Raw genomic sequence first — 72,089 nt, 5'->3', positions numbered from 1 at the left:
ATATACTGAAGCGCATTATTTTCTTATTATTTATGAGTTGGGAAAGAGTTATGAATAATTCTAGATATTATGTCAAATAAAATAGATATGATCAGATCCTATAAAGATAAAATCTCGACAGTTTCTTAATTAGTGTTAAGAGAGATTATAGGTGTTAGATCAAAATTAGGACAATATCAATATACATTAGAATTGTTACTTGAACAAGACACCCTCTAGGACAATATATCTTCTTATATTTTCAGATTGCAACTTTTATTTTTTTTATTTTTTTATTTTTTGTAAAAAATAAATTGTAAATGATCTTAGCAACGATTTTTGGACGATCAAATGCATACTTTCTGATCAGGGTTTATGTATTTTCTTTTTGGTATTAAGGGTCTATGCTGTTCTTTAGTTACAAATTTACTATCTATATCTACACTTACTGTATAAATATCTCCTGAGTTGACGTCACCAATTAAATAAGTGAAAAAAATTAATATACCTTTTTTTTTTTTAATGATAATTAATATCATACCTAGTGTCGCATGATTTAGTATAAATATTACATAATGGATTTCAGGTAGGCAAGATTGGATTGGAATTTCTTACACAAGCCATAAGGCTCAAACCATTGACTTAACTTAGCTTATTGGATCAAATCAAGTAAAGATATAGGCCCACTAAGCAAAGCACTTAGTGGACAAATGTGCAAAAGAAAACTGCTGAGTCTGCAGATTTTGAACATTTCTTACTCAAATCAAAACTGCATGAAAATCAGGGGCATTTTAACTAACACCCTTGTATGCAAACTTGCCGAGCTGATCTCAACAAGTTTTCAAAATCAATTCAATTTGGGTAGAATTGGCAACACCATTCCTATCTATTCTATGAGCAACATTGTTCACAGCAAAAACAGACAATCGATACTAAAACAGGTGATAATTCATGAGAAATGTTTGAATTGATCCGAGCAATGTAGCAGCATTCGGATTACATGCAGAAAAGGAAAAAAGAAAGAGAGAAAAAGGTTTACCTTGTGTGAGAGTTCTTAGGATCTTGCATGAACAAAGCAAGGTGAAGAGCGATGAATGAAAGAGGTGAGCAAAGATGAGAAAACAGGGAATTTTCATCTGTGTGTTGAAAGAGAAAGAGGTGAAAAATACAAAAAAATAAAATAAAGGCTTTTTGGCCTTCAAGTTGAAGGGATGAGTCTGAAAGGCATGGGAGAGTTGGTAATGTGATGTGCCCTTCTTTTCTTTTCTTTATTACGAACACTCTTTGCTTTTCATTTGGCAGCCATGATTTCAACTGATTTCTTTCTCTTTTTCTTAAGAGAGAGAATCTCAATTTTTAAAGGCAAAGTTTCATTGTGACTACTTTTTAATGCAATTACTCTATTACCCCTTCATGCCACTTTACAACCTTGTAAAATTTGTGCTCCCTCTATTTTTAATATTTTTCGTCAAAATTTGTCAAATTAACATTATGACAATAGATGTATTGACAAAAAATAAACATATTAAATTAATAAATTTGACAGAAATTAATAATATATATAATGATTGAATTAAAAATTTTAAATTAGAACAGTAGGAGGATTGAATTTTTTAACCTTTAAAGTATAAGGACTAAATCTGAAATCCTGCATAAGTACAAGGACTAATATGACATTTTGACCCACGTCATATCAAGTTAAAGTTTGGATTGTGATCGAATTTTAAGACGAACATTGTATATTTACGTATAAAGGAGCTCTTAATTTTAATTTCTTTATGATTACAAGTGTTCTAATTTATAATATTGAAATATTATTCTTTTGATCCTTTACATTTGAAAACATTTTACGATCTAAAGTCAGTAAATGGTATACTTTAATCATTTTTAACCTTTTAACAAAATGGAATACTTATATTTTTGATCCCTCTCAAAAATTAATAATTTAATTTAAACTATTTTCATATAACTTTTTTTTTAGTTTTGATCGGATCACAGATAAAACAATTTCATATTAATCCAAAAGTGGGTTGTAAAGTAAATCATAATTATAAAGGAAGGGAGCATTCAGTATAATCATGTATAATTATAGCAAGTGAGAGATTGTTTTAGTTGAAGACATGCATGCATGGCCTTTGTTACCAGAAAACATAAATCAACTCTTTTTGGTTAGGTTTCATATTTCAACCTAACTATGAATTTTAGCAAATTGAGATCAACTATTTTCCAAGTTGAAGACCAATAATTTTGTTGTTTCCTTTCCATATTTCTTTTACATAAACAATGATTAAATATCCCAATTTTATTATTTTAAGTTCTAATTAACCGACCTACTATTAATATTATAAAAATAAAAAAATCAAATTTGAATATAATAAAAAATAATTAAAATGGATATTTATAGACAAAATAATAGACTTTTTTTATTATTTATTTATCATGTTCACTCTATGATTTATTTTTGAGATTCATAAGTACTATTTTCAACTACATTATCCCTCAAATTTAAACATGTATTTTTCCTTACTACTGCTTTTATAGTGTTGGTATGGATTTGACTTTGATTAGCCTTTTCATAGCAGTCTTTAATGGAGTATATATTGTAATATTGTAAAAGTATGAGCCTTAAAATTGAGATAAATTTTTATATGCCTAAAATCCACCAAAATGGTGGGCTTTGTTCTTTTATGGTAAGTAGTATATAGGTATTATATTATTAATTGTACTTTGTGAATAAGATATAGATTAATGTTAGAATGGACGGCCATGGCATCATGATTCAAATGTGGGTGGTGTTATATCAGAAACTCCAAAAGCTGCTGCAAAAGGGAGACATTATGATTGGGGATGTCTGGATTAATTACACATTCTCTTTCTACATCTTTCTTTATCAAACTCCATTAATTTATCTATCATTTTCTCATGCAAAATTGATCTATTATGTTCCAAAGAAGAATAATGTAATAGATTCATGTTGAAGTCAAAATTTGATGTGGAGGTGGCCATAAAATTATAAAATTTTAATATTAAAGTTTTGATTAAATCAAGGCACAAAGGAGAGCTTTACATGATGGAGTGGAGTGGAGTAGTTACTGGTTTCAATTATATATATTTCCATTATCACATTGAGTTGATACCCATAAAAGAGAAATGGAAAGCATTTTTCATTTATGTGTAGAGGGGGATATGATATGATATGATCTTTCCATAAGACTGACAAAATTTCTTTTTTACAGGGTCAAAAGATACAACTCTCACTCATCTTTTGCTTTTCTTTTTTCTACAATATTTGTAGACCCGCCTTTCAAATCGTTTTCTACTAAGACCACCCCCACCATGGAAGAAAAAAGTTAGTAGTCTTGGGAAGCTTTACTGAACTTAATAAAGTGAAAATGTCAATCTAATATTATTATTTGTTAACAAAAATTAGATATTATTGATAAATCTTACACCCTTCTAAGTTTTTCATTCTTCAGATTTATAGATGATAATATTCCGACTCTTCATTTTTAATACATACTCAGACATGGTTAGGTTTACAATAATTTTCGACTACAGTGAGTAATTGAGCTCATTTGCTACAGCCATTAAACAGATTGAAGCAAATAAGAGGAACTGACTTCAGTCATTTAATCAGATCAAAGTTCATTGCAAATTTGAGATGGAGAGGTAGCTCACAGTGTCAACAAACCATGATCACTAAACTGTAGATTAGAATTTTGACCCCATGAACACTGTTGGTTGAAGCTAGTTTATCAGAAACTACAACTTAGTGGATCCATAAAATCAAGGAGTTCTAGTTACAGTGCCTATTGAGTGCTCTTAGTGATTGGTTAGCAAAAAGAGTGTTGAGCCTACTAAGCTTAGTGAACCATCAGAATTCCAAAAATGAAGTCATTGGCTATTATCAGGCTCACCTGACTGTTTCCTGCTCCAACCACCTGAACCAGCTTTACGTTCCCCTCGCTTTCGTTTTCTCTTAGGGAAACAGATGTCTGCAGCTAGGCATTGTCTCAGAGTTGTTTGCTCCTGAGACACCACGTTTTTGGTTGCATGATTAGGTTCTGATGTCAGAATGCGGGAAGGATTGGTGCTCTCTACTTCTTCGACTTTCTCAGTTTGATGCTGTTGCTTTATAGACCGACTGTTTGTTGTCATTAAAACTTGTTTGTCTCCAGCATTTCCTTCGTTCTGTATCAGAACATTTTCCACAATCTGCAAAATACATAGTATCGTAATGAACAAATCCTCATATATCCAGGGGAAAGAAAATGCAGATCAGTTAAGCTTACATCTTCGCACGAGTCTACGAGTTGCGGCTGATGGCAGGTAACTTCAGCAGATGACAATAATCCAACTGTGCTTTCGATTATATCTGGGACATGGAAAGCCTCTCCATAACTTGAAACAGCACTTGCAGGCATAACCAAATCTCCAACATATTCGGAAATCTGCTGAGTTGTGTTACACGCAGGTCCAACAGATATTGTGTCTCCATTTCCAGCCGAAAATGTAGGGCTAGGAGCGGAGCTGGTTTGAGCATCACAAGCAGCAAGGAGGCTCAAATTCTCAGAGGAAGAAAACTTCGAAGCATTTTTGGACATCACCTGATCAAGTTGACTCCTGAGTTTTTGAACCTTAGCATGCACAATTTCAATCTTCCTAAGGACTTGCTCCAAGGAATTATTTCCATCTCTGAACTCGAAAAGCAATTGATCATTATTAACGTCGAATTTATCATTGCGCTCTGTATCTTGGTCCATATTGGCTGCACCAATTGCCAAAGACAACTTCATAGTCAAAACTAAGAGAAACTGAAATCTATGAAAACGTATTCTTCGAAATGCTGACTATTATTAATTCCGTTTGACAATCAACATATATGATCACATTTTTCAGCCTATCAGCCTATTTTTATATGATGGAGCCATTTGATTTCCCAGGATCCATGGCAATACTTTATTGCAAAATGAATAGTTATGAATGAAGTTAACATTTAGGAAATTGATTCAGTGAAAGGGAAAATGATATTACCTGTGTTGGGAAAATCATCAGCAATGTAAGCACCATCCGGAATGGTTTTCCTGTTTTCTGAAATATATTAACGAGCAAATCATACTTGAGCATTGGGGTTAAGGAATGATGAGAAAAACACTTAAACCACAATGATAAAGAACAAAGAATAAGCTCACACCGAAATATGAAAATAAGTTATGACATGACATGTACGATGCTATATCAGTTGTTTCTTCTATTCTCTTTCGTCTCCTCCGCTTTATGGCCTTTCTACGGTTATACTGACTACAAAATGGCAATGACTTTGAACCAAAACCTTCTAGTGCAGATTGGTCGATTCTGGAGAACTTGCTCTGCTCATATGAAGATATTTCTCGGCTGTATTTTATTGCTTGAGACTCAATTTGTTTGATTCTGAGTTCTGCCCATTTGCAGCGCCACATGAGAGGCCGAATGAAGCTCCTCCAATGACTTGTCAGCCTCTTCTTCCTAAAGGGCATGTATGAAACAGCAATAATATAAGATTGCGACATGTCTGCTTGCATGGCAAAGTCAAAGATTGACGAGTATCATGTAATGTTTCGACCGATAAAGATATGGATGGAAAGAACTGAAAACAGGAAACCCCTATTGTTTTGAACAGACAACTATATTGATTATATGCTTCGAGGCAAGACAACTACGGCTATTGCACTAGACTTTTTATATTCAAATGCTCAAAAATGTGTATATATGTGTGTGTTTATAATGATTAAAAGCACACCTCATATGAAACACGCTACTAAACGGTTCGTAAGCAGATCCAAAAGCAGCATCACCAAGGAACTGGGATTCAACTTCAGCATCACTCAATCCAGAACATTTCTCGGCATCAGACGTGGTGTCGGCAAATGAGCTGGAACACTCAGTCACATCCGGGTCCTCAATTTTAACCGTTCTGATGTCATTATTGTTTGTACATCCAATTATATCAACCTCGATATCTTCGGAAGTCTTGGGAGCCTTTTGCTTTTGCAACAAACCCTCCATGTTATCATTATTCATGCACCTTGAACTCTTCCCATCCAAGCTATCGAAGGGAGTCAGCTTTTCCTTTTCAACTGCAGCTTTTGGAGCACAATGTAGTTTACTATCTGGATTAACATCCATCAGTATTTGTTCATAAGCCATACAACAATCATAGTACCAAAAAGCAATGTGCCAAAGAAAATTCCTCCATGGTTCACCTTCATGCTGATTAAAAAATGGGCTTATGTTAAATCTTTCAACATTAAATAAGTGGTTCTGATCAAACAGAAGCCATTAAATGTGTACAAGAAATCAATGGTTGTGTAGATAACTAAGGCAAATTGTATATAAAGCTACCATATCTGAAGCCTAGAAATCCAACTATTTTCAAAAATGCATTTTTTGTGCTTGAATTTTGTGAAATTAAAAAGAACTTGTTTAACAGATTTTCCAAATTTTCTGTAACAGGTGACTAAATTCTTCAAATTTCAGAAACCATTTGCTATGTTCATTAAAGAAAAAAATTTGATGACTGCAATGTTTGTAAGCTCAATTGAATTTCAAATCAACTACAAGATAAACAATTGAGAAGTAGAAACAAATTTAAGCATTCAGTGAATAATTTACCAAAAACAGAACAAAATGGAAGCAACTTGTTTTGCAGAAATTGAAGAAACAAAAACCCAGAAAAGGAAAAAAAACAATAGAGCAGTAAAGCAATATCCCCAAAGAAAAGCTTAACAATCTGAAAAATTCAAAGAAACCCTCTACCATCCTTAAATTTGATTCAGCTATCATGTAAGAAACAAAAATCATGTCAACATGCATGCATGCATCAACACATTCACATACATGATACATGATGCATCCACATACATTGGAAGTAAGAAATGATCATGAAAGTACAAACAGCTTTCAAAGGAAAAAAAGTACTCCAACCTAAATTAACAACCCAACAAGGTGAAAGAAGAAACTAAACAAGCAAGGTACAAAAAAGAAATAGAAGAAAACAACAACAAAAAAAAAGTAAAAGAAAAGAAATAAAAACCATGTTTCCTTCTTCTCCAAATAGTACCTATATTAAGTTATATACGTATAAAAGTACGTATGAAGAAGAGCATAAGAATCTATGAAGAAATTAAGAAAGGATGGATAGAGAAAGTACCAGGAGAGAGTGAAGTGAAGAAGGAAAAGAAGGCGGCGAGGGAGAGAATGAGGAAGTTAACGTTGTAGTAATAAAACCTAAAGTGGAACCACTTTTAGTTTTGTCTTATTACTGTCTAGTAATTTTACATTATACTTCCTGCTTTTCCTTACGACAACTTACATTTCATTACGGGTTTTCTTTTCTTTTTCTCTTCTCTCTGCTCTTTTTTACATTTGCCTTCTTCTTGATTGCCGTACGGGGAGAAAATTGAAAATCTAATAATAGGAATTTTGGTTTTATTTTTATTAAATTTATTCTGTTTTGAGATAAAAATGTATTTAATTCCGGCTTTGTTTTGGATTGTTTCTCAAAAATATTTTTCAACCTAGAAGTAAAAACAGTATTTTTTAGTTTTTATTTTTGGCAAATATACTTTTAGAAATAAATGACAATTTTAACTCTTATAATGTATTTTATATAATATTTATATGGTATATGTAATTATTTTCTTATTAAAACTATTTTTTATATATAATATTATATATTTAAATTCTTATTGGTCATATTTTATTATTTAAAATATAGTTTACATATTCAAATTAAATTTTATGAATAATTAATATTAATTGCTTAAAAAATATTTAAAATTTATATTTCATATATTAAAATATTAACAATAAATTATAATAAATTATTTTTTATATTCTTACTAAAATATTATAATAGTAATTAATTTGAACATTATTTAAATTATATTTATTACTTTATAATATAATGTCTAAAATGGACATTTTATTTATTAAAAGTACTTTTTGATAATAATATTAAATACTTAAATCTTAACCCAAACTTTTCAAATGAATTTTACTCTTGTAATATTTATTTTTTAAAAATTACTGAATAAAATGTAAAAATAATATGTAAACATTAACTTTTAAAACTTGAAAACTTAAGGAACTTATCCAAAATATTATAAGGGTAAATTATCCAAATGGTCACCAACTATGCTAGCGTTTATGTTTTGGTAACTCAATTTTTAAAATTTTCAATTTAGACATTATTCAATTTTTAAAATTTTTAATTTAGACATTAACGTTTAAATCCGTTCCTACTTTGGCTACTCGTCATTAAATTGATAACTGAAAGTCTTTTCCCTGACTGGTAAAATAACACATTTAGTCCTCCATACATACATATTATATCAATTTAATACTCAAACTTCTTAACCAAAACTTTCAGCTTTTGAAATAGATGTATCCTACATCTATAAATTTGTAATACCCAAAAATGAAAGGAAAAAACTTCTCTCAACTACAAATTAATAACATAATTTAAATTACTCTTAAAATGTCTCTAATTTAAAATTAATTTTATATATTAATAAATAATATTTTAGAGGTACTAACCTTTTGAATTGTTATGTAATATCAATAATATAATCTAAATTACTCTTAATTTAACAACCCAATTTCCAGTGGTGTTAGAAAATACTATTTCGAAATCTTGTTTCCATAAACCAAGCCCGTAAATATTAAATAGGAATATTTATAGAGATGCTATAAAAATATATTGAAATTCGGTTAAGTAAATTAGCTGAGAAAGTGGTTAATTTGGGGCCTAGGGACTAAATTGTAAAATTTCAATCGCTATAGAGTTTTAATTATGAAAAGGTTTGGGACTTATATAGCAATTATCTTAAGGACTAAAATGGTTAATAAACCAATTTTATTTAAATGTTCGTGGATGATGATGGTGCATGTCATTAGAATTAAATAATTAATTATTAAAGTATAATTAATCAAGATTAAGTTAATTAATTAAGTTAAATTATAAACTAAAAGTTAGTGGAGAGATGTTATCTTCTTCATTTCTACCATCCACCATTAAAGAGAGAAAAACTTTAAACCCTTGAGCATTTGACCAATTCTATCGAGTAAGTCCCTAAGTCATTTTTTTTGATTTTTTATAGAGTTATTATCATGGGAGCTCGATTTAACTAGCCCATGTATCAATTTGTCCAATTTTTGAAATTTTGATAAGTTTTAATTCTTAATAAATTGAAGAATTAGACTTGAAATTGATAGAAATTAAGCTTAGATTAGAAAAAAGACCAAATTGTAAAATTTAACAAAGCTTGATTATTAACCTTTTTACATTAGGAATCAAATTGAATAAAATGAAAATATGTTATGATATTATGTAAGGAATAGAAATTATAGGATCCCTAATGAGTAAATGTGAAATCGGATTTTAATCTAAAGCTTTATATCAAAGGTTATTCTAAGTTTAGGGACTAAATTGAATAAAATGAAAAATATGGTTGACTTGATGTTTGAATGTGAATCAATGGAAGTTGATATTGTTTATTTTATTGTGTTATCATATGTAGCAAATGTCGACCTAAGCCATTGACAGAGAAAGGAAAAACGAGAGTTGTTAATGAGCGACACGAAATCTCGGTTTGTACTTTTATGATTCAGAATAGATTTAATTTCTTGCATATACATGTTAATTGCATGATTGAACATTGAGGTGAGTATATAATTGTCATATGAATTAATTTGTTGTGATTGTTATTGAATATCGTAATAATGGACTGAATTAAATAAAATGAAAAATAAGTATGATTTTGTGGAACATGGTTTGTAATATCTTAATGGATTGAAACATGTTATATGGTATGAGTTAATTGTGTGTTGACGATGAATTGAAATGTGATTCTGAAATTGGTTGTGAAATTATATATATACGAATTGGATTGAATTGAAATGAGATGAGATAAATGATTGTTATGCGCTAGAACAGTGTACAGGGTACGAAAATGCAAATGTGATCGAACACAAGGTATGGCAGGTGAATGTAAATTATTACATGGTATGAATATGTGAGTAAGAATGATTACAGGTATGATAATGCATATATGTAAAATTGATGCCAATGTGAACTTAGTAAAAGATTAAGATACAATTGGCATGTTAATGGGGTCATATGTGCGCTTGTAGAAGATATGTGATTGTACAAATATCATTACAGGTTATATCAAGATCCAGTATCTGTTGTAGATTATTAAGTATTATATGTCTTTATAGAGACCCTGGTGCAATGGAGGGATGTATTGAAAATGTTTATGCATTTTATGCCTACGAGTTTTGTGCTTCAGTGCCCTAGTGTGGTGTAGTAAGCATTGGTGGAGTGTAGTTTACATGCATATGTGAGTAAAAGGAAATTTAAATAGCCAATTACATCATATTAAGAATATTTAATGCATTCCACTTGTTTATCATAGTAAACGGGTTCAAATTAAAAAATTAAAAAAAAAAGTAAAATATCATCGAATAATATAACGTATTTTAATTAAGGAATGTCATTTTCAAAATTTTCCTAACTAATTTGGTGCATTGTTGGTTCTTGACACTAACTCAATCAGAGACTTAAATAATAATATAGATAGATATATACAATTGATGGAACAAGTAAAGTATGCATAATTCATTTAAAATGTAAATATTTTCCGTGAGTCATTTTACAGGAAAAAAATTATTTTATATTGACATGTAAGTCATTTTCTATTGATCAAGTTGTTTTCTGTGAAACTAACACAAGAAAATACAGAAAATATTTTCCGTAAAACTTTTTACATGTAAACAAATGTAACATTATATTTCAAAGGCTTAAATGAAATTTTGGCCCCCAAATTATAGCACTAGGTACTTCAATTTTGTTTTTGGTAAAAAATATACCTAAACTAGGATTACTTTACATTTTTTAGTTCAACGGTTTGTAGCCGTTAAAAAAATCCGTTAACCAATAATATTATCACACGTTGCAAAAATAATTATTTATTTATTTTTCTTTTTCTTTTTCTTCCTTCCCTCTTCTCTCCAATGTTCCTATTTCATCTTCTTCCGCCTCTCCCATTAGACTCACTTTCTTTAAAATGCTCTCTTGTGATTATACAATCAAATAAATAAACTAATTCTAAACTATAAATTTTTCAATTAAAAAAATAGAAAATAGCTTTTAACAAGGATTAGATAATGAACAATCAAAAAACTCTCCCTTGATTGCGATATGTTAATATGGGTTTCCAAACTCAAAATAAGTTCAAGTTTTTTCCACAGCACCATAAGTTATAAGCTTCCCCAAAATCACACTAAAATTTGATAAATGAGGAAACTTTGTCCTAACATCAACAAAGAAGATGGCCTTGAGACAGTTCTAGAGGTCCCAGTCCTCGAAGAAATGTTCAAGCCTGTTTAGAAAGCATGTTAACATGGATGAAAGGTCAAGCCTCCGATAAGTGGTCCTAACCCATGCTTGCCGGTCAGATTAACGAGCTTCGCTTCCTCCTTTACCTTGTTGGATCCTCTTTATCCGTATCCAACAATTGGGCCACTCTATTCACAAACCCATCAAGGACTGCTCCATTGTAAACTCTTCTCATATCACACTTTTCCTTCTTAATGTTGCCTTATCATTCTTTTATCTTAGTTTACACATAATGTGCCATCTCGTATTGATTAAATTTTGAATTGTTTTCAATGTTATGTTAAAACTAGGTATTTCAAGGACCCTTTTAACTATATATTATAAAACAAAATAAAAAATACTTAAATGGTATCTCAAACAGATTATGTACCAAAATGGTATATTCAAACAAGTGGAGGGTGGTGCATAGGCGGCACCATCCTAAAAATCTAACATGTTTAACTGCAAAAAAAAAATATATATAATGGAAAATGCCATCTAAATAGGCGGCACCAAAAGGAATACGGGTCAATTACGACTCGTATACGACCAAAACCCGACCCACCCGGACCCACAGCCAACCCACTGTCATTGATAGGACAAGACGACTGGTGAAGCCTAAGAGAAATGTGAGACACCTACTGGTCATGCCCATTTGACAGGCGGCACCGGGTTGGTGGTGCCAACCTCATAGGCGGTCCACCTCTAACTCTTGCATCGGTGGCAGCGATGGGATAGGACTATGCCCGTGACTTGTGTTTTGGAGACCATTATAAGGTCCCCAATGTCTCATTTTGGCCGAAAGAGAAGAAATTTGAGGAAGAGAAGAAGAAGAAGAAGAGAGCGGGAAGAGGAAAAAGAAAGAAAAAGAGGGAAGGAAAAAGAGAAGGAAAAAAATAAATAGAAAAGGAAAGGAGAAAGGGAGGAGAAATTGTGTTTAGGGTTTAGAAAGATTTGGTATTAAAAAAATCATAAAAGGTAATCTTTTTATTTAGTAATTTTTTTTGTTATAAATAAATGTTAATTTTTTGTTGTTGTTATTGTTGATTTATTTTGGATTTAATTTTTAATTTTATTTTTGTAAGGTATTATTTGGTTAAAAAAAGCTATTAAGGTATGTTGGTATTTATTTTATATTTTCATTCATTCATAAGTTTTTTTTAATGTTTATTGAAGTAAAAAAGCCTATTTATATAATGTATAAAGAATGTTTTATTTTTTTATGTAATTTATTTGTTATGTGTGTTTTAGGTTTATTAGATTTATTTTTTATGTAATTTATTTGGCGTGTTATTTTTATTATTTTAATATAAATTTTTGATTTTTTATGTAGGTAAAAGATGAGACCATTGAGATGAAATTTGTAAATAGGACCATTAAGTTGGAATTTATGAGATAAATTAGGAATAATAGTTTACATGTTCTAAATTTTTTAGATTTTATAATTGGGAATAAGAGTTTATGTTTTTAAATTTTATTTTATGTTTTTTATAAATATTATAAATGAAATTTCTTTTGAATCCTTCTATGAAAAAAAATTTATATATTTTGACAATAATTAAGTTGGCATGTTATTATATATATATATTATATTTTAAACCAATACATTTTACTTATTATCATTTTAGAATAATAATAACAATATTCGTATTTATTATGTTGATATAGTTTATGTTATGTTTTTTATTTTATTTTTTTTGGCATGTTATTTTTATTATTTTAATATAAAATATATTTTATGTAGGTAAAAGATTAGATCATTGAGATGAAATTTGTGAATGAGACTATTGAGTTGGAGTTTGAGTTGGAATTTATAAGATATATTTATTTTGTTAATGTATTATATAAAAAAATATGATGTGGACAAAACTGTTTGGTATTTTTTGTAATTAAAAGTAATATATAAAACTTAGGTATTTTGATAAATATTTAAAATGCATCAAACTTAGAAATTAATTGTCGAAATTTGTTTTGAAATTGTAGGTATTGAAATGGGTTCATTGATTAATAACAATGATCACATATCAAACACAGTTAATAATATGGTCATATATTGTTATTTTTTAATCACGGGTTCCCTTAAAAAAAGTTCTGCATCATTTACGGAAATAAATTATGTTATAATAACTATTTTTTGTAATTTAATAGTGTCAGGGCCCGTACCAAATTTACATGTTTGAGATTTTCATGGCTGAAAGCCAATTTTGAACATTTATCAATTAATGCCACTGAGCAGGAGGTAATGTGCGCAGCTCGAGCGTACATTATGCATATTATAAGGGTTTACTGATGCAAAATGCGAAGGGTTCATTTGATGTATTTACCCCTATTAACTGATTTGTAGAATGTTCGCTTGTATAGTTGGGGTTCTGCAGCTCTGGCTGTGTTGAATCGTGAGCATTATCAGACAAAAAAGCTTGATGTCGTAGACATAGGCAGATACCTCATATTGAGGCAATCTTGGGCTCTTTACCGAATGTCATTCTTGGCAATGGTTAGGCACCAAGCACACATGTTTTCATTGGTGAACAGGTGATAAAATTTTTCTTGTTATAGCAATTCATTGACATTTTTTATACTATTCTAATGATACTATTCTAACATGTAATTGTTTTCGTAGATGAAGTACCAATCCGGGTATCGGGAGGTCATACACTATCTCGATATATCGTTTGATGATTGAACAACATGTCAGGGAAGGGGTAAGCTATTTTAATATTCGTGATAGGTAATTACTTTGCATATCTTACTCGAACCGTATTAAATTTTAACCATGTTATTAATCGTGTAGTTCATCTGGATGCCGTATCGAAGACCAAAAATTACGATTGTTATACCTCGTCTACCCACATTCATTCACACCTGTGGTGCATTAACGCACCAATTATCAATTTCCAGACAGTCAAGTGGTATAATGGGGATCGAGTACTCTGGCAGTTTGGTTGCATCCAGTATATCCCGGCTCTTCCAATGCATTTAGAGAAGATCCACAGGGATTAACAAGAGAGGAAAACATGGAAATAATTGGGAGATTGTGTAGCATAAATATATTGCAGTGTGGGATAATAGAATGGTGCGGAGACCTCAGATGGATATTTCTTTCGGTTTGCAACCATCATTAAAGTACATACAATGGTACTCTAGTACGAGAAAACCATATTTACTTGGTTGGCAATCAGATGTAGCCCCTCTGCACATGCATCGACTTAGGGCATACGAGATAGAGCTCGAGCTAGAGCCCAAGCGGTCGCATACACATTCCGAGGATAGTTCTTATAGTCCAGAGTTGCGGGTCAGTAACTATTTCCTGGGCTCATCAGGACACGGATATCATTCCAAGTTTTATATCTTAAATCCAATACCACCACAATACAACACTCCTCACGGTCTGTATACACCGCATTACTCCACTCTTTTTCGGTCGTACCCATTGCAATATAGCACTCCTCCTGGCTCAAGTTCATTGATGGCGTCCAGGGCATATGAAATTTCTTTTATGTTTCGCACACCCCCACCTGCGACTGAAGAGAATGTTGATCGCCACGACCACCCACAACGTGAACGTAGACCCCTGCAGAAATATACCCCTAGGACCACACTATTAAACCATCAATTTTAGGGGTTTCTTGCAATTTAAATATTACAAAGTTTGTACTTTTTTATTCTAAAAAAATATAGATCAAGAAAAATACAATCTTTATATTTATTTAATTAGATTAATTGCAACATTAAAACTTGGAACAAACTTTGTGGTCATAAATTAAATTAATTGCAACATTAAAACTTGGAACAAAATTTGTAATATAAATTAAATACATGACAACATTAAAACTTGGAACAAACTTTATAATATAAATTAAATACATTACAACATTAAAACTTGGAACAAACTTTGTAATATAAATTAGGTACATTGGATTACATAAGCTCAATTCCTACTCGATCGTGACGATTGTCCAATATGGTAGTTTCACAACGGGCATTTACTCCGATTATAGCCAGCTAATCTGCATAATCCACAATGCTTACTGTCAGATTTCTCCCTAATGTCCATTTCATTATGGATTATGGATGATTGCGGATGAACTTTCGGATTCCTATGTAACACCCCTTACCCGGCCCAGACATTATGGCCGGATCCGACATGCCACATCGAAGCATTCAAAACATTTCCGATCCAGAAAGAAAACTTACTGAGTGTTTTAAAAGATGATTTCATTATAGGTTAAAGTGAATGGAAGCTGTGCACCAGGTAGGAAACCGAAAAAGAAGAGGTGAGTCCATAGGACTGCTTAAGTACCAAACTCCCTTCGGATCCAATCCTAGACATGCAAACCGCCATTGCCATACCTTAACGTCATGTATATTTCTAGGAAACCGATTTGATTAAGTTCTTTTTAGGAAAAGTGATTAATTTTGGAAAATATCTTCATTGCGGAAGCTTTGCTTGTTTTCGTGTTATTTTGAAATCAATTACTGTTTCTGAAAACAGCGCCCTAAAGCTATCCAATTCAACAGTTAAATATAAATATTACCTATCTTAATAAAATATATAAAAACCATCAAAAATAAATAAGCGGCCTTATTACATTTAAAAGCCCAAAACCTCAAACGTAATTAAAAGGATGTCCAGTTCACCAGAAGAAAATCAAACTTTCAGAACGGGTGGCCACTCCGAATTCCCTCACAGCTCCAAGCCCACTATGGTTGGGGATTACCTGCATGGATGGAAATAAAAGGGGTGAGTTTGGGGAAACTCAGTGTGTAAATTAACCCAACCATAGCCTATATCAGCTCAAACCACATAAATAGAATAAGTTGGCCTTAGCCCAGAACAGAATTCAGAATAAAGCCCATAGGCCCATAACAGAACAGAACAGATATTACATGTTTATGCAGAAACCCAACCCAGATTCATCCATAACACCCCCGTACCAGCCTTACACCATGTGGGGAGACTATTCGACCCACCCAATCGCTACACACCACAGAAATCGCAACGAGGCTGCCAAATATTGTGACGAAGTCACCAGATACAGATATTGTGGTAGAGCCACCAGAACAGATATACGTGGCAGAGCCACCAGATCAGATAATTGTGGCATAGCCACCAGGACAGATATATGTGGCAGAGCCACCAAATCAGATAATTATGGCATGGCCACCAGGACGCTTCCTCCATAGTATAACCCAAGTCCCCATGCAACAGATATATAATCATGGCATACATCATTAAGAATCAGATCGTCATGCTTTTCAGTCAAAAGTAACCCTAGGGGTATAATGGTAATTTTGCATACATAGGGGTATTCAAGTAATTTAACTATTCTTAAGGATTTCATACATAACATAGCCATTTACGTACGATCAGAAACACTTACCGCGTTTTCTTACCAATTTGGGCCCATTGGCCTATTATCCCGTTTTTGGCCCATTAAGCCCAAAAATATCGAAATGCACAGAATCGTGCACTCTACAGTCTTATCACTTTAATTTACCATATACATCAAACTATTAATCTCATGAGCATTCACACACTCACAAGATCTCAAAATACCGGCTTTTCGGCATTTCAGCTTTTCGGCTTGTGCCGATCTAGTCTATAAGAGGGTGTTAGTTACACACCTGTTTGCGACGATATGCTGACGAGATCTACACACGAACTGCCTACAATTGGATTACTAACACGTTAATCTAACTATTCAAACACGAACTACATATTAACCCCATACCATATTCGGCCAACCACACCTACAGATCATAGTAAGCTTATAAGAAATCAATAAGCAACTCATTAACAAATTTTTGTCAATGTTTACCACATAATCAAAATTTCACTGCAAGTTGTCTTCCAGAGCAATAGTCACTAAATCATTTATAACTGGAGCTACGAAACTCCAAATCAAGTTCCGTTAATTTTCCCTGAAAATAGACTCATATATATTCTATCCATAAAATTTTCAGAATTTTTGGTTTAGCCAATCAATACCAGATTTTTCTCAAAATTTCCCATGTTTCACTGTTTGACTAATCTGACCACTCTTCTTTACGAATCAAATTTCTCATTGTACAAAATTCAAAATATGTTCTTGTTTATTTCATTTGAAACTAGACTCAATAAGCTTTAATTACATAATTTATTCAGCTTCTAATTCATCTCCCACAATTTATGGTGATTTTCCAAAGTCACATTACTGCTGCTGTCCCAAGCAGATTTATTACCAAATCACTCTTTCACACATATCTTGCATGCATGTTATTTAAACATGTATATCACCAATCAATCATCACATATATATGATTTTATTTAAGTATAATCTCTATTTCATCATTTTAAAGCACAACATGTTAGCCGATTTTACCCTTTAACATCTAAGGCAGATGTATGCTCATTTGTTTGGCTCAACTTCACCTATCTTCCATTTTTCATCAAAAGAACATGAAACAACAACCATTTCCTTCATTTTAATTCATTACTAAATGCTCACAACACAACTAAAAACCAAAATATGCTTCAAGAGTTAAGGTAGAATCAAGAAGAACTCATGAACCTCAAAATAGAAGCAAGATACCAAGAACTTACCTTCAATTTTCTTCCCCAAGTGACCGAACATTCAAGAGCTTTCTCCTCTCCTTTCTCTTCTCTAACTTTAGGCTATGATGAACAAAGATGGACAAAACTTTGTTCTTCTCACCCTTTTTTTTAATAAAATTTCATATTTCATTCATTTAATTCTTTACTACAAAAGACATGAAATTCCCATCATGGAACATCTACCTAACCCATTATCATGGAACATTTACCTAACCCATTATCATGAAACATTTACCTAACCCATTATCATGGAACATTTACCTAACCCATTATCAATTTATATCAATTTGTACCATAAATTATGGATATCAAGTGCACATTTTGTCTACAACAACATGATGGCTGGCCACTTCATGTAAAATGGGAGGTTTGTCATGTAAATCCTCCTATTTTGCACTCCTATTTATTTGGTCACTTCAATTTAGCCTATAGCATTTTCAAACATTTTCACATAGGTCCTATTTCATAATTTCACCCCCTTTTCTTATGGAACAAAAATTAACTAAAATTGTTGGGTTCTATCTTAAGCTTCGGCCTTCTAAAGGCCCACTAATATAATTAAACCTATGCCAACATTCATAGAATTCCCGAAAATTGGGGCATTACATCCTATGCAACCCTTTGTCTGGGACAAGCTCGAAAGTTGTCGGAGGCACCTTCCACATAGACAGGTCAGGCAGGACGGGGAACTTGTTCTCCCAGACACGTAACGTGCGTTCGAGGGTGTACACATCATCGATAAATTATTCAACATTGGGCGAGACTTTAACACAGGCTGCCACAACATGCGCACATGGATAATGAAGTGTTTGAAACTTCCTGCAATCGCACCATCTGTTTCTGAGATCAACTCTATAGGGCCTAAGTGGTATACTGAGTCGACGACCAATGGTCTTCGTAACTTGAAACATTTTAAGACGTCGTGAATATACTTCTACATTCATCGACCTAGCTATCCGACGATTTGCAACCATTGTTCATTGACATCTTCGACAAATACGTGTCTCGCTTCCATCTAGTTGACTTGTTGTTGACCCATTCTTGGTATCAACGTAGCCAACTTGTAAAATGTAGCCGAGAAGACAGATGAAATTGGAAGATGTTGTGTTTTTAACAACACGGAATTGATCCCTTCCGCCAAGTTTATGGTCATATGACCATAGTGAAAGCTCTTGTCGAAACTTTGAGCCCATTGCCACGACGCCATGGTACCCAACCACTATCGAAAAGATGCGTTCGTTTGACCCTCCATGTCACTCTCAAGTCGAGTCATTCTTTGGCGGAAAATGTATGGCTCTAACTCGTGCGCTGTGTATGTATTAAGAAAAGATAATTTACAGTATTGCCCTAAAACATTAAAATTGATATTGAAAAGATAAGATTATCCTTTACTTATTCTCACAACTTGTCTCTACAAGTCTGTATTTTTATAATCTTGATAGAAGTTAGTCGCGATGTGCCGGATGTAGTAAACGTATCTCCATGGCACACTGAAATGCCTAATGACGGCAATTAATCATTTTCCTCTATCGAAGATAATGCAAATATTATCATTGCTAATAACATACCTCCGCAGGTTATTAAAGAAGAATTCTCATGATTCAATGTTCTCCTTATCTACAATGGAAAATGCTATCGGGAGCACGTTCTTATTTCCATCTTGAGCAACCGCAAAAAGTAGGATTTGCATATATTTTTCGTATAGTCAGGTCTCATCTACTTGCACAAACGGCTTACAGTGGGGAAATGCGTACGCACATGGATCAATCGTCCAGAACATCCAATGAAAATTTTTTTCCCGATTGTAATTGGTCATCCAGGCAGTAATGAGGTCATGTCTGTAACTTAATGACCGTCTCTAGCACGTACTCTCGCATAGTGGCTATCCATCCCTGTAGCTTATTATATGATGCAACGAAATCCCCGTACAATTGCTCCATTATCATATGTTTAGCTATCCACGCCTTTCGATATGACACTCGATACTGAAGTCGTGCCTGCATTTCGGCAATCAGTACCAAAACTTTAATGGTTTGCATGTCATTCACCATTGGCATGATACACGTACAGATAGTTTTGGAATCAATTTTTTATGATATTCTGTTATATGTATTGATATGCATGTGTGAAGCCCAACAAATTTTCGCATCTCCCACATCTGCGACTTTTGAATAAAAGCGGCTCGTACCCGCCAATTGCAGCTTTTCGCCGACTTCCAACACTTCTCAATATATAATGTCAGTTTAGACTGCGAATTTGTAGTCCACTGATATATTCATGCTATACCGCTTGATAGCAAATATGCACTCTTTATTACTTTCGAATCTCTGGCTCACGAACAACTCCTCAAGATCGGAATCTATGGCCAACTGGTGAGCAGGTAGCATTTCAAGGTACTCCGAAAACTCGGCTACGTGCGTCGCGTCAGGGTGTATGAGCAACATGTATGCCCTAGGATTATTGTGTATCACAATACGTTGAATCTGGTTCCCGACTGAAAACGCGTTAATGTTTCCATCGTCATTCACTTCTTCATCGTTAATATCATCAAAGATGTTGTCCATATCGGAATCACTATCACTATCGACCTCATGATCACAAGGATCGCTACTATCGTATCCATCATCACCAACCACATTAATATCAGGTGCAACATTAAGATCGATATTGATCTCGCGTATAGTCGATTGACTATCAACATAAGATATTAGAGAGACCATACACGGTTCTTGAGCTCCATGTTCTTCACCTAATGCAATGAGATCTTCAGTTGGCTCCACACCAACTAACTCAGCAAATAACTGAATCAGTGCATTTTGGTCACTCCGATTCCCACAATAAAGAGTGATTATTGTCTTCACGTCTTCATCATCTACAAGTTCCATTTTGGTGAATTTGATGGGATCTGTCGAAACTGGAAACTTATAGAAAAGTTTTGAGATCCTTCTCCCACAACGTCTAACAATTTTTGTGCTAACCCTTTCCTTCATATCATATAATGAGACATTTCTATTAAATCTCATTGCTATTTGTTGGCGACATTCAAATATACATCCAATGGTTGTTGTCAAGATTATTCCATCAAAATAAACGCATACAAAAAACTGATTATCCATATTCAATACTCAATCTGTTAAAAAATAAATAAAAATGCTCAAAACAATTTTGAACAGCAAAAAAAAATACTTACATTAAAAGTTTAATGAATAAAAAGAGACCAAAATTATATCAATATGCAATTTTTTTCATTCATAAGCTCAGACTTTTTCAATTCTCATTTTGTACATGAACAATATTTTATCTTTACATTTAACCACTTAAATTCATTTCTACGTTTTCTTCTATCTCCAATCCTGTATCTTTCTCTAGGAAATTCTCTATATTAAATTCTAAATTCTCTTCAAATTCATCTTCTACAATCCAATTTGGAAATTCCTCAGGATCTTTTTCCTCTTCAATCTTTATAACGAGTATTCAATTTAAAAATTCTCTTGGTAATTTCCTAACAACTAATTTATCCACCATGGTATGTCAAACACATTTTGCTTCCCAGTCAACTTTTGTGAACCTACACTTTGTCTCGCTATTCCTTGCTCCATAAGAGATTATAAACTTCACGAAGCATATAACTAGATTCCAATAGGTTCATTGTACCAATGTCTTCCAAAGTTGGTCTAAAATGATTTGATGCCCCCTGTTCTATTAACGTCCCTCTAAGGGTTAAGTATTGGACTTTATTCTTTCTAATCAGTTCATGACTCTTCCATAACACTTCTTGTATCTTTTGATTTACGATAATAAGGTGTTGAGCGATGTCTTCTTCTAGTTTCATTCTGTAATCTTACAATTCTCTCATCATGTTATCAACTTTCTCCCTTTGTGCTTAAGTTATTATCTCATCAAGCAATATCAAATTTATTGTCATTTTTAACAATATATATGACAGAAAATATTTTTATTTCGATTTTTAGTATTTATCTATTTTTTCTATTGTTATCACTAACTAACAATTACTTTATTATAGTTACTAACAAAATAACTTTCCAATATATTAAAAATTTTTAAAACATAACATTCATAACCTAACAAATCACAATAAATCTTAAACAAATAATTAATCTAAACACAAAACTTACTAACAAAATAACTTAAAATTTAATATAAATTTTCATTTATAATCTAACAAATCACAATAAACAAAATAACTTTAAAACAAAACATAAAAATAACACTAAACAAACTATATAATACTAACAAAATATTTTTTTCTCATCATAATCTATTCTATTTGAAAATAAAAATAAAAATACATTTTCTTACTTTCTTCTCCCTCTATTCTTCCTTATGTTCTGTTATTTTTCTAACAGATATTTAGTATTGAGCCGGATGGGGGGTTTGGTACTGGTGCCGCCTATCAGATAGGGGTCACCAGTGCCGCCTATCAAATAGGCACCATACCCTTGCACTACATCCGTATAAAAATATGGGTTCTATACTATTCCGGTACAAATAGGGTGCCTCCTATCAAGTAGGCATCATTGTTATTTTTATCTTTTATTTTTGCAGTCAAACATGTCAGGTTTTTAGGGTGGTACCGCCTATGCACCACCCTCCACTTGCTTGGATGTACCATTTCAGTACATAATCTGTCTAACATACCATTTAAGTATTTTTATTTTATTTTATAATATACAAGTAAAAAAGTCTATTTCAAGTGTTTTTATTTAAGTACGTGTTTATCAATGACTACAATTTGTTTTGCTCCCCTACAGCAAGCTTCAACAACAAAATACATTGTGCAACAGCTGCAACAGGTGGACAACAAGCATCATGAGCAGCGAGTAGCATATGCGTAACCAGACAAGTGAAAACCACTGCAACAGAGTTTCAACAAGGCGATCTAAACGTCAAAGTGAAGAGAACAGAGGAAACATGAAGATTCGTGCTTGACAAAAAGACCCAGATTGATGGTGCTTGGAGCTTATGATTTCAAGTTGCAAGGTTGTTTCAAGGAGGAGGAAGAGGATGCAATAGGAGCATGGAAGAGGGGAGAGAAGGAAGAAAAAAGAAAAATAAATAAATAAAGTTTTTGTCACAAGTTATAATATTTTTGGTTGAGGAATGATTGTTAAAAACAATTAGATAGGGAAAAGTGTTGTAGTTTGAAACAAAATTTTCATCTAAGTTGTATTAAAATTAAGTTTTGATTTAGTGGTAAGAATAATATTTTATTGATGTTAAACAATGCAAGTTCAAATCTAATTATATACAATTTTTTATTAAGGTTTTTAATTATAAAAAGATTAAAATATTATCTTATAATATAATTTATTTTAATTATAAAAAAAACATTTTTATAATTTTTTTAAATTAAATTGATACTCAACTAACAACTCAATCAATTTTTAAATTATACAAATCAAACATTGTTTTATGTGGGATTTAAAATTAAAATGGGAGATTGATGATTATAAGTTTTAATAACCTTATTTTTAAGGTTAAATTTACATTCTCATACGCATCGCCGCTACGCGTACTACCCAAACATTAAGTACAAGATATGAGTTAAGGGTATTTAAGACATTAAAAACTCATTAACGATCTTTTACCAGGTGTTGATTGCCAAACCATTCAACCTCCAACGGTCTCCTGCTTTGACTCCCTCCCTCAAATACAGATTATTTCATTTACAAGTTAAAGAACCCTAAAATTAAACCCTTTAGATTTTAATCAAAATGTTGATCAATTTCTTTTCTAATTTAATTTTATAGGAACAATACTTACCGAAATAAGCAAAGGGGAATCTTTTCAAATACAATTATGATGATTGAAACAGCATTGGTGGTGGAATATTTGGTGCCGTCTTCCTGGGAGATCAAAGTGGCGGTGGCCACGTCGGTGTTCTTGATCGTTTCTTATTGGATTTATACATTACAACTTGGAAGTGGGAGTGGCGGTGGTCGATCGTTGCTTCAGGAGGATTTTGCGGATGCAATTCTGGACGATAACGACAAGGTCACTTTTTTTACGTCTTTTTGAAGACTTTTTTTTTTCAGTTAATTTTGATGGTATTAGTTTTTTTTAAATTTTATTTGTTTATGCAATTTTTATTATGTGGATGATGACATTGGCTGAAGGCAAATTCGCGCCTCTTTTCTGTTTTTTTTTTTTTTTTTTGGTGTGTGTGTGTGCGCGCATTTTGATTGATCTATTGTTCACTTTGTAATAATCACTTTTTTCTTTTTTTAATATATATTTTTAAATTTGGGTAACTTTTTATCTTAATTCTAATGGCACTGAGTCATTGTCAGTTTAGTTACTTATTTCTTAATTTTGTTAGTTTTGGTTCTGAGCGAATTTTCATGGATTTTTTTCCCATTATTAATAAGAACTGAATTTTTGTTGTTAATTATATTGAACTCATCATTTTTTGTTCTTATTAATTTAAATTTTAAGTGAAGTTTCATTTCATGACTCTTATTTAGTGATCCTTTTCCCTGCGAGTTTCTTTTCTGGGTTCATTTATTCGATTATATACGTTGTGTGCACATTGTTGGAAAGTTACTTTTCTGTGTATTTAATCGGTTTCCATTAACCTTATACTTATTTGTCTGGTATTTTATAGAATTTTTTTGGCAATTTTGTCTTGATTAGAGCACAATGGTATAGTATCATGCCTACATTAGTTTCTCCTTTATGATGTCTATTATTTATAGCTGGTAAAATTTGTAAGAGGATGGATATTGATGTTTGTCAGAGAATGTTCTGATGAAGGGCGAAACAATCTCTCGGCTTGGCCTCATACACTTTTTGATTGATTTCATCTGTCTGTTAAAAAGGATATATTGTAGATGTATTTTTATTCTGTCCCTTAAAGGCACTGCTATAGCTTTTTAACTTGATGACATCTCTAAACATGAACATTTTGAATCTTACTCTATTGTGGTACACACAATATTGTATGCTGCTATTTTCACGGAGTAATTTTCCACTTTTTTGACATGCAGTTGTGCACTTATTTTGTAGATTAACCAATTCAAAGGAGATCTTCCTACCAATTCTGCCTTCATAATCAAGGTTTTTGGATTTTCTTTCATGTAATGAGTCTTTTTTTAAATCCAAAATGAGATCGTCTTCGCCTTTTCTTTTTTACCTTTTCCAGGTTGAATTGTTGGCAGCTAAGAATCTTGTTAGTACAAACTTGAATGGCACATCAGATCCTTATGCTATCATTACTTGTGATTCTGAAAAGAGATTCAGGTTGGTTTTTTTTTTTTTATTTTTTTTCGCTACAAGTTTCAGCAAGTTGATGATTTCCATCTCTTTTAGTACAGTTTTCTTCTAAATATAGTTTGTTTTCTTAGAATTAGGCTAGACTAATAGTGCACAAGAGACGTACTGACTGGGAATAATAGCATTTTTCTTGCCTTATAATATAACACAGTGCCTCCCTTTTAGTCCTTATATGATCATCACTATCATCACACCTTGTACTTTGGCTTTTTGGGGGGATTTAGAGCATTTAAAGTCGTCACTCACCAGTTACTTGAACTTGAGGCTGTTTATTTGAATTTTTTTTTTAACTTCACCTTTAGATTTTTGTTTGTTTAAGATTTTTTAGGTATGTACTTGCTTTCTTGACTCTTTAAGGGAAAAGGGGTTTATTATTATTATTATTATTATTATTATTATTATTTGAGATTAGTGTTAGGAAGGGGGGGAGCTTAACTGTTATATCTTGTAGACTCTTGATTTTTCTTTGAAATTGTTAAGAATAACCAAACAGGACTGAATCACAAGGTGATTGATGGGGAAGCCGAAGATTGTTGTCTTCCCTTTATCTCAATTGTTGTAAAGGCCTATTGTTATTGATAGTTTTGCTCTTTAAAGGGAGACTGAAACCTTAGGACTCATAAGAGAAAGACCTGGATCTCTTTAGGGTATTTGATGGATATTATGTTAGGATTTATTATTCCATACATCCCTTTTAGTAAGGGACTGTCCTATTACATAAATAGGAAACCTATTCTAGAAAGGAAATAAATTAATTGAAATAAAATCACAATCAAGAAACTTAAGTAAAGAAATAAAATATCAACCTAAGCCTTAATTAGAGAATCAAAATTAATGCCCTTTCCTAACATAGGTTCGGCCTACAAAAAGAGCTTGTCCTCGAGCTCGAAGTCAAGATAGCTTGATGATAACTCAGCCCGGTTTAATATCAATTTGAGTTTTGGATCTGTTAACATTAATGGAAGACAATTAATAATGGTTGCCATTAACATTAATGGGAGACAATCAATAATGACAACCACCAACTTTGGAAAAGTGGTATGGGATAATTTTTTTTTGGTCCTTGTGATAATGGGCTATTTATTGTTTGGTCCTTGAACCTCAACTATAAATAGGCCTTCTCATTTCTCATTTCAATTCATCCCAACCAGTCTTTCTCTCTTAGTTTTCTCTCTTCTCCCATTTGAGAATTCTTAAGGAATTCTATTTGTTTGTAATATTTTGGAGATAGTAAAGTTATCATCTGGTTTTAGTAGCCCGAGGACGTAGGTATAATTTACCGAACCTCGTTAAAACTCTTGTGTTCTTTTTGTCCTATTTTTCTTTCAATATTTGAGGGTATAATAGTAGTATTTAATTGTGCTATTAAATTACGTTAGAAGGAATATTCTGACTAAGGAAAGACTTGGTATTTAAGAGATCCTTGTGATCCACCTCTCTTCCCTGGGAATTGAACTTTGTGTGATTTTTTAGTACAATAATTTACACGCTTCCGACCCTATTGGAACTACAAGTGGTATCAAGAGCTGAAGGTTAATCGTAGTATGCTCTGTGGTTGCAGTTTGAACTGATCTTCCACATCAGAAAAGATTTCCTTAGGTATATTGAAAGATTATGGAGAAAATGGTCGGTGTAGGAGCTTCAACATCGTCCATGTGGACAAGACCGACAATTGCAAATGCAAGACTGGCCGTGGAGATCTTTGATGGCACGGGCCATTTTGGTATGTGGCAAAGTGAGGTTCTAGATGCCCTTTTTCAGCAGGGTCTAGACATTGCCATTGATGAAGAGAAACCAGATGATGTACAGAAGAAAGATTGGAAGGCGATCAATCGGTTGGCATGTGGCACAATTCGATCATGCCTTTCTCGAGAGCAGAGGTATGCTTTTTCAAAGGAGACTTCTGCAAATAAATTGTGGGTGGCACTTGAAGAAAATTTTTTGAAGAAAAACAGTCAAAATAAGCTCCACTTGAAGAAAAGACTATTTCGCTTCACATACGTCCCAAGTACCACAATGAATGATCACATCACCAAATTTAATCAGTTAGTCACTGATTTGCTGAATATGGATGAGACATTCAAAGATGAAGATTTGGCTTTGATGCTGTTAGGGTCACTTCCTGAGGAGTTTGAGTTCCTAGAAACTACTCTACTTCATGGCAGGAGTGATATATCTCTGATCGAAGTCTGTGCGGCCTTATACAGTTATGAACAGAGAAAGAAGAACAAACAGAAAAACTCAATCAGAGATACAGAAGCTTTAGTAGTCCGAGGTCGTTCATACACTCGGAAGAAAACTCAAAAGGGGAGATCAAAGTCAAAGTCCAGACTCGGGAAAGATGAATGTGCTTTTTGTCATGAGAAATGCCACTGGAAGAAAAATCTCATCTCATTGGGAGCCCTGGAATCCAATGGTTCAGTTGTTACTATGAGAGATGGGGTTTTGAAAGTGACATATGGCGCACTTGTGATATTGAAGAGCATCAGGAAAAATAACTTGTATTACTACCAAGGTAGTACAGTTATTGGAGCAGTCGCTGCAGCTTCCGGCAACAAAGAATTGGACTCAATACAGTTGTGGCATATGAAGTTGGGACATGCCAGCGAAAAATCCTTGCAAATTCTGGCAAAGCAAGGATTGTTGAAAGGTGCAAAGGCTTGCAAATTAAAATTTTGCGAGCATTGTGTTCTGGGAAAGCAAAAGAGAGTGAAATTCGGTACTGCTATCCATAATACAAAAGGTATTTTGGAATATGTTCACTCAGATGTGTGGGGGCCTTCCAAGACACATTCATTGGGAGGAAAACACTACTTTGTTACTTTTGTTGATGACTTTTCCAGAAGAGTTTGGGTGTATACCATGAGAACTAAGGATGAAGTGCTTAGAGTTTTTCTTAAATGGAAAACTATGATCGAAAGCCAGACTGGCAAGAAAATTAAGCGGCTTAAAACAGACAATGGAGGGGAATAAAAAGTGATCCGTTCTTTGATGTGTGCCAAGAGTATGGTATTGTTCGACACTTCACAGTTAGGGATACACCACAGCAGAATGGATTGGTAGAGCGTATGAATCGAACATTGCTGGAGAAAGTTTGATGTATGTTGTCCAATGCTGGGTTGGGCAAGCAATTTTGGGCTGAGGCTGTGGTATACGCTGGCCATCTTGTTAATCGTTTGCCATCATCTGCATTAGAAAGAAAAACTCCTATGGAGGTATGGTCTGGAAAATCGGCTACAGATTATGATTTCTTACATGTGTTTGGATCCACTGCATATTACCATGTGAAGGAGTCAAAGTTAGATCCGAGGGCAAAGAAAGCTCTCTTTATGTGAATCACTTCTGGAGTGAAGGGATTTCGTCTTTGGTGCTTAAGCACAAAGAAAATGATCTGTAGCAGAGATGTTACCTTTGATGAATCTGCCACATTGAAAAAGGTAGCAGATAAAGATATTCAGACGAGCAATACTCCACAGCAGGTGGAGTGTACTCCAAAACAGGTGGAGTTTGAGCAGATGGGGATTTGCCCAGTTAATAAGTCTAATTCTCCAGCCACAATGGAGGAATTAGAGGTTGAAGAGGTTTTGACCCAAGAACCACTAAGTACACCAGAACCAGTTGCAGTTGCAAGGCCACGGAGAGAAATTCGTAAACCTGCTCGATTTACTGATATGGTGGCCTACGCCCTTCCCATTGTTGATGATATTCCTATCACTTATCAAGAAGCAATGCAAAGCTTAGAAAGTGATAAATGGAAAAGCGCCATGGATGAAGAAATGCAGTCTCTCCGGAAGAACAATACTTGGGAGTTGGCGCAATTACCGAAAGGTAAAAGGGCAATCGGATGCAAGTAGGTATTCGCAAAGAAAGATGGATCTCCTAGCAAGAAGGATATTCGCTACAAGGTAAGATTGGTAGCTAAAGGCTACGCTCAGAAGGAGGGAATTGACTACAATGATATATTTTCCCCTGTTGTGAAGCATTCCTCCATTAGAATTTTGTTGGCCTTGGTAGCACAGTTGAATTTGGAGCTAGCTCAACTTGATGTTAAGACGGCTTTCTTGCATGGTGAGTTAGAAGAGGAGATCTATATGACTCAGCCCGAAGGATACACAGATGCTGGTGGTAGAAATTGGGTTTGTAAGCTGAACAAATCGCTATATGGATTGAAGCAATCCCCGAGGCAGTGGTACAAGCGATTTGATAGCTTTATGAGAAGACAGAAGTACACAAGAAACAAATATGACAATTGTGTGTATTTGCAGAAGCTGCATGACGGATCTTTCATTTATCTACTCTTGTATGTTGATGATATGTTAATCGCTCCGAAGAGCCAAAATGAGATAGATAAGCTGAAGGCTCAGTTGAATCAAGAGTTCGAGATGAAAGATCTAGGTGAGGCCAAGAAGATTCTCGGCATGGAGATAAGTAGAGATAGACCGAGAGGCAAGCTCTGTTTAAATCAGAAGCAATATCTGAAAAAGGTATTACAATGTTTTGGTGTAAATGAAAACACAAAACATGTAAGTACCCCACTTGCTTCTCATTTGAAACTTAGTGCTCAATTATCTCCGAAGACTGAAGATGAAAGAGAATATATGGCGAAAGTCCCATATGCTAATGCAGTTGGGAGTTTGATGTATGCGATGGTGTGTACGAGGCCTGACATTTCACAAGCTGTTGGAGTTGTGAGCAGGTATATGCATGATCCTGGAAAATGACATTGGCAAGCTGTGAAATGAATTCTACGGTATCTTCGAAAAACCGTAGATGTTAGTTTAATTTTTGAACAGGATGAAGCACTTGGTCAGTTTGTAGTTGGATATGTTGATTCCGACTTTGCTGGTGATTTAGATAAACGTCGTTCAACTACGGGGTATTTGTTTACTCTTGCGAAAGCCCCAGTGAGTTGGAAGTCTACCTTACAGTCTACAGTAGCTGCGTCTACTACAGAGGCAGAATATATGGCAGTTACAGAAGCTGTTAAGGAGGCTATTTGGCTTAATGGATTTTTGAAAGACTTAGGAGTTGTTCAAAGTCACATAAGTTTATATTGTGACAGTCAGAGCGCTATTCATTTAGCGAAAAATCAAGTCTATCATTCAAGAACCAAGCATATCGACGTAAGATATCACTTTGTGCGGGAAGTCTTTGAAAAAGGAAAAATTCTACTTCAGAAGATTCCGACAGCAGATAATCCCGCAGATATGATGACTAAGGTGGTAACAATAATCAAGTTTAATCATTGTTTGAACTTGATTAACATTCTGAGAATTTGAGCACCTTCAGGTGTATGGCGTTCGAGAGCGCATTTGTAGGCACTACAAAAGATAGCTTTATCGAATTTGGGGAGTTGAAGGAAGTGTGTGAAGATGTGATTATCTAATCAAATCTTCAAGGTGGAGATTGTTAACATTAATGGAAGACAATTAATAATGGTTGCCATTAACATTAATGGGAGACAATCAATAATGACAACCACCAACTTTGGAAAAGTGGCATGGGATAATTTTTTTTGGTCCTTGAGATAATGGGCTATTTATTGTTTGGTCCTTGAATCTCAACTATAAATAGGCATTCTCATTTCTCATTTCAATTCATCCCAACCAATCTTTCTCCCTTAGTTTTCTCTCTTCTCCCATTTGAGAATTCTTAAGGAATTCTATTTGTTTGTAATATTTTGGAGATAGTAAAGTTATCATTTGGTTTTAGTAGCCCGAGGACGTAGGTATAATTTACCGAACCTCGTTAAAACTCTTGTGTTCTTTTTGTCCTATTTTTCTTTCAATATTTGAGGGTATAATAGTAGTATTTAATTGTGCTATTAAATTACGTTAGAAGGAATATTCTGACTAAGGAAAGACTTGGTATTTAAGAGATCCTTGTGATCCACCTCTTTTCCCTGGGAATTGAACTTTGTGTGATTTTTTAGTACAATAATTTACACACTTCCGACCCTATTGGAACTACAGGATCTACATCATTCGAATAAGGTACTTCTAGCCAAAAGAGTTTCTTACATTGATGCCTAACAATATACTGTTCATCACAATTATAACATAAGTCCTTCACCCTTCTCTCAATCATTTCTGTTCTTGATAAAACATTTTTTATAAAAAAGGTAGATGAAATTTATGGAATTTGCTTAAGTAGTTCCCCCTTATTGTTGCCTTCAGAAAGTTGGGATGTGGGAACTGTCATATTCGCTGGAGAATTGAAGTTGCACTCATTACCTTGCCAAGTTCCCCTATGCTTACTTTCAACATGTAACATTTGTTGGTTCTGTTTAAATCCTCTGGTGAGGCTTAAAATCATGACTAAATCCGGCATTTGTGCATTTGAACATCCAATTGAATGGAATCATCTAATTCAACCATGAATGACCCAACGTGACTTGTCCCTTGAAAAAGTCACTGAAAAAGTTCTATTGTTCCGGTTTGTTTCAAAGTAATCAAATCTCTCAAGGGGTTGTTGCCTACTTGAGGACCAAAATAAACGGAACAATTACTACAGAATTCTAACCAGTTCATCACACGTTGATGTGGAACAGCGGAATAGGATAGAGATCTTTCAAACAAAAATGGAATAGGAGTGTAGTGTTTAACAGTAAATCACATTTGGGAAGAAGTAAAGTTTTTAGCTTCATGATTTTCTTAGTTTGCATTGGATTGATGAAATTTCAGCTATGCTGCATTCAAATATTTGTAAAATCTAAATTGAAACTAGTGAAAGGGTTAAGGACTGATGACTAAAAAAGCAGAGTTTGTTTTGTTTTCAGATCTATTGGTCTTAAGTTGGTGATATTGATAATATTCTATCATAGATGTTTAGGAGAATTGGAGAAACCACGTATCTTATACATGTACGTGCCTTAAATTATTGAAATTATATAGTTTGATGGTAAGCATAACAATTTTTTTCCTCTATGATGTATCTGAGAACTAATAAATGTCCAGATATAAAGCTTTGTGATTTGCATAAGTCCTTTCTTTTTTTAATAAAAGAAATATACTATCATGTACCCCTATTGTGTTTACATTTCTTAAGACTTTATTTCTATTGTTGTTGCAGTTCAATGATCCCTGGTTCAAGAAATCCCATGTGGGGAGAGGAGTTCAATTTCTTTGTAGATAAGCTTCCTGTCCAGGTTTATATTATAAGTTATTCTTGTTATAGATGACATCTGGACATTTTAAGCATGCTTTCTTTGTCAAACATGTATGCTCTATACCAAACCATGGGTTTAGTTTAATAGCATGTGCTTCTGATTTAAATCAAAGTATTTTTTCACCAGCAAGCGGCATTATCACTGCATTCTTGCTTCAATGTACATGTTATTGTTAGAGAATATAAGTTGAAAATAATTCTGATTCTGTAGATGACCGTGCCATCACATTTTGTTTCTTCCTCCTCCATTTTACCAGATTACCTTAAAGGAAAGTAGAATACCTTGTAGGTGATCTTCTATGCACTGGGAACTTGCATAGTTAGCATTGATTTAACCTTTTAGAGCAAGAGTATCACCTTTTTAGAACAAGATCCCTTTCCTTTGGTTCCCTTTTAAGTAATGTAGCACTCTCTAGCCAATTTGAATATGAGGTTCTCTTGGATCATGCTTGAATTGACTGATTACTCTCATTGAATAGGATATGTTTGGCCAAGTATGAGCAAGATAATTGAGTCTATCAACTAAACTCTGGAACATCCTTTTGTCCGCAACTGGTTCTTCTTTAGTTTCTCCGAACATATGATTTGGATACATTAGGTTAGAGACTAGATTACACCCAATCTTTCTTGTTTCTGTTGATAAATCAGTTGCATATGTAGAAATCAGAAAATAGCGGAAGAAAAGAAAGGAATTTATGAATAATTATTTTTCACTAACATATCAAAAAGGAATGCTACATGGCTATTTAAGAATAAGCCTATCTAAAGAAAGACAATCAGTAAATCAAGCTATAATCCTTGAATATAAGTTAACCTAATCCCCTAATATAATTTGTCAACAGATTTAGAGAGTAGTAAACTGTCAACCCATACCTGTGCTGAGATATGAAGATCCCTTGTGTGGAATATGTCACTTCAATACTAAGGAAGTACTTTAGTTTTCTTAGTTTCTTTATCTCCAATCTATGTGCTAGTTGTTGGTTTCTAACTTAGCAAACAAAGTTTAAAAACAACTTAGATGAATGTTTTAGATGTTTGAAAGATTAAAACAGGAGCAAGAACAAGCAAAAAGTTGAATGAGCAAAATGTTTTTCTCATTACCCGAATAAGTGCATGGTTACATACATAAATAGAATAAAAGCTACATAGAAAGAAAACAAAGCTTGCTTGTGCAAGTAACTAAAGGTTTACATCAACAAAATGACAACTTAATTTGACTACTAAATCAGCTAAGCACACATTTTAACCTTAGCTGATCAAAGCAAATAATGATTACACCATAGACTAACAAAAGTCAACTAAACAAACAAGGCTTGTCGAATTGCACAATGGATTTTAACATGCTTCAGCCGAGTTTCTGGTTTCATGCATGCAACGTAGGTTTTGCATGGATTCTTAAACTTTGCTGCTGTCGTTGCCACCTTTTAAACACTCCTCCTTGGCTACAAAGCAGCAAACTCTGATTTTCTTCTTCAAATATTCAAACCTTGAAGCAGCCAATGGTTTGGTTAATAGATCAGCAAGTTGATCTTTTGAGCAGCAGTGAACTAAGCTTATCTCCTTGGACATTTCAGCTTCTCTCACAAAATGATATCTAATTTTAAAATGCTTGGTCTTACCATGAAAAACCGGATTTTTGGCAATGGCTACAGCCGATTGGTTGTCAACCTTAATCACAGTGGCCTCCTTTGGATCAGCATTCAGATCACACAATATTTTCCTAAGCCAAATGGCTTGATTTACAGCAGAAGCAGCTGCGATGTATTCTGCCTCAGTAGTGGATTGAGCCACTGTCTGTTGCTTCTTCGAGCTCCAGCAGAAGACACTTGAGCCAAGGGTGAAGAAGTAGCCTGATGTGCTCTTCATGTCATCAGCAGAACCAGCTCAATCACTGTCTGAATATCCCACTAGTCTCAGCTCCTCAGCCCTTTCAAACTTCACTCCACAACTCAGAGTCCCTTTGACATACCTTAGGACCCTTTTTGCTGCTTTAAAATGTGCAACTGTGCAGCAATGCATGAATCTCGATAGAAGACCAACAGCATGCATGATGTCTGGTCTAGTTGCAGTCAAATAGAGTAGGCAGCCAACCAAGCTTCTGTAATTCTTTTCATCCACTCGATCTTCATCTCCTAGGCTGGTGAGTTTTTCTCCTAAAGCCACAGGAGTGCTAGCAGGCTTACAGTTTGTCATGCAAAACCTACTCAAAACCTTCGATGCGAATGCCTTCTGGCCTATGAAAATACCTTGTTCATTTTGTTTCACTTCCATGCCAAGGAAGTATGTCATTAATCCAAGGTCAGTCATCTCAAACACAGTTTGCATTTGCTTCTTAAAGGTTTCAATTTCCTCCCTTTTGCAGCCAGTGACCAGTAAATCATCAACATACAATGAAACAATTAGCAAAGTTTCATTACCTTCCTTCTTAACATAGAGAGTAGGCTCACTGGTGCTCTTTGTGAACTCGAGCCTTGTCAGGTAGGTATCCATTCGATCGTACCAGGCCCTTGGAGCTTGCTTGAGACCATACAGGGCCTTTTTGAGCTTGTAGACCTTTTTTCTTCTCCTTGAACTTCAAAGCCTTCAGGTTGATCTATGAAGATTTCCTCCATGAGAAATCCATTTAAAAAGGCTGATTTGACATCCAGTTGATGCACCTGCCATTGTTTCTGGGCTGCTAAGGCAAACAACATTCTTATAGTGTCCAGCCTTGCAACAGGAGCAAAGGTTTCAAAGAAATCGACTCCCTGTTGTTGGCTATACCCTTTCACAACTAATCTAGCTTTGTGTCTGTTCAGTGATCCATCTGCATTATTTTTGATCTTGAACACCCATTTAACTCCAATGATCTTCCTACCTTCTGGTCTATCAACCAGCTCCCAGGTTTCATTCTTTTGAATCATCCTTAGTTCAGCTTCCATAGCCTCTTGCCAGCATTTCTCTTTCGAGGCTTCAGCATAGCAGGATGGCTCAACCATGGTCACAGCACATCTTTCATAGATGTCTGCCAATGTTCTGGTGCCCCTAACAGGCATATCATCAAAATCATCCATAGCTTCATTTTCAACTTCAGCATGTTGGTGATCAAGGTCCTGCAAGTCTTCTTCAGCTAAGCTTGCATCTGTCCCATTCCACTTCCAACAGCTTCCTTCATTGAACTTGACATCTCTGCTTACAATAACCTTTTTTGTTGATGGATCAAAGATCTTATAACCCTTCTTCACATTGCTGTAGCCTACAAATACCCCTGGCACAGACTTTCTTTCCAGCTTGGTTCTCTTCTCTGCTGGCACAAGTGCATAGCATAAGCATCCAAACACTTTCAAGTGTGACACGATTGGTTTCTGCCCGAACCAGACCTCAAAGGGTGTTTTACCTTTGACTGCTTTAGTTGGTAATCTATTTAGTAAGTAGACAGATGTGTTTACTACCTCAGCCCAGAAGTTGTTTGGCATTTTGGCCTCAAACAGTAGGCATCTGGCCATATCAAGAATAGTCCTGTTTTTCCTCTCACAAACACCATTTTGCTGTGGTGTGTAGACAGTGGTCAGTTGGTATAGGATGCCAGCATCATCACAAATCTTCTGGAACCTCTGAGACACATACTCGGCTCCATTGTCTGACCTTAGGCTCTTGAGTTTGCTGTTGGCTTGGTTTTCAGCCAAAGCCTTGAACTTGCGAAAGAAGTCAGTGACATCTGACTTTTGTTTCAAGAAGGTTACCCAACAAAACCTGGTGCAGTCATCAATGAACAAGGAAAAATACTTGCAGCCATTTAGTGAGCTGGTCTTCATAGGTCCACAGATGTCAGTGTGAACCAACTGAAGTTTCTCTTGGGCTCTCCATGCCTTGTTGACTGGAAAGGGCAGTCTGGTTTGCTTGCCAAGCTGACAGACTTCACACACCTCTTTGTTTGGCCCAAACTTAGCCATATCTTCAACCAAATTCAGTTTTTGCATTTGCCCGAGTGAGTTGTAGTTCACATGCCCCATTCTTTTGTGCCACAAACTTGCCTCATCAGTCTGAGCTGCATATGCTTTTGCTTGCAACTGATTTACATCCACATTGAAGGTTCTATCTTGCATAGCTACTTTTGCCAACACCTGGTCAGTAGCATCTTTGATTGTGCAAATTTTTCCTTCAAACAGGAGAGAGTACCCTTTCTCCAGTAGCTGACCAACACTTAACAAATTTTGGTCAATGTCAGGTACATAAAGAACTTCTGAAATGGTTTTAATACCTGACTTGGTGCAGATCACTGCTTTGCCTTTGCCTTTAGCATTGAGAAGCTCACCATTTCCAATTCTGACATTGGATTCAAATGAGGTGTCAAGCTCCTTGAACATGCTTTCCTCTGAGGCCATATGATGAGTGCATCCACTATCGATCAGCCAAATTTTGCTGACTTTGCTCGAGCTTGCAAAGCAGGAGGCTGTGAAGACATGTTCTTCCTGTGCCTCGATGTCTTCAGCTACTTGAGCCTGATTATGATTCTGTGACTGATCTTTTGGTTTGTTCTTACACACTTTCTCAATGTGACCAAGCTGTTTGCAGCCTCTACACTGAATGTCAGGCCTGTACCAGCAATATTTCTCAAGGTGAGTTGTTCTTTTGCAATGAACACAGGGTGGAAACTTCTTCTTGGCAGCTTCCTTCTTTCCTCTTTCTTTCTTTTCTGACCAAGGCTTCTTGCCTTTGTGATTCGAGCTGAAGCTTGAGCTCTCTCTACTCCTAGCTTGAAAAGCTCCCTCAGAATACTCCTCCATTCTGTTTGCTCTTCTTTGCTCTTGAGCATAGAGAGCATTTATCAGTTCTGTCAAGGGAATGGCAGATAAGTCCCTCGAATCCTCCAGGGAAGAAATCTTGGATTCATACTTCTCTGGCAAGGTTGGTATGATTTTCTCCACTACCTTCTGATCACTAAAGTCATCTCCAAGCAGTCTTATGTTGTTGACAGTAGACATAATTCTGTCAGCATACTGCTTGATGGTTTCTGAGTCTTTCATTCTCAGATTCTCAAAGGCCCTTCTCAAGTTAATGAGTTGTTGCTGCCTGGTTTTGTCTGAGCCTTGAAACTCTTCCTTGAGTTTGTCCCAGGCCTCCTTTGGTGTGTCGCAGGCCATTATCCTTGTGAAGATAGCATCTGAAACTCCACTTTGAAGGCATGACATGGCCTTGTACTTCTTTGCACAGTCTTCATTATACTGCCTTATCTGAGCTATCGTGGGATTAACTCTTAAGGGTGGTGGTTCTGTGTCATTTTGGACAACATTCCATAGGTCATGTGCCTGTAGATATGTTTTCATTTTGACAGCCCATATATTGTAGCTTTCACCAGCAAACACGGGTGGAGGTGGTGGTGAGAAGCTCATCTTCACGCAGCTTCCAAAACTCTGAGCAACAAAGATAGTTTCTGCTTCTTTTCTTTCAAACACACAGCACACAACAAGAGGCCCTCAAAGACAACAGGCTCTTATACCATTTGTTGGTTTCTAACTTACCAAACAAAGTTTAAAAACAACTTAGATGAATGTTTTAGATGTTTGAAATATTAAAACAGGAGCAAGAACAAGCAAAAAGTTGAATGAGCAAAATGTTTTTCTCATTACCCGAATAAGTGCATGGTTACATACATAAATAGAACAAAAGCTACATAGAAAGAAAACAAAGCTTGCTTGTGCAAGTAACTAAAGGTTTACATCAACAAAATGACAACCTAATTTGACTACTAAATCAGCTAAGCACACATTTTAACCTTAGCTGATCAAAGCAAATAATGATTACACCATAGACTAACAAAAGTCAACTAAACAAACAAGGCTTGTCGAATTGCACAATGGATTTTAACATGCTTCAGCCGAGTTTCTGGTTTCATGCATGCAACGTAGGTTTTGCATGGATTCTTAAACTTTGCTGCTGTCGTTGCCACCTTTTAAACACTAGTCTCTATTTCAATTCATACTTCTCTTTGTCATCATTTCCAATCACTATAATGTCGACCACATAGAACTCTCCTTGCAGTTGAATGCTTAATAAAAAGTGTTATTTCTTTATTTTGTTTAGAGCCAGACTCCATAAATTTCGCAAATCTCCCAAACCATGCTCTAGGAGATTGCCTTAACCCATAAAGGATCATTTTAGCTTACACACCTTGCTGCTTGTATCCACCTCAAACTCTTGTGGGATGTTCATGTATATTTCTTCATCTAAGTCACCATGGGGTAATGCATTTTTAACATGGCTTAATATATTATTTGGTACTTGAGTTCGACACTTTTTTCTAATGTGGTATCTGTGTTATTTTTGGTCCAATGTAGTCCCTGTATTTGACAAAAGTTATATATTTTGGTACCCAAAAGTAAATGTGTTAACATTTTTAGTTTTTAATTCAAGTGTCAGGGTTGATTTGATGAAAGTTAATTGCTAATATTATTATGTTTGAATTTTTCATAATTTTTTAATAGAATAAATTTAATTTAATTGTGAATTTGTTTAATTTTGTAATTAATTTGTCAAATATAATGCTATGGATGTGATTTAATTTGGGTTTTACGGTTGATTTGATGATATTTAATTGCTAATATTATTAGCTAATTGTGAATTCTCATCAAATCAACTCTAAAACTTGAATTAAATCTTAAAAAAGTTAGCATTGTTATGGTTACGTACCAAAATTGTAATTATATCTTTGCTGGTGCAAGCCATGTAACATGAATGTCCCTGATAATATATCTTTCAGTATTTTTCTCCTAATTCTTTTCATTGTAACTAAAAATTTACCTATTGTAACTTGAGTAGTTACTTGCATATTTATATACAAAAGTAAGATAAGAGTAATCAATAAAGGATGCATTTGTAAGAGATAAATACACGAAGGCATCTATATTTAAAACTCGTTTTGTTTTCCTATTTGGCATGCTTGTCTAAGAGAATCATTCTTACTCACCTTACAGATACATGTGACAATATATGACTGGGATATAGTTTGGAAGAGTGCAACTCTTGGTTCAGTTACTGTTCGAGTTGAAAGTGAAGGTGACAGTACCCCAGTATGGCATATATTAGATAAACCACCTGGACAGGTGTTCTTCCATTCCCAAGTTCTGTAGTTATCTTGTTTATCTGGCTTCTTTACATTATTTCTTAATTCTTATAAAGATCAATGAAAGGCTTTACGTCTTTCAGGTTTGTCTGCATATTAAAACAATAAAATCACCTGTAAAGTCATCCAGGTAATCTTGCAGCTTCTTACATGAATGTCCACTAAAAATGAAAATAATTTTGTTAAGCTAAACTTTTTTCCTATGCTAGTCCCATTCAGTGACAAACACGGGTAAAATTATGTTTATTGTCTCTACATTTCATTGAATAGTTTGAAAGCTTTTGTTGACAGGCGTGTAGATGGATATGCTGGAGCTAAAGCTCGAAGGAGTACTTCAGATAAACAAGGGCCTACAGTGGTTCATCAAAAGCCAGGGCCTTTACAGACAATATTTAACCTCCTTCCAGATGAGGCAAGTCCTACAAAATGTCTTTCTAACTAGAATTATTATAAATAAATTAGGCATGGTATGGTTATAGTAACAAATAGGAGTTCTTGGGGCAATCCCATTTCATCACTTCTAGCTGCAGCTAACAGACAGTTTCTTTCAGGTTGTGGAGCATAGTTATTCATGTGCACTTGAGAGATCATTCTTGTACCATGGTCGCATGTTTGTTTCTGCATGGCACATATGTTTCCATTCTAATGTGTTCTCTAAACAACTTAAGGTTAGCTTGCCAGTTTGTCGCATTAATTTACGAGAGCTTATCCTCTTCTTAAGATGTGCTGACATTCATAGTGCATTTACGGTAGAATCCAGAGACAAATTGTCCTCCTTCTTTAAAGGGAAAAATGATTAAACTAACTAAAAAGATAAGAAACTTTTTATATGTTTGACACCTTCTATGGTATTATAAACTGAAAGGACGTGTTCAAATCTTAACAACTTTTGTTTAAATAACAGGTGATAATTCCATTCGGGGATGTAGATGAGGTAAGCTATATTCTTCTGATCAGCACTTCTTAAAGTTAGTTTTGTGGCATCAAAAAGAACTACTATAACTTACAAGCATTTTCTTGACCATGTTGGAGAAAATTTTGAATGTTCTTTGTGCATATAATAATTTGGTCTATGTAGGTTCGTAAGAGTCAGCATGCATTCATTAATCCTGCAATAACAATCATTCTTCGGATGGGTGCTGGTGGGCATGGTGTACCTCCATTAGGGAGCTCTGATGGTTAGTAACTAAATTCTTTACCAAGCATGGAAGCTTTAGGGATTTATTTTTTCAAGATTTTGAACAAATAGCATTATGTAATTTCCTGTTTATTTTTGGTTTCTACAGTGTCTTTTAGAGGTGTGTCACTGTGCTCTGAAACTTCATATGTTATTTATTACCGATTCCTTTTTGAAATTTAGTGTTTATTGTTTTACCAAGTTCAGAATAGGTCTACGCTCTTCTTTATCATTTAAAATTTTACATACTTCTCTTGTGGTCGTTTGAAATGTTTTTCTTTTAAAATACAGTATTAGTTGATGTCTTACACACTGGGCTTTTTCCCTTTTCTAGTTATCCATTCAGAGATCTTTTCGTAGATTATTGCTTTGTTAGGAATAACCCAATATTTCATGAGCAAGACCGTTTTTAGCATGAATTGAGTAAAGGTGTGTTTATGTTGCTGTTGTTTTTCTTTTCTTATTTCAGGTAGAGTCAGGTATAAATTTGCATCATTTTGGAACAGGAACCATACAGTACGAGCATTACAGCGTGCAGCAAAGAACTACCATGCAATGTTGGAAGCTGAGAGGAAGGTATTTTGCATGTGATCTGTGACGTCTTGTTTGATTCTTTCTTCTATTCAACTTCACTTCTGATATTTTATCAGATAAAACAAATTTTCATTTGATTTATTTTTGTCAATGTAGGAGCGAGCAGCATCAGCATTGCGTGCACATAGTAGCTCTATGAAAGGTATTAGAACACAAGCTACAGCTCCTCGAGAAAAAGCACCTAGTACTGAAAAATTACTACGTTTTGTCAAAGAACAGGTTCTTGTTGATATCTACAAAGTATGCATCGTATATTTTCCTGTCTTTGTGGGCTTTTATTATGTTGTGAATTGGTATATTTATGATTCGTGAATTTTTTTCCTGCAGGATGTATTTCCTTGCACCGCTGAGCAGCTTTTTAATTTATTATTGAGCAATGACTCTAGTTTCACAAATGAATACCGTACATCACGTAACGACAAAAATCTTACAGTACGCTAAGATAATTTAGTATTCTTCCATGCTTATTCTATTAAACATGCCTGTGTTAGACAAATGAATTGAAAATTTGTACTTACTCTGCTGTGCTACTTTCAGATGGGACGGTGGCATGTTGCAGATGAATATGATGGTCAAGTGAGAGAGATTACCTTCAGAACCATTTGTAACAATCCCATGTGCCCTCCAGACACTGCCATGACCGAGTATCAACATTTTGTTTTATCATCAGATAAGAAAAAGCTTGTAGGACTTCTTTTGTTGTCCATTCATTAATTTCTTTTTTAATAAACTGTCTTTACTTCTTTTGTGAAAAAATTCATTGCTTCTGAAACATATGGCTATTTGCATCTTTATTGTAGATTCTATGTTTGTTTCATTTAATTGAGTTTAGTCAATGTTCTCTCTTCTCGTAGGTTTTTGAAACTGTACAACAGGCACATGATGTTCCATTTGGCTCCTACTTTGAAGTAAGTATTTGAAACTTTCTTGCACTATCATCCTCACTGTTATTGATCATAGATTATCATCACCTAAGTACAATCAAGATGGAACGGAAGGAAACGTCCCTTTTGCAGGATAACTGGTCACTTACTTGCCAACAGGCAACGGGACTAGAGACTTATGTTCAATGAAGATTAGGCCAAATATAATAGCGATGTCTTATACACTTAGATATAAATTATGATACCATTATGGCATGAACAACTTGGTTCGACTAACAGTTCTAACCTCTTGGAAGAATTATAAACCTATATATTCGTGTGTGTGTGTGTATGTAATGTTGCATGTTTTTGTTCTATTATTTATGTTTTAGCTTCGAGATTAAAATGACACCATTTTATTTGTGCTGCATCAGGTTCACTGTCGTTGGACTGCAGAGACCAATGGAGAAAACTCAAACCTTTTAGATATAAAAGCGGGTAAGCTTCAATTTTCTTTTGGTGCTCAAGTTTTAAGAAATATATTTTCTTTTCCTGAACATCAAAGATATGAACTAAACTTTAAGAAATATATTTTCTTTTCCTCAACATCAAAGATATGAACTAAGGGATGTTTCAATTTTCTGCAGGTGCACATTTTAAGAAATGGTGTGTGATGCAATCGAAAATTAAGTCAGGTGCCATCGAAGAGGTATGTATAGCTACAGTTGAACCATGGTCTCCTCAATTATATAGATGAATCCCATACTTTAAAAAACCTATTTTTTCTTTTCTCCTTTGGTATTAGTCTCAAGTTCTCCTTTTGCCATCTTTGTGCAGTACAAGAAAGAGATGGAGACAATGTTAAATGTTGCCCGTTCATATATCAAGTCACGTACTTCCGGAGGTGAGACCAATAACATGAACAAGTCACGTACTTCCAGAGGTGAGACCAATAACGTGTCGTCACCACTCATAACAGACGATTTCGGCTAACTCGTGTAATTAATCTCCTCCAATTTTATTGTATAATGTCCTTTTGTGTGTGTTTTCAATATGGAAATGTTAGTCATATGCATAGGTATGAGGGTTTTTTGGGAAAAGGCATAGATTTATAACGCAACTCAAAACGGTTTACTGGGAAGGAAAGTAACAGAGAATTTTATTGTAATAGGCATTTTTTCCGTTTAATAGGCTAATGGCATGTAAATGAAAATACAGAACTTGCATAAATTTTTTCGTCAATTGTTAATTAGTAGTATCGTTTGCTGTTCACTGTTATGATCTTTAACAAAAAGAAAAATCTTTAAACCATCTTCAAGTGTGAATGTGAGGAGCAATGACCAAAATGTTCAAAGGTGAAACTTTGACCTATGAGCACCAACGACAACTCCAATCTATACAGAACTTCGATTTTCACATTTAAGTAACAAGAATAATTCCCTCGGATACCAAAATAAATACGTCGTGAAATAAGCTAAACATTTAATTTAGTGACTGGTACATTATTCCGTATATATTCGAGCGCCATACATGTTAAAAGTGGTTAATCAACTCATGTTCATCAATTTACATTTTACAATACATGATTAAGGAGAGATCAATTAATTTCTATAAATTCAATATAAGATTAAATGCAGATCACTGGCTTAAAACTAAGTAGGCACAGGACTGCATTTCTGGATACACAATCCTACTAGTTTCTCGATACTAACATCCTATCTCAGTGCCTTGTGCTATAAATTTTGCATCTGATTAGGAAAATTTTGTGCATTCAAGATTTAAGTTGGTTACCTTTAAAACCGGTTCCAGTGAAACGTTCAAAGCCTACCGGTCACCGATGAAGGAAAATATGTCAATTGAATTGTGTGAAAGGCTTGTCAAATTTTGGTGAAGCGGTCTTGATGGGAGCCCAAATATCAGCACCATTGCTATGAACAACTCCCATGGTATACGAGAGTGGAACAAGACATAAACCTTGGCTTCTAAGGCTATAATGCTCTTGCTCCTGCTAGCACAAGAAACAGCCATTTAAAATCCAACCATAACTTCTGAACTATGGTTCCCTAATCAATACTGTTATTGTGTATTTCTACATAAAAGGTGTTCCAAAAACAGACATCGAACTAAAATCAGTTCCATAAATAGGGATGACTAGTGTTTTTAACATGAGAAGTAAACCCAAGTAAGGAGCAGTTCAAGGCATAATTAATCTTCTTTCTGTACCTGGGCCGGTTTAATGCTCACCTGCATATTATTTGTCGGTGAGGTTTGAAGATACGGAGCACTCAAAACCTGAAACCACAGTTATATCCATTAAAAATGCTATAATGACCTTTAAAATGAAAAAGTTAAAAGCAATTATTTCGTTTTCACTCCCGCCTTTTGTTTTCTTTGATAGTCATTTTTGTTTCCCTTTTGAAAATTGCCAAGTCCGAAAGAAGAGGTAAGACCAACTGCACAGCCAAAACCTCCCCCGGAGACATTTTTAAGTCAGTCAAAGCTTGAATCTCTTAAAACCTAGGCTGAAATTGTTCAAAGCTTGATTCCAGACCGAGACCACAACTGTCAAATCTCCCTAGGTTCATGTTTAAATAGGTGGTGTATTCATTGAAATTTCAATTGCTGATCTTCAGAAGCATGCATTTAGAAGTTGCAACTAATACCAACTAATACGGAAAAGAAAAACCGACCTTAACTTGTTCATGAAGAAACTGTATGTACTCCATTGCCTGCAGGAGGACAGAAGCTGTATCTGTCTGCAATGAACCAAATAGAGCTTCAAAATCATAGCAAGATCGGCAACTTTATGCTGAAAGACGACTTCATTCAAGCCATAGTAAACACTAAAATACAACCAATGTGGTGTCAGGATTCAAGTTTTTAACCGATAACAACATATTGGACTTGACCTCAAGCCAATCTCCACCAGAATCAACCGACTAAGCTATAAATTTCGAATTTTATGCTAGCACCATAAATGTATTGCTGCTTTTTCCAATGTGAAAAATTAATTGCCAAAATACCTTCCCGTATGGCGAAACTAGCTGCTGCAGAGTGACAATGCGTTCACCGACCTTATCTTTCCTATCCTATTGCCAGAAAGAATAAATTAAGATTATACATAAAGAGATCAAATCTGAATTTCTAGAAACCAAACCAGAATTGCCCGTAAATGAAAATAAGTAATGGCTGAAGATGCATTCTGAACAACATTCAGGAATATAACCCCTAAAACAAGTTAAAGAACATATTTCACACCATGCCAATATAAATTATACATCTGGTTCCAAGAAAAGGTTACCATCACCTTGCTATTTTCCTCTAAAAGTTTGTATAGGTTTTCAGCACAAATTAGAAAAGGAAAAAAATATAACAGATGAGTCGATCTGCTAATTAAAGTGAAACACTGTAAATCAAGGAAAGTTACATGTAGCCAACCCCAGCTAATGGAGATTAAACTATAATCAAACTGAAATGACTATCCCATCATTTTTCGAGCACTGGAGGGATTCCTTAGTATAGCTATGAAATAAATATAGAGGAGACATAAAAGGGAGTAAAGGCAGCTGAAAACCTTTGTCGAGATCAATAAGTCGGACTTCTGTCGCTTCGACGCCAAAGGAGTGAAACTGCTATGATCAACAGAGCAAGGGCTCCTTTTGTTTTCCATCATCGTTCTGACCTCTATCCCGTTTTCACTGCTTCAAAAAAGTGAGGGGAAAAAAAGAATCACACACTGGAATAGCACCATGCAACCAACGAAAATAATCTAAAGCTGAACAGCAATGAAAAGGATCATTGAAGATATTACAGACAGTAAGTTAACTAGACTTAAAGACCGCGATTATCTAACAACATTCATCACAAAAGTAAACGATCATCTAATCAACAATTGTGTTCTTTGAAATCATCTACATTCAACTATTTTAACACGGAATCATCCATATATAAAGCAAACCTAAATGCAATAAAACCCTCGAAATATATGAAAATCTCGAAAAAAAAAAGATTTCAATATATCCGTATCTGGGCACTCATAGTCTAAACACTCATAGTGGACTATTAAATTTTAGTCAGAGAAGAATCCATGGTAGGATATATCCAATTTGAAGAATAACAATGAACTTAAATTTCATTCTCAGTACATAATTAAAAAAAAAAACAAATTTCATATAATTTACATCAGACACCCTTACATTATTTGAATACTGGGGAAAAAAATTTTCCTTTCTTTGGTCAGAGGATAATCATGCATTTATATGTCAATAGAAACAAAATTTTATAAACATCTCATCCATTAATTTAATCATAACATAATTTAAAACAATAATTATGTATTAACTGTCGGTTTACAAACAGACAATAGTTGCATGAATCAATGAAAAAAAAGCAAATAAAATTGGGAAAAATACAAAAAATGTTAATTAAATAATTCATGGAATAAGTCAAAAACAGAAGCAATATGTCACAGACAAAAACTTACAAACGAACCAGTGACATCATTTGATTCCATACACGACAATCAAACGGTGGAAAAAGCATCAAGCTTCAGTTAAGTAGTCATAGTATAAATAAATAGAAACCCCTGATTATCTAAAGAATGATTTTTTGTGGGACCAGTTTATGGAAAAATTTCCCATGCATGGATGAACCATAAATAAATCCAATTTGCATTTTGAATTGATAACTTAATGATACCAATCAAACATTATGCCACTTAAAAGAACTATGATTAAACAAATAATTTTCAAGGTAACATTCAAGTATACTACAAATGATACAAAGAAATAGTATGCTTACACTCAAAAGCAAGAACTCCAATTTCATGAAAAAACAGAGTAGTATTAAATACAAAAAAGAAAAACCCCAAAATAAGATAGCTAATAGCTAATGTATGTATGTATGTATGCAATACATATCGTATATATTGAATTAACACTACAAACAAAGCTGCTTTAAAGCAAAATAACTAGGATAGGATTTGAGCAAACTCACCAAGAACATAAAGTTTGCATTGGCCAAAGAGCTAAAAGCAAAAATCTCAAGCCTTGTACTATAACTTGAAAACTTTCAATACCCAAATTCAACAAGGGAAAAATTCCCCAAAGTAAAAAGCTTTCTGCTTCAGTGTTTTCACTTTCTTCAACCAAACTATCAACACCCCAAAGTCCGAAAGCCAGCTCTTTTCTTTTTCTTTGTCCTTTTTTTTTTCCTACTTTTCTTCAACAAAACATTAAAAAGAACAGCAATCTTCTTTGTGGGACTAAAAAGACTGGACCTTTATTGCCAAAAACATGTCAGTTTGTTTACATCTAAACAAGGTGAAAACTTTAAGGAACAATCAAAATCCTTTTAGTTCAAAATCTGCAAATTTTAAACCTAAACACTGGTGAAGGCTTAAAGAAAGTGAGGAAGAGTGGAAGAAATGGGGTTTGTCAGTGAGAGTTAAGTACGTTTTTATAAGGTTTTGGGAGGGGAATGAATAAAAAATAAAAATGAATAATTTGTTCATTGTTTTCTTATTTGACAGCTAATATCCAACCATGCAAAGTGACACAGCACCATACATAGATAAGAAGAGTAGTTGATTTAACCTTAGATTTATTGTCCAATTTTTTAATTTAATTATTTTATTTGCTAATCAGGTTGAAAGTGACTTATGAAATCTCTCCACTTTTTCCTTCCTCTGTCTCTTGTCAAACTTAGCTGGCCTGCCTTTTCATCATTTCTTCTTTGTTTAATCACCAATATAATCTCAATAATTGATATAATATAATATCACATATTCACCAAATAAATTTTACCATTTCATTTTTTATTATACCTAATTACGTCCAAACAAGGTAATACCAAAAACATTTGGCCTTCCACCATTTTTCCTTTTTTTGTAATTTACGAAAGTAAAACTTCTATTAAATCATTTTTTAACATACAAGGAAAATTATATAAAACAAAAAACAGACGAGATAAACATCGGCAAAATTAGAAAATTATTTTTAGGTCAAAATTAATTTGTATATTTTTATAATGATAAAAATATAATTTAGTTATTTTAATAGTTCATATTTTTATAATTTTTTAAAGATTAAATTAATTTTTATCAGTTTTAGAGGTTAAAATATAATTTTATTATTAATTTAAATTTTTAGGCTTAAATAAAAAATAATAATTTTGCCAGCCCCTCACTCCATTAGAGACAAATACATTATGATTTAAATGATAAAATTAAGAAGGAACAAAAATTTTATCCAATAATTGAGTGAATCAAACTAAATATATGCATATTGTGTTAAATTAAATACTTTTATAAAAAGAAAAAGAAAAATATACATATACGTGTTGCGTTTTTAAATTCGACGGTATATCCTTGTCAGAGCAGTTTCCATATTCAGGTGGGCGGTTTTCCTGAGAAGGTGGGTCCCACTCCTCGTTTGGCTATTCCTCTCTGTCACGCTCCAATCAAACTCGCCTTATTCTCAAATCTTCTAATGTGGATTATCCACACGCGGCAGTCATACATCAAGAGCGTGGTGTTCACGATCCTGAAGTGAAACATGGGGAGAGAAAATGTTGAGGGGGTGGGGTAAGTAGGGCCCAGCATGCAGTTCGACCGTGCGCAAAAAAGTCTACGAGGATTTGGTCTAAAGGGGGATATGGGTGGGACCCACACGGTTTCGACTTTTGTCTGTTAACGAAGTTTGAATAAAGTTTAGTATTTTTTTTTTTTGAGAGCAAGTTTAGATATTTCATGCGCGATAAGTGGTTTATTTATTTATTTATTTTAACAAATTTATTATAGGTTGTAATTATATATATTTTTTGATATAATATTTAAAATTACTTATAATTTTTCTTTAATTTATAAATAAGAGGATAATGCTATTCAATACACTCAAATTTATGTCTTCTTATATTGATAACAATACTTATACTAATCAATTAAACACTCAATTATCAAGCTATTATTATTTTTTACTCTTACGGTATTCAAAATGAGTTATATTTCTTTTTATAGTTGCTAAGTTAATAGAGAAAATCACAAAAGCAATATTTTTAAATTTTTTTTAATTAAGTACCCTAAATATTTGTGGCTAAAATTGTCTATTAGTAAAAACTAATTACAGAATTTGGGAAAAATAATTTTTCATTCAAAATATATAATAGGGAAAGTTATGATCTACAGTGTTGATAACCTTAAATAAATATATGTAACTTTTTATTTTTTAAGTATTCCATGGTTGATTTTATTAAAATAAGATGTATGTAAAATTTGATATCTATCATATTGATGAAGAATAATGTATTTTTTAATATATATTTAGGATTATAGTTCTATACAATGTTAATAAAATAAAATAAAATAAATTCACAAATGAATTTAAGTTGATGTCATTCATTTTTTAAGGTGTAATAAAATTATAATTAAATAATTAAAAATAACATTTGGTATCATCTTAGACCTACTTGTAAAGTTTTTGCTCCACTAGTAGTGGACAGAATAATTACTCTTATATTTAAGGGTGAGTATTTAGTACATTAGAAATGAATTTTTTTTATTTCATTAGCAGTTTTAAAAAATTAGACATGTGTCTCTTTTTGAAAAATATTTATTTTTTAATATTTTACTATACATTTATAGAACATTTGTTAACTCCTAACTTGGCTTGTAAAGTCTAAAAACTCCTCTAACATGTACTAAATATTTTATCATATTTAAGGGTTAGTATTTAGTACACTGGCAGTGTACTTTTTTTTATTTCACAAGCAATCTTAAAAAATTGTTATGTGTCTTTTTTTAATATTTTATTGTATCCTTACATGTCACTTGTTAACCTCTTAACTCTACTTGTAAAGTTTAAAAACTCCACTAGTAGTGTACCAAATATTATTCATATATTTAATGGTCAAAAGTTGTTTACATCGAACAAGTAGTTGGATATTTACAATTTCTTTCAAACGTAATGTTTCATGGTTTATATGAATAGAATATGAAATATAATAGTTTGATTATTATGTGGTAATTATTTGATACACCGTCAATAAAGTTTTTTTAGATTCAACAACCCATGGTTTATAATATTGTTTTCACCCTAATCATGGATGTGTATCATATGTTTTTTTTTCTTTTGAGAGTATATTATTTTGTGGATAATTATTTCGTGCATTATCATTCGAGTTAAAATATTTCACAAATAGTACTAAAAACTTTTAAAAATGTCTTTAAATTAAAATAATATTTAATATACTGTCACTGAAATTTTTAGACTCCACAATTAAAATTAAGGATTGATAAGTTATTCTATAAAGATGTGATAAAATATTAAATTGATAAGTTATTCTATAAAGGTGTGATAAAATATTAAAAAAACATTATAATATTTTAAAGTAATTTATAAAATAAAAAATTTACACGATGAATGAAGCAAATATTAATATCTTTAAATTACATTAAAACTTAAAAAAACTAATAAATAAATGATAAATAATATCTTCTTGAACTTGCATATAAAGTTTTTTTAATTCTATACTAATGTCGTAATAATAATTTTATTTTTATACCTAAAAACTAGCGCAGCAAAAGGGATAGGGCCTTGCCCATTGTTAAATGGGAAACTTGCTTTATAGCCCCTTCATAAAATTAAAAAATTCAATTTAATTCTTTTTAACATTTGATTAAATAAAAATATTATAAATTTAACTTTTTTTTAGTTTATTAATTTAATTTAAATCATTTCTAATATAATTTTTAACTGTGCACCATAAATTTTATAATTTTATTTCGATCCTTCTAAACAAATTTTTTGATTTTGTCCTTGTTTCAAATGTTATTGTTTTGATAGTTTTTTTTTTCTTTTTGAGGTTTGATTCAATGGGTTTGAGCGAAGATAATCAGTATTATACCGGTAAACGTACCAGTTTTCTATTTATACAGGTATGTATCGATATTAATCTATTTTGGTATATCGTTTTAAGTTTATCGCTATTTAAAAAGATATTTAATATATATATATAAAGTATTTACAAATATTAAATAATAAGATTAAATAAATCTCAAATATAAAATACTAATAAAAGATAAAGTTTCGGTTGAAATAGTAAATAAAATATCCTAAAAATGTTAGTGGCATGGGTTCAAATCTCATCATATGTAATATTTTAAGATATCAAAGAAAAACTCATTTGTTATATAAAATATTTTTCAAAAATATAATTCATCATTAAACAAACTTAAGATAAAGAAGCAAAAAAAATTCCATAAATTAAACAAAAAGATCATTCCATACCATATAAAACAATTCATAATTTTTTTTTAATTCATAATTCAATAAATTCAAAATTCAAAATATATATTTTAAATTTATTTTTTTAGAAATGAATAATAAAAATTTAAATTTAAATAAAAATATATTTTAAAATTAATTTTTTTAGTATTGAATCACCATGTTCTGAAACAAGCGAAAACAATCGGTACATACCGGTACGATTAGCACCAACCAAAATTTGTAACAGAACGAAACTTAAGTTTTGTTGTTCTGATTTACTATTGGAATAGAGTGTTCTGACTAATACAATATCGACTACCATGGTTTGGGTGGTGAGTAAATGCGTTAGTGGGTTGGGAATTTTTTTTTTTTTTTTTGTGTGTGTTTATCAAGTTGAAAATATGTGTCAAATTGAAAAGATCTCTGGAGTTTTTATTTTTAATATTTATTTCCCTTTTTTTCATGTCGGGTTCTTGGACAGAAAGCGTGAATATCATTATTTATTATCTTTACTTGTTTACTTTTAAAATATTGTAATGATTTTTTTTTGAAAAAGGATTAAATTGTTGAATTATAAAATTAAGAGAGATTAAACAGGTCTTTTTACCTTAAAAATTACCAGGTCTCTACTATTTTCAGCTTCTGGAAGCTAGATATAAATAATATAAGTTGGTTACCTTAAAAGCTTCATTCCATTTGAACCAACCCTCAAATTCCAAAACAGGGGCCTATATATTGTGGGTCACCTCTAGGTGTGTTTGTGTGTGCTTTTTCAATTTAAAATGTTTGAATAAAATTTCATATCCCATATTTGATTTTGTTTATTTTCAGGTTACAAAAGTAGATGTTGAATTATATAGCTAGTAAATACTTTATAAATTCCACAATTATAACAAATGCATGTGTGTGACATAATGATGATTCATTTTTTGAGTGAAAATTTTTGAATTTTTCAAATTCACCAATCTCAATTTCTTCACTCAAATTTTATTTAAAATTTCAATTCAATTCATATTGGGACTCTACCTAAATTTTCCGGCTAAATTACCATTTTTTTTAGATTTTTTTTAATTTAAAGAAATAAGTTATTTTTTAAGAGAGAATGTGAAAGCGCTTTCCACTAATGGTCATTTTTTTTAACGTTAGCAACAGTAAAATTTTTAAAGGGCCTTAACGGTAGTTTTTTCCTATAAATACTAGGTCATTTTTTATTTTTAACTCAAATTTTACTCTCTTAATTCTTTCTAAAGCTCTCTCAAGTTTTGTTCCAAATTTCCCGATACGCTTGTTTAAAAATATAGTAGATTTATTTAATTATTTCATATATTATTTATTTTGATTAAGTTTTCATGAATGACAACCTCTCTAATTCGTTTCGACGGCAAGCACATTTTCGTCGCTCAAGTGATAATGGTAAGATGAAATTTTAAATTAAGTTAATTTTAAAGTATTTTATTTTTTTAAAATGTTTTTTTGATATAAATAGACGAATAATCGTGTTTTGGAGGGGTTCATACATAATCTATCAAAGGGACCAATCACCGAAATTCGTGGTTACTTGCAAGACGCGACATTCTTGCATGCATTTCGTATGCTCGGAGGTTACAAACTCGATCATAAACTCATAAGTGCGTTGATGGAAAGATGGAGACCCAAGACACACACTTTCCATCTTCCATGAGGCAAGTGTACAATCACACTCGAGGACGTAGCTTTACAACTTGGTTTACTGATGGATGAGCTAGCCATCACAGGGTCAACCGGTCATTCCTAATAAAGAGGACCTTTGCGAGGTATTTTTGGGGAAGCTATTGAATAAGTTTTACAGTGGCCAGATAGATATGAAGTGGTTGGAAACCAATTTCAAATATTTTCCTACGGATGCACTCGACATCGTCAAAGAACAATACGCTCGAACATTCATCCATAGGTTAATTGGGGGAATTTTAATGTTAAATAAATCTCAAAATTTGGTACACATAAGGAGACTACTTCACCTAGTTGACTTCAAAGAAAGTAGACGAATGAGTTGGGGATCAGTCGTGTTGGCCAAATTGTACTAGAAGTAGTGTTGGGCAACAAATTGGATAAGATGTCAATCAATGTTTGCCTGCTCCTGCTGCAGTCATAGGCCTAGTGGCAACTACCATTTTTACGTCCCCAAGTGAACAACCCATATATGTTTCCATTAGTGACAAGGTAAAAATAATTTCTTAATAAATATGTAGTTTATATAGTAAATATTATTTATTTATTATATGTTTGAATTAACATATTGCTTGTATAGGTGGAACCATGAGCTGAGTTATGTGGGACTACCCGAACAGTTCAAAGATATCCGACTATTGTTAGATTAACGCTTGGAAACCGATGTTAGTTACTTATTTACCCTGAACCTATAATAATTATGCAATGATTTGTAAAATAAAATTTTGTACATAACATAATTTAGAATTGTGCATTGCAATTTGAATGGATGACATACGTCGACCATAGAATGCATCCTACAGGAAATTTTGGTCAATCAGAATATGTGGGATACGATGGTGCCGTTAATAGTTTACGCAACAGTGGAAATACATAAATTAGCTCAAGTGATACGACAACTTGGGTGGAGGCAATAAATTTCACTTTCACCGCGAGACATAAAAACACTGCACAAGCTGGATCTGCGAGGGAAGAACGACAAGAATTGACAAGATTACCACAATGAGTACATCGACATTTGGGATTGTAAGATGGAATTCTTACCCATCTGCAAACCTTTTTTCTTATCGAACATGATGACCTATTTGAAGTACATGCCTTAGTTCAGAGTCGCCGGCAAGTCATATCTACTATCAGTGGAGGCTAGGATTAAACAATTTCGTTAGAAGAAGCAACGACGAGTGGGCTAGTAACATATGTCTAAAAGAGGTGCCGTGATGGGTTCATCACCGACTCCAACCCAACAAGTGCCACCCATGTCTACGTCATATCCCAGTTAGTTCACCCCACTTATTCATATTCATTTCACTAACCCTATATTTTTTTCACAAGCACCACACTATACACCACCGCAGCACCTTTCAACTACCCCTTCCATAGATACATATTACGGGGCACCCCCGTCCCTAGCATTCTACGCCCCTATGATGACATCGATGCTGACAAAAATGTTAAGATAGATGTTGACGCATGTATTGTCACTAATGGCGACACTGATGCCAACATCGTTGCTAGTATCAATACCCGGATCAATGGTAACATATCCAGGTTTCGCGACATTGTTTGGTTATTTGTCAATTGTGTCACAAACACTCACCGTGTCGTTGTTTTATTGAGATGGGTCATTGGCGTAACCACTTTATCGTGGATTGAAGAACACACGATGAGAGACTAGAATGATATCACACTCAAGCACGAAGGAAAGCGATGGAGACGAAAATGAAGCCAATGATGGAGATGAAAATGAGTACGAGGGTGGACGTGAAGATGAAAAAGATAATCGCGATCAACAACCGGAGCCAACAATACTAGTTGTGCGTAGAAATCCTGCGTGTACCCATCAGCCACTACCTTGTGGCACACATCCGGCTCGACGACGCCGATGATGTATTTTTTATTTACTTACTGCGATGTAAATATAAATGACTTCAATATAAAAACAATCATTCTTTTTTATATATATATATTTCTATTACAACTCATATTTCTCTTTGTTAAATTCTAATAGAAATTATACTTAAATTTCCATATATAATATTTTACTTGAAGCAGCACTTAAAGTAACAATTTTTACACAACGTAAAAGATAGTAGACAATGAAAAATATAATTGAAATGTAAGTTAAAAAGAAAGAAAATATTTTGTACACAAAAAGGAAACATTTTAATCAATTTTATATCATTGTAAAAAATTGAATGCTAGCAACGTTGAGGCCCCAATGTACCCCTCAATATTGAACATGTTGCCTTCGTAAGCCCTGGGTTTCTATAGTACCCGCATAACCTTTGTTGGTTATCCCTCTCTCGAAGATCCATATTGGTGCGTATCCGAGTAGAATATAGGCAATCTTTCAGAATGCGACGCAAGTTCATGTTAGGGGCCAACTCAAATGACACGTTGAACACTTGCGGCCACATACTCTCACCTGGGATAGGTGGGAATTCAGGTCTCCATACATTGTGCATGCATTCCAATCGTATACATTGTTGATATAAGGCATATACTCAATTCGTACATTCGCATACACGATAACTACATGTGCGTATGGAAATCAAAATGTCTAGAATCTCCCACAATCGCAAGTCCCTTCTAGTAGGTCAACACGATATGATGCCTCTAACATGTCTTGGTTAGGCCTAGTTTACTCCATGACCTGGAATTGCAAATTTTGACGTGAGTGACACACTACATATATAGTGTTTGCTCTCACTGTATTTCATCTAATTTCTTTCATTACATCCTTGCACCAAATGTGTCTTCTTGCAATCTGCCCAACATATGCTGTCTCCTAGTTTAGGAATAAGGTAACTAGGCAAAAGTATGTTTCCTTGACAATCGAGGTTATTAGCAAATGAAGTGTCCCCTTCATTATAGAATTGATGCATTCAGCTAAGTTCATCGTCATGTGCTTGTACCGTAGACCTTCGTCATACAATTGCATCCACTGTTCGAATGATATGTTCGAAGGGTATATTGGCAATGTACATTTGAAAATTATGAGTTAAAGTTATGTTTTTAAGAAAAACAAAAATCCCGGATAGGATACATTTTGTGAAAAAATCGGGTGATCGCATCATGCACCTGCTGCAACACATGTATGTGTATTAGAATACTTCTTTATCATCCACAAGCCTGTCTTCTTTTGATAAGATGCAATGATTTTCCATTTGCACCTACCTATAAACTTTCACAGTTTAAACCCTAGAATCTTAACCCAAACAAAAAAAACTCTAACCCTAACATTAAAATATAAAAAAATCCTAACCATATGAAAGAGAGTGTGAAAGCGCGTCTAGCTAGGTGCGCTTTCATACACACTCTCTCTAAAATCGACCTATTTTTCTAATTTAAAAAAGCAGCCTAAAAGGCTAAAAAAACAACATATAAACCTAATTTAGCTAAAATTCCTTAGTCACTAATAACAAAAAAAATGAAAAATCATTTGATAAAAAAGCAAAAATCATGAGAATCCACTTAAAAATTTTATTAAATCACAACATCACTGTAATGCCCTGAAAAATATATTTTTGCTTCTGTGAATATCTAACACAAACGTGTATCTGCTTCAGTGGTTAAGTGCTCTAGATGTGTGTTTAAGGTCTTGGATTCAAGTCCTACATTTGTTAATTTTATTATTTTTGGATCAAGCCTTATCCTTGATCAGTAGGCTTATATTAAATTTCCTGTAAATCCATATCAAAACGAGCTTTCTAGTTTGAGTGGTAAAGGAGTTGATGTGTTGGAGGTCCTGTGTTCAAATTCCTGCTCAAGCGGGGGTATTATTTTTGCTCGGTTCTGTGTTAAAATTCCAGTTGTATTAGAATTCTGAGGGGTGTGTCGTTAGGATTGTGGATGTAGTGGGATTTGGGTAAAACTTGTTTCCCAAAAAAATCTCTCTTGGAAAATCTGACGTCTCTTTTCCTTCCACTTCTATTTTTTTCTGTAAAATTTTTCCCTTTTTCCTTCCTTTTTTAAACAAAATTGTGCCTCATTGTTGTGATTTTCTTAATCATTGTGTCTGTTCGTTTGGTAAGTAGAGGTAGTATGTTTTATCGAGTTGGGAGTTTTTGTTTAATTCTTTTGGTGTTGTTGAATTTTCATTGATGTTGAACCTGTATTTTGGCAGCAGCGAATCGAGAAGTTTGTGACTCTCCTCTTTCAAAATCGTAGTCCAAAAATCATTCGAAGTGTTAGGGTAAGCAATGAACGCTTGTTTTGAATTGTTGTCGGCTTCGTAGTTACGGTTTTAATCGTGTGTTAAGTCTAATTTTGAGTGTTGGTATGTCTATCCTTAGGTTCTAGAGGGTTCATTTTACTGTAGCATGAAATTGATACCAGGTGTGTACCCAAAATACAAAAAACGAGGCTTCAATAAAAGTTGAAAAATGATTCTGTCGATGTCACACAGGCGTGTGGTCACTCGTGTGGATGGTCGTGTGCGAGAGACGACCGTATGGTCGACGAAGGTTTGGCCGTGCGCAACACACAGCCGTGTAGTGGCATTAGTATGACCGTGTGGATCCACACAGGCATGTCACACCGGTATGTAAATTTTGGGCTAGGCCATGTGGGCCACACAGGCAAAGGCCAATTTAGACGCGTGGGCCCATAATTTTGAAAATTTTCCTAGTGTCACACAGGTTGCTCCAATCGATAGTAGGGCCTACTGTAAGGTCGATAAAGACCAATTAAACCATGATTTGCATGCTATGATATTCTGTTAGACCAATCGGAGTAGGATACTAAATGTATGCCTAACTATACTGATGTATGTATATCTGTTATTTGTATAAAGCATGATGAGTTTGTTTAATTTGTTATATCTGTATCTACATATTTGTATCTATTATTGAGGTAAGATTTGTAAATGAGAAGGCAGTATTATGTTTGGCGTTAATCACCTTTATTCTGGCAGCTTAGCTACATATTATCTGTTATGTGTCTTAATGGCACAACGTGGTGTGTAGGGATGGGTGGGTATTTTTAACCCCACATGGTGTGATAGGATGAACGGAGTTGGTGTGTAGAGGATTGGGGTAGGATTCTGCATATCTGAAACTAAATCTATTATCTGAATCTGAATATGTATCTGTATCTGACTGTGCATATAGTTATGTATGTTTGCATGCTTAAGTCTGTTGGGTTACACACTGAGTTTTCGTAAACTCAGATCTGTGTTTGTTTTGTCAGGTAATCTATAGACTTAGGCAGTAGAGGCTCTACAGTGACCACTTGACTGTAAATTGATTAAATTTAGTAATTTATTGTTTTATTTATGTTTTGGTATTTATTTTGAGAGTTTGTAATATTTGGGACTCTTTGGAATTTTTAATTTTAAACTGTTGATTTTTAGCTATTTGATAGTTTGATTGCTTCAGTGAAATGTTTTACGAAAACGACGATTTTACACAAACAAAAGTTTTTCTGAAAATACGAATTAAATTTCTAAAATAGAATGGTTTTCGAAAGCTTCTGTTGTAAAAACCCGTTTAAAGGCAAATTAATTAATTGAATAACGTTTTGACCTTGGATACAAGCAAGTAAGAGTTGGAAAGAAACATAAATAGTTTTATCATATTGAATTTGTTTTCAAACCTATTCTTTGTGACACCTCCGGATTCGTCCATAATGTCTAGGCCAAGTCTGGGGTGTTAAATTTAGTGGTATCAGAGTCAGGTTGCAAAACTCGGGCTGTAAATTTTGGGTTTCAAAATCATATTGCAAAAAGAATTGTTTTCAAATATTTTTGGATAAATTGGGAAAATATGTGGTACACCAAGTTTCCGGCGTCAATCCTGTAAGTATTTCTGAATTTGTTATAGAAAATTCTAAAAACACTATAGTTAATACTCTCTGAAACTGTACTGAGTGGTTAGAGACTGAAACCTTGGAAATAATTCTGAACTTCTAATAATTTATGCATAAAACATCTGTTAATAAATACTGGAACTAATGTATAAAATTTTATAATGTAGATAAAACACGAATTATACGATGAGCACTTGTGAAACTCGCAGACATGGCATTCGTGGCCGTGGTAGAGGCTGTAGGGGGCTCGAGCTGAGTCTTCTTCACTGGGCAGTATGCCGAACTTAGATACAAGTGAGACACTAGTTTCGCCTGCTACTGAAACTGGGTCTCAAAGTCACTTGGCTGGGGATGACATGCTGTCTCAAGCCATGCTGAGGATTTGGAGAGGGTTACTGGACCCCATTCTAGAGTTGGGGGCCAAGAGTCGGTAACTGTACGGCTTCGGTCTAATGATGCTGAATTATTTAGGGGTGTCACTAAAGTTGCCCCTAATATGGCTGGGTATTGGTTGGAGGCCACAAAGAGGATCGTGAACAATTTGGACTGTACTCCCAAGTAGAAATTTAAGGGTGCAATCTCCTTGCTTAGCGATGAGGCATATTAGTGGTAGTTGACGGTTGAGGAGGGTACTCAGCTTGATCATCTGAACTGAGATTTCTTTAAGACCACCTTCTAGAGTAAGTACGTGGGGGCAAGCTATGTGGATGCTCGTAGGCGTGAGTTCATAAATCTCATGCAAGGCGATATATCTGTGGCCGAGTATGAAGCCGAGTTTTTGAGACTGAGTCGCTACGCTCGAGGCATGGTGGCGTCTGAGTATGAAAGGTGCATCCACTTTGAGGATGGTCTGAAGTATAACTTGAGGGTTCTGATTGCCTAGAATCTCCCACAATCGCAAGTCCCCTCTAGTAGTTCGACACGATATGATGCCTCTGACATGTCCTGGTCAGGCCTAGCATACTTTGTGACCCAGAATTGCATATTTCGACATGAGTGACACACTACATACATAGTGTTTGCTCTCATTATATTTCGTCTAATTTCTTTCATGACATCCTTGCACCAAATGTGTCCGCTCGTAATCTGCCCAGCATATGTTGTCTCCTGCTTTAGGAATAAAGCAACCAGGTAAAAGTATGTTTCCTTGACAATCGAGGTTATCGACAAATGACGTGTCCCCTTAATTATAGAATTGATGCATTCAGCTAAGTTCATCGTCATGTGCTTGTACCGTAGACCCTTGACATACGATTGCATCCACTGTTTGAAGGATATGTTCAAAGGGTATGTTGGCAAGGTACATTTGTAAATTATGAGTTAAAGTTATGTTTTTAGGGAAAAAAAAGATCCCAGTTAGGACACATTTTGTGAGAAAGTCGGGTGATTGCCTCACGCACCTGCTGCAACACATAAATATGGATCAGAATACTTCTTTATCATCCACAAACCTGTCTTCTTTTGATAAGATGCAATGATTTTCCATTTGCACCTACCTATAAACTTTTGCAGTTTAAACCCTAAAACCCTAACCCTAACTAAAAAAACTTTAACCCTAACCTTAAAATATATAAAAAAATCTACGTGCTTCCACACACTCTTTCCAAAATCAACTTATTTCCCTAATTTAAAAAAGAAGCCTAAAAGGTTAAAAAAATGACATATAAGCCTAATTTAGCTAAAATTCCTTAGTCACTAATAAAAAAAAAGTGAAAATTCGTTTGATAAAAAAGCAAAACTCATAAGAATCCACTTAAAAATTTCACTAAATCATAACATCACATAACTCTACTCCTAGCTATCAATAAGTAATTAAAAAAACAAGAAATTTAATAATTTTCCCAAAAATCAGATAAAAAAGCTATACTAGTTAGATGAATAGTCCGACTGTTCAAAACTACCATTTACAAGTCCACAAAATAAAAAAGCTTGATCGGATTAGGAGTGACTTTCTCAACATTGATTTGATCAAAATTGTGTACAAGAGATAAATTATTAAATTATTTTTAATTATTGATTTGTTTGAATAATTTGTTTTATACATTTCAAATATTAACTAAAATTATTTTATTCGATTTTACTTAGAAACTCAAATAAGTTTAGGTATTTAATTTAAAAATTAAATATTTAATAAAATTTTCAAATTGAATTGGATTTTATTCACTCCTAGCTATAATGCTCTCACGTTTCATTGACATCACAAAGACAAGTTGTTATGATCCTTTTTGGGCAGCCTCATAAACCCCCTCAAGGTTTTATCACCCAAAAAAGTGTCTCGTGAGTTCAAACCCAAGCTCGCTTATATAGGAGTCCACTTTGTTACTCAGATGTTAGTTGATCTTTTCATGTCATGACTTGTTGATAGATGTATTTATGGATTGAGACAGAATTAGGCATAATATTAACGCACTTTATACTTTCCCAAGCATGATTCAACCTTAAATATCAGTCTAAATTTTTACTCAAGTCTACTTATAGGGTTTAGGGTTTAATTTTTTAAAATAAACTTTATTATTCTAATTTAATGTTTAATTAATTTTTATTTATTAAAATTTTATGTATAGGTAACTTAACATTTTTTTTATGTTTACATTATAGTATTATATATTACTATATAATTAATTTTTATGTACAATAAATTGCATAATATTATATATTACAAACTTAGAAAACGGGTCGTATTGATCGGAGCTTGAACTTTAATGTTTGAGCCTGAGCTGAGCCCATGTTTTAAGCTAGCATAACTTTTGTTGCCCAAGCCACTTTTCAGGTCTAATATTTTTATTCAAACCTTTTCAATTTTTGGATGAACTTTCAATCATGGTGAGTAACCTGGCCCTTAAATAACTCTACTTGTTAACTAATAAGGTAGTTTCATTTCCCTAAACTTTGTTGTGCCAATATCGTGAACACAAAAAATATGTCATCTTTGAGTGCACCTTTGGGTGACAAAACGCTTGAGGGACTTGTGTCGTGGCAAAAAATAATAGTACTAGTGCCACGGGCCGCAAATTAAAACCCATGACAATTGCATAAAGAGTGTCCCATAAAGGTCAATTGATGAAATAAGGCTCATTTAACCTACTTGAATTGACCCAACTCGTGTAACATATAGATAAGTCCATCTACTCAAAGCCTTAGCTGATCTAATAGAAGCAAATATGGAAATAAAAAAAAATAAACAAAGAAATGAAATTAGAAACTAGGATCAATTGACAAAGAAAATTAAAACACAAACCAACAATATCGAAATGATAGTGAATGGAAAATAGAATGCGATTGACTGTCTTAAAGAACTAGCTCTAATAAAATCAACCAAAGATGATAATCTTGTTGGGATTTAGTTCCATTAGTATAGTAATATCTTCAAATGTACTTGTAATTTTTCAAACATATTGGTTTAATAAAATTCAATCAATCACATTAATATATTTTGTATAAATGTCCTCAATGTTTCTTGCATGCAAAGCAAAGTGAAAGTAAGTACTAGCTCACTAATTATCTAACGTTTAACTAATATTAAGTTGCATTATGTGGTTGGATCATAATGCAAGAAGACAACTTATATTAGTAGATAATATAAATGGTCCATAGTCTAATCAAAATTGTGCAAGTTGATTAAAAGACTATTATGCCATCTATTAAGTCCAATTACAGATATAAAATGTCTTAAGTATCAATGAGGATGAATCCCAAAAGATAAAGACATAGAGGTGACTATTTGAATTGACAATACATCGTATAGGACCCAAGTTGAATAAATCATTGATCTGTTTATGGATTTATTTACTTGTGACGTTCATAGTGTGGCTTACGTCAATCCCTAGTAAGTGACCAACTATGTGTGCATGACTTATATACTTTGATGTATTGAAAGCCTAAGTTCAATTGATAAAGAGCCAAACGCTGGTATGTTGAGTATACGACTTTTGCAAGACATAAATTTACTTACAATAGTGGAATTCATAGCCCAATTAAGGGTAAATAATATCCTCTTATCGACATTACATGATAGATAGAAAAGTAACATAGCTATGAGTCATTTGTCTAGAACAAATGATTTAATTACTATTTGTTAGTAATTGACTTTTTCATGAAAGAAGATGTAATGGACACCATAAAATAAAATAGGATCATATTAGGTGAACAGATTTAACCCAAAGGGATTAAGGATACCCTATGAGGGTAACACGCAAATGACAAGGTCATTGGACGAGCACCTGATAAATAACTTTTGTAATGGTATATAATAAGGGAGAGCTTAGTCATTGTACTTTAGTGGAACGATTTCATGACTAAACAAAATTGTAATTAATAGAAGAAGAGTCGAAACTTAATTACAAATTATTTGAGCCTTAATTATATATGATCAATTGATCCTTCCGCTATCTCGATTTGACTTTGAATGGTTTGCAATTGAATAAATGCGATGAATGAATGAAAATAAAGAATTAGAAAGATAGATTGCATGTATCGCTATCTACAGTGAATGCATTTTCTCACAATATCCAAGAGATGACTTAAAGATTAAATTAATTTATTCAAATTATAATTAAATAATTGGGTTTCGAAGTGAAAATTAAATTAATTAGTCATCACGATTTTAGCGGACAAGTTAATTAAATTAATTTACTCATAAATTATAGTACAATAAATTTGTCATGACTTTAACAGAATCAAAATTGGGTTAAGAAAATAATTTAATTAACACATTAGTTAGATTTAATTAATTTTCGGGAAATAGAAAAATAGTTATTATGTTAGTAAAATTATACGAGTTGGTTTAAAGACCAAATAACACATATAATTAACATCTAATACATGAGACAGACCCAGAGGCCTATCTAAGTAGTAATGGACAATAATCCTAGTCCCAATAAGGGCTTGCTTCTGCTCCTTAGTATTTTCATTAGATAATTATGTATATTTTTCTAGTAAATTAATATTATTTATTTACTCATTTTTAAATTGAAATTGTTATATTTTTATCTCTCTATATAAAGGGAAATGGCTAGATTAAATATACAACTCGTAAGCGTCGATACAATATTAAAATCAAGTTTGATTTGTTTTCCTAAATAATTCTTAAAGTTTGAGAGTTAGTCTTTCAATTTCTAGCCTTTGAGATTAATTAATATTCCTATTGAATATTAATAAAGTTTTCATTCTAAGTGATTGATTCGTGAAATTAAAACCTACACTCCAAGCAGACCAAAGTTTAAGAATAGTGGAGAAGATTGTTTTGGTCAAAAGCCATAAAGAGGACAATCCACCTAACTCAAAGCACATGTATTAATTTGGTTAAGGTTTATTGCTATAAAAAACACAATTGTTCGATTTTAGTATTTTTTTATCTTTTTCATTGTGCAAAAAAAATTTTTAATCGAAGTTTTCCAACAAGTCTGATCCTCCAAGAAAGATGCTTGGCAAATCAAACATTGAAGAATTCCCACCAACAATGTCAAAGGCTATTGTGTTGAGATCTCTTCTAAAATTCACAAAAAGAGATTTCCCGTAAGAAAAAAAAACTCTCTAGAGTGTTTAATTGAATTGAAAAAATATCTAGCCAAAAATTGTTTACAAAAAAAGTGGTAGGCTATCTTAAAGAAAACACTCAAGGAACAATACTCAATGAATTTGAGCTCTTAAAGGATGTGTGTAACATCCCGTTTTAAGGTCAAATCAAAACAGTGGTTTCGAGACCACGGATCTGAAGTAGAAATATTTATTTTATTATTTCTTTAAGGTCTATAGTATGATTAAATGATTGTGTGAAAACTTCGTTAAGAAATTTTATTGATAGAGTGTCTAATTTGACTAATAGGACGAAATTGCAATAGGTGCAAAATATGTGTTCTAGAATCTAGAGGTGTCTAATTGTTATGAAATTTTAAATTGGAGGTCCTTAAATGGTAATCAGACCATTATACTTTAAGTTGGACAAAAATGAACATGGCTAGGTGAAATTTCAAAGTTTGGCATTAAGGGCATTTTGGCATTTGGCTAATAAAGAAAAAATAAAACAAATAAAAGATGTCATCTTCTCAATTTCATCCTCCTTGTGTCGAAAATTGAAGAGTCTCCATAACTAGGGTTTTGGCCAAGCTTCCAACCTCGATTGTAAGTCCGTCTTTGTCCCATTTTTAATGATTTTTATGTTTTTGAAGTTGTCTCAACCTAATCTAGCTATTTCAAGGACTAATTTGAAAGAAAATCATTGTATGAAATTTTACCCATGTTGAATATTTGTGTATTTTGATGTCTAAGGTAGAAAATGTATGTTTGATGTTAGGTAAACAACATTTACCATGTGATTTTTGATGAAAATGTCAAATAGGGAGCTATTTGTAAAAGTTGTAAAATGTGTGTAAAAATGTGAATAAATAAAAAATGTGGGCTGATATGAGTACTAATAATATTTTGCTAGGCTTGGGTAATGAAGAAATCGAATTAAAATCATTTTACGAGCCTAGGGACTAAAATGTAAAAAGTTGAAAAGTTAGGGGCAAAAATATAATTTTTGTCATAAGGTGTTTTTTGGATTAAATTGAATAATGTGATGATTGAATGAGTTAAATGTGGTATTATAGATCAAGAAAGACGAGGTTCTGACCTGGACCGGGGAAAGAACAAAGTTGTGGACTAAATCGAACTATTAGCTATTTTGTACTGAGGTAAGTTCGTATGTTAAAAATAAGCTTTAGAATAATTGTCCTTAAATGCTTTAATATTGCATGAATCATATGTTTGATTATATGAATTGGTATAACTCTACGAACGAGTTCAACGATGAATCGACAAGCAAGAAATCCGCTTGAACCTTACGAAGAGGGTAGGATACAAGTGACATGTCACTAGGGTCATTATGTGTTATGTGATTACGTGATCCGGATGTTGGTCTTGTACGTCCTACTAGTGGCTGAGTATACTGGCATATGTTGTGGATACTTGACAGCTTGTGTGAGCAGCACCGTGTAGCTATGTTTTGACTAACAGCTTGTGTGAGCAGGCCCGTTGATAGCTCGAGAGCGAGCAACTATGTGATATGAGACTTGGGTAGTTTTGGCTAAATATGTGGCACTTAGTGTGCAAATTTTCTAAGTATCCGACATTTTTATTCTGAGTGGTTCACGGGTATGTCAAAGATGATAATATGTGTAAAACCATTACGAGATGGTATAGGTATGTGCTTAAAACTTATGATTCTTAAGTTCGTGAAATGATGAATACAAGGTAAGTTGTGGTGAAATGAACTATGATCATGAGGCTATGGTAAAGTTATATTTAATTATGTTATAATATTTGAATGTTATATGCATAGTAAGGTTACTTATTTCTTGCATACGAGCTTACTAAGCTATATAGCTTACTCCATTTATTTTCCATGTTTTTATAGTGTCGCCAAGCTAGCTTGGAATCGAAGATCGTCGGAGATTCGAATCACACTATCAAACTCTGGTTTTTGGGTATTGATGATCTTAGTATTTTGAAAGTATGGCATGTATAGGGACTTGGTTATTTTTTTATATGTGTCATTTGATTTGGCCAAATGTATTGGCTTGTAATTGTCAAGGGCTTGATTTGATATTTGGCCATGTAAATTGGCTTGTTTTGGTTTGTCGAAACCATTTTCAAATTGAGCTTTGGAAAATGGGAATCGATTTTAAAAATGAAAACGGGAGTCGCCACCAATCTTTTTATGTGTGATTGGATCACCTTTAAAACATTTTGTTTTAAAATCATTAGTTTTGGTCCACGAAGTAAAAGAACGGGTTCGGGAGTCGGTTACGTATGAGGAAGGATTAGCACCCTCGTAACGCCCAAAAATTGGTACCTAATTGATTATCAAATGTCTTTAATGTCGAAAGAAAAAAAATTTAAGATGTAATCCTCTTTAAAATATTTTAACTTTGAAAATTGGGATTCACTAGCGTCAAAGTATTAACATTAAGTTATCCCTTTTTTTTGAAATTCCTATCTCGAAGCAGCAAAACGCTATATCCAATAAGTTAGGACATATTGCTTTGAAATTCCAAGATACTGGCTTGCATTTAGAAAACCTTTAAAAAACTTAGGAGGGTGCTTAATTATTCGAATTCAACGAGAAAAGTGGCAACCCAATAAGTTAGGGCACTACTTTCTCGAAATTTTCAAACACCAAACATCGCCTTATTTGTAAAAAAAAAAAAGAAAAAAATCTTATCTCGAGGTAATAAGATGTCATATCCAGTGAGTTAGGACACAACACCTCAAATATCAGAGAGTAAGTATTTTATTTAACACTTGTATTATGATTTAAAAGAATATGCCGTAGAGAGTAAGTATTTTATTTAACACTTGTATTATGATTTAAAAGAATATGCCGTTATTTAGGTTAAACGTGAGAAAAAAATAAAAATCGAAACCCAGTAAGTTAGGGCACGATTGTCTCGGATTACCAAATACGAAATATTTACTTTAGTGAAAGAATCACTATCGGGTTGGATAAAACCTAAATTCGTAATGAAACGAGATAATAAATAATGCATAACAAATAAAAATTGATAACCATAACAGGATAAACATAAACACAAATATGAATACTAACGATAAATACGAAGGTAAGATAAATGAGTCGAATAAATAATAAGAAAGGGAAATAATGAATAAGCTAAATGTTTGAAATTATTAAAAAAAAACTATAAATAGAATAGATGATGAAATAATAATAAAAGTAATGATATGTAAATAAAATAAATATGCTAAAAAATATACAGTTATCAAATTAGTTAATATAAAATAATAACGTATAAGTAAATACAAAAATAAAGGAAAATATAATAACAATAATAGAAAAATACAACAATAATAATAGTAAAAGATATAATAACATAATAATATAATAGTAATAGTAACAATATGACGATAATAGTAAAAATAATATATTAAATAATAGTAATAAAAGTAGTGCTAATAATAATAATAATAATAATAATAATAATCTATTAAGTTATAATGAAAATAATGATAATGATGATAAATTAGATAATAATAGTAAAATAATAAGTAACAATAATAAATTATAATAATAGTGATGAGAATAACAAGTGATAATAATAACAGTAACAATAGTAGTAATAATATATTAGTAATACATAATAAAGGTAGTAAAAAAAATATAGTAGTTATAGTAATAATAATATAAACAATAGCATATATACGTATGAAAAATAATGATAGTAAAATATAATAATAGTAATAATAATAATGGAATGAAGGTAATAATAAACAAAAATAATACTATATATCAATATATATATACATATAATGCAAATACACACTACCATATAATAATAATAATAATAATAATAATAATAATAATAATATAGAAATACAAAGAGCAAATAAAAATATTAAATTTAAAAAACAATACTATATATAAAAGTATATACATACATATATGTACATAAAAATATACACTAATATATAATAATAATAATAATAATAATAATAATAATAATATTAAAATGCAGAAAGTAAATATGATATAATAGTAATATTAAAATGACGTAATAAAAATAATACTTATATATAGAAATGTACATACATACATATATAATAAACATACATTAATTAATAGTAAAAACAATAGAAGTGCTAATAATACTAGTATTAGAATGAAATAAGAGATAAATGCAAACATAATAATATAAATAAGGTAAACAGAAACAATAAAAAAAATAATAGGAAGGACATAATCGAATCTGAGAGCAATATTTTGGGGCAAATCTGTAATAAATAAAAGAAGAGGGGATTAATTCGCACACGCAAATAACCGGGAAGGATTAAAACGGACAATAGCCTTTTGACCCAAAACGCGCAGCTTTGATTCTATCCCTTATTTCTTACTACGATTGGAGTGAATATAATGAAACCCTTTGAACCTTTTTGATTGCTATTGATATACTGATTTTTTTGTTCTTGAATCTAAAGAAAAAAAGAAAAATCCCCTCTTGAATCTCAAAAAAAATCTCTTCTCTCCAAAATACAATCCATCCCCCTTACATTGAGATTGTGGCTTTTTATAAGCTTTTACAACTTGTTCTTCTTCTTTTTTTAATTTATTTGCCTTTTCCATTGTAGGCAAGTGGAGCAAAATGGGGGTGGGTGGCTAATTATGGTGGTGGAGTAGGTGGGATTAGGTTTTTTTTTCTGATTTTTTTTGGGGGTTGGGTTAGTGTTTTGGGCTAAGTTTTGGGCTAAGGGTTTTGGGTTTGTATTGGGTTTTAATTGGGTAGTTGAGTTATGTTTATTTGGGTTTGGTTTTATTGGGCCCCGGGCAAAATTTGGGCCATACATGGTTAACATGGTTGTAAGCCTAAGTATATTCATATATGTGCTAATGTCTTTGTTGATATGGTCATGGTATGCTTGGTAATGGATAGAAATGTGGTGTTAGGTTTGAATGTGAAATGTTAGGTAAAGTGATCTATTGATGAGATGATGAATTTGTGTACAAATAGATATCTTGAAAGTAGTTAATTGAGGCTTGATGAATGTGAAATTGGCATGATTGAGTTAGGGCATAATAAATGTTGTAAGTAGGATATATGTTGATAATGTTTAGGCATGTGTTGGTCATAATTGTGGATGTTTTGGTTGCCTAAGTGTGCCATGGATTTGTGCTATTGAATTGGTATAAGTGTTTGTGCTAATAAGAGTGGCAAATGGCTTGGTAAATAGCCTTTATTTTGTCCACACGGGCGTGTGTCTAGGCCATGTGTGACACACGGTCTGCCCTATGGGCATGTGTCCTAGTCGTGTGTCCTTTGTACCTAAACTTTTGAGAAAGAGAATGCTCAAAATTGAGCATACGGGTAGAGACACAGGCGTGTGAAGTCTGCACTTATTTTGTGAAAATTTAATTATTCACACGGCCTAGCGTACAAGCATGTGACTTGGCCGTGTGACATCAATTTGTTCATGCATTGCAAAACAGAGAGTTATACAGGTTAGGGACATGGGCATGTGTGACCTCATGGCTTGCCCACACGAGCGTGTCCCAAACCACATGGGCATGTGACTCCTGTTTAGGGCAAAAATTTTCTAAGTTTTGTAAAAATTTCTAAAGTTCTCGGTTTAGCTCTGACCACTTCCAATGCATGTTTTGGGTCTTTTAGGCTCGTGCTAGGGACTTTATGATTAAATATGAATGGTTTTAATTTGGACGAAAATTTATGACTCGGAATTGTATGATTGTTTGTGTGGTAAGTTCAGTAATGCCTCGTACCCTGTTCCGGCGTTGAATACGGGTAAGGGGTGTTACAATATGGTCAGCCTTATTGATTTGTACTTCATACTTACTCAAAACAAGGAAAATACTAAGTAAAAACTTATTAGATTCGACCATTTCTTATGAGCTTTAGTAATGGACTAAATTTACAAGGCTATTAACACACAGTAAGTTCAAACAAGATGAAACTAATGCTAAATGGGTTGAATTGGCAATCAAGGTGAAACATAACATTTAACTAAGTCCTAAATAGAACAAATGAACTCTAAATGAGCTAATCTTTCAATATGGCATGTAGGATGCCTTGTCCATCAAACCTTTACTCATTTAGGCTCATCAAAACCTTCTAATCAGATCCAACTCCAAGGCTTGTGTCATTGGGCTTAGTTTTCCACAAAACGAAGTCTTGGATGCTTAATTCTTTAAATCCACTTCCTTGAAGGTCGCTTGTTACAAATTTTTGAACCAACATACTTAGCTAGGCTCTGAGCTGCTTGGACTTGGAGAGAGTAATTAGGCCTTAAGGAAAACTAAGCCCATCACATTCATGGGCCTATGATTAAGTCTTTATGCTTGCATCATGATACCCTTAAAAATCTCTAGAACTATTTAGATGAAAATATTGTCAAGTAGATGGTAAGCATACTAAATCACATCTTATACTAAACTAGATTGCAACACATATCAACTCAAGACTAGTTCAGACAATCAATTTATGGAATTACTATTCGTTTTAGTATATGATAAAGACACCATGTTAAATGCAATCAATAATAAAAGTCAAATAGTAGTCACTAGTTGAAACTAACACAAGATGTAGAGCAGATCAAGAACTAACTTATAGAATGAACTTAAAATTGAGAGCAACAACTATTTCTAAGAATGAATAGTCGCTCAAGAAAATTATAAGCAATCATATGAATGATAGACCAACATAATTTCAATTGTAACAACAATTGCAGTCATTGAAAGCAAAGTGTGCAAATTAAAAAAACCAAACTATCAAGCAATTGAACTGCTCAAGAGTAATGAAAATAATATCTTAAGAATAAATCACAATCCCAACGAAGCAAAACAATGAGAAGGTGAAGAAAACTGGCTTATGACCATATCGTAATAGCAGTTTAAGATAAGATCAAAGTCTTATCAACTCAAATCAGCAGCACAATTAGAGTAGCATAATTTCAATGATTCAATACCTAAACCACAACTGATATAATCTCGAACTACCTAGAATAACACAACTAAAAAATTGAAAGAAATGAAAATTCAAATAACAAAATTGATTTTAAATTTGCAAAGATAAAAAAACATATCATTGAGTAGAAATTCTTAATATAATAAATAGATCCAGCAATTTCATAAACTAGTGAACAAATAAAAATATATAAAATAATGAATCTTACTAGATATAAGAAGATGATCCAAGAATTGTATTTACCCGAGAGAAAACTAGTCAATGAAATTAAATCATGTAAAAAACTTGAGGACACACAGCAAGAATAACATGAACTAAGGGATAACAAATTACCAAATAATAAACAAAAATCAAATGCTCAAATTTTCTTGCTACAAGACTCAAAATGGCTCTAATACCATGTTAGACTTCATAAACTTCATGTTAAGTAATCATGGTAATGGGTTTAAGTAAAAAGAGTTTTTGGTATTAGTATTTCAGCCTCCCCAAGAATGAATGTAAATATTGTATTTAACTTCAATCGAAGAATTATTGCTCTCTAGAACTTATTAACAAACAATAACAAACTCTAATATTCACCTTTTACTTTTCTTCTTCTCCAAACACTTAAAGATTCGATAATTTTCTATCATAAAGTGCTCAAACTTTTTTT

The 72,089-nt window shown here is 33.2% G+C and overlaps 4 protein-coding genes across 14 annotated transcripts in view; 1 reads left to right on the top strand and 3 right to left on the bottom strand.

Annotated features, from left to right (window-relative positions):
• Positions 1–1,305, bottom strand: part of LOC107896785 (uncharacterized) — a 2,461-nt gene extending 1,156 nt beyond the window's left edge. Inside the window, exon 1 of the mRNA XM_016822055.2 lies at positions 1,019–1,305. Within this exon, the coding sequence (XP_016677544.1) occupies positions 1,019–1,047 (29 nt within the window). The 5' untranslated portion in view covers positions 1,048–1,305. The remainder of the gene's footprint in view (positions 1–1,018) is intronic.
• A 2,294-nt stretch (positions 1,306–3,599) lies between these two features.
• Positions 3,600–7,320, bottom strand: LOC107896786 (uncharacterized). Of its 3 annotated transcripts, none has more exons than XM_016822057.2 (6): positions 7,169–7,320; positions 5,759–6,228; positions 5,174–5,484; positions 5,014–5,070; positions 4,272–4,747; positions 3,600–4,194 (listed from the first exon to the last, which is right to left on the bottom strand). In XM_016822057.2, the coding sequence occupies exons 2-6, from the start codon at positions 6,163–6,165 to the stop codon at positions 3,874–3,876; spliced, it is 1,572 nt and encodes a 523-aa protein (XP_016677546.2). In that variant the 5' UTR covers positions 6,166–6,228; positions 7,169–7,320; the 3' UTR covers positions 3,600–3,873. The 3 variants fall into 3 exon arrangements, with proteins under 3 accessions (XP_016677546.2, XP_040934817.1, XP_040934818.1); XM_041078883.1 differs by having other exon boundaries at positions 5,759–6,128; positions 7,169–7,302; XM_041078884.1 differs by having other exon boundaries at positions 5,759–6,101; positions 7,169–7,265.
• Positions 7,321–23,557: 16,237 nt separating this feature from the next.
• On the top strand, positions 23,558–43,383 carry LOC107896787 (BAG-associated GRAM protein 1). Of its 4 annotated transcripts, XM_016822058.2 has the most exons (19): positions 23,558–23,637; positions 23,765–24,008; positions 25,020–25,070; positions 25,156–25,253; positions 32,358–32,433; positions 39,407–39,535; positions 39,639–39,685; positions 39,847–39,967; positions 40,107–40,223; positions 40,460–40,489; positions 40,634–40,733; positions 41,202–41,308; positions 41,423–41,566; positions 41,654–41,758; positions 41,864–42,010; positions 42,181–42,234; positions 42,624–42,687; positions 42,837–42,898; positions 43,027–43,383. In XM_016822058.2, the coding sequence occupies exons 2-19, from the start codon at positions 23,814–23,816 to the stop codon at positions 43,180–43,182; spliced, it is 1,803 nt and encodes a 600-aa protein (XP_016677547.1). In that variant the 5' UTR covers positions 23,558–23,637; positions 23,765–23,813; the 3' UTR covers positions 43,183–43,383. The 4 variants fall into 4 exon arrangements, with proteins under 4 accessions (XP_016677547.1, XP_016677548.1, XP_016677549.1 ...); XM_016822059.2 differs by lacking the exon at positions 23,558–23,637 and having other exon boundaries at positions 23,654–24,008; positions 41,423–41,545; XM_041078880.1 differs by lacking the exon at positions 23,558–23,637 and having other exon boundaries at positions 23,887–24,008; positions 25,001–25,070.
• Positions 43,384–43,635: 252 nt separating this feature from the next.
• LOC107896788 (transcription factor bHLH153) lies at positions 43,636–47,690 on the bottom strand. Of its 6 annotated transcripts, none has more exons than XM_016822061.2 (6): positions 47,185–47,690; positions 45,764–45,890; positions 45,213–45,278; positions 44,880–44,945; positions 44,413–44,481; positions 43,636–44,194 (listed from the first exon to the last, which is right to left on the bottom strand). In XM_016822061.2, exons 1-6 carry the CDS (start codon positions 47,202–47,204, stop codon positions 44,042–44,044), a joined length of 501 nt encoding a protein of 166 aa, XP_016677550.1. In that variant the 5' UTR covers positions 47,205–47,690; the 3' UTR covers positions 43,636–44,041. The 6 variants fall into 6 exon arrangements, with proteins under 6 accessions (XP_016677550.1, XP_016677552.1, XP_016677553.1 ...); XM_016822063.2 differs by having other exon boundaries at positions 44,434–44,481; XM_016822064.2 differs by having other exon boundaries at positions 44,434–44,481; positions 45,764–45,887; positions 47,185–47,686.
• Positions 47,691–72,089: the final 24,399 nt, after the last annotated feature.

Source organism: Gossypium hirsutum, chromosome A10 (genome assembly GCF_007990345.1).
Source record: "Gossypium hirsutum isolate 1008001.06 chromosome A10, Gossypium_hirsutum_v2.1, whole genome shotgun sequence".
In the NCBI taxonomy this organism is placed as follows: domain Eukaryota; kingdom Viridiplantae; phylum Streptophyta; class Magnoliopsida; order Malvales; family Malvaceae; genus Gossypium; species Gossypium hirsutum.
Note: the sequence above shows the minus strand (reverse complement) of the source record. Positions and strands in the feature narration are given on the sequence as shown.

Coding starts and splice junctions, on each gene's coding strand:
- LOC107896786 (XM_016822057.2), bottom strand. CDS start 6,165: ATGGCTTATGAACAAATACTGATGGATGTTAATCCAGATAGTAAACTA. Junction 4,748..5,013: donor TGATGATTTTCCCAACACAG/GTAATATCATTT, acceptor CAATTGGTGCAG/CCAATATGGACCAAGATACA. Junction 4,195..4,271: donor TCGTAGACTCGTGCGAAGAT/GTAAGCTTAACT, acceptor TGTATTTTGCAG/ATTGTGGAAAATGTTCTGAT.
- LOC107896787 (XM_016822058.2), top strand. CDS start 23,814: ATGATGATTGAAACAGCATTGGTGGTGGAATATTTGGTGCCGTCTTCC. Junction 39,968..40,106: donor TTAACCTCCTTCCAGATGAG/GCAAGTCCTACA, acceptor AGTTTCTTTCAG/GTTGTGGAGCATAGTTATTC. Junction 42,688..42,836: donor CCTTTTAGATATAAAAGCGG/GTAAGCTTCAAT, acceptor AATTTTCTGCAG/GTGCACATTTTAAGAAATGG.
- LOC107896788 (XM_016822061.2), bottom strand. CDS start 47,204: ATGCAAACTTTATGTTCTTG. Junction 45,891..47,184: donor ATGCAAACTTTATGTTCTTG/GTGAGTTTGCTC, acceptor ACTTTTTTGAAG/CAGTGAAAACGGGATAGAGG. Junction 45,279..45,763: donor ACTTATTGATCTCGACAAAG/GTTTTCAGCTGC, acceptor TTCTGGCAATAG/GATAGGAAAGATAAGGTCGG.